We start from the raw sequence: 72089 nt of genomic DNA on the forward strand, positions 1-72089 counted from the left end.
TTCCTGTATTTAGTACTTGGATTTTAACAGTACTGGAAGTAAATGCTTAATAGTAAATACATTTCCCAGGTTTCCATAATTTCAATCAACCAAAAAAACTCTTGAGTTCCTGCAAGCAGAAACAAGGGTTTGTGCAGAGCAAAGTGCACAAATAAACTTTTGCACAGAAAAAGGACTCCCTCAATTGGTTTGGGTTTTTTTAATACTGTATCATCCTGTGGTGGTAAAAGTAATTTTTAGTAACATCCAGTATTCACTGAAAGCTTGATATGCAAATGTGCAGTTTTCTAAACACAAAACTGGAACTGCTCCAGCAGGGCACGGACAGCGGGGCAGGACAGGAGACTAGAAGTCCTCTTCCCCGTCCCCAAAAGCACAATCAGACAGGAAACAGCCATAATTCATCTCTCCATGACCAGAAGGACACAAGGAAGGACAGCTAATGGTGCTGCCTAGCCCCAGAGAGCATGTCCCCACCACCACGGTGTCAACCATAGACCTGCAATGGGTGAAGCACTGCCTACACTTTTTCCAAGGTGCATCAAATCCCAGTGCTCACTGTGATGCCCCCGATTTCCCCAGAGGCATTATGCCTTACAAAGGCAAAATGCCTCCAGGCACTGCCACTCAACCAAGGCACCTCTTCCCCCTTCCCAATGTGGTTCAGACTTTTAGGAGTCATAATTGAGCCCCATGGGCCTGATTCTGAGCTCAGGGAATTTATCAATTTAACTATATGGTTCCTTATTAGCTTGCCTATTACCATAATATCTTTGTGCTCTCTAGCTGGAGCTAAACCAATGGAATATTCTGACATTAATGGAAACGCACTTTGTTTATGCAACACAGATCTGAATCTGGCCCAATATATGGAAAAAAACCCACATGATAAGAATGAATTCTTGTAGTAACTGTCAAAAGACAGATAAGAAACCCTTTGAGTAAATCTGCATTGCATCAGAATACACCATAATATTGCAGATGTTAAGGCAAAACGTAACACCTCCCAGCTCCCTAGGATAGCTGAGGATTTGGCTATGTTACCTTCAGTGATAAGTTGCAGTAGTAGGCACTACTAGTCAGTGTTCACAGGGAGAAGCTGTGAACACCATTTGTTGACTTAGCTTCACACTCCTGTGATCTTTAGCTTGTCACATTTGCATAAATTGAATTCACTGCAGTGGAAAGAGACATTTATGGTCAATTCACTCAGCAGAAATATGCTATCGGCTATCGATGACTCTTGTAACAAGGCCTAAATTTACGAGATCCAGCAATCTACAAATGGGAATTCTGGAGTGTAGATAGGAAAGTTTGTGAGATCAAGAGGTATAGGTGGTTTACACAGAAGAGTTAATGAGCTACAGACATGGAGGTGAGAAACTAGCAGATGGTAAAGAAAATGGGTACCATTATTCCCTAAATCTGGGAATCCCGTAAACCTCTTTATATATTGACCAAATTCATTTCACAATTACAATGACAAAGACAGATATTTCTCAGAGAACTTTTAATGGTCTAATAGGGAAAGTTGCCCGCTGCATCCTAACTGTATTTTTCAAACATTTTAAATCATATTCCCTTTATTTTTAAAGGATATCATACACCTTTAAAACATCCTTTTTTCAAACAGTTATTTAAAAATAACACTTAACATGTATCTGAGCATAAGTACTTCTGCATTTCTTTTTGCATTCAATGACAGAATTCCTTATTGAAGTCAGTTTTAATTTGGTCTTTATACCCCGTTTAAATTCCGCCATTCTCTGTGGATTTTTCTCATACAGTGAAGAAGTAAATCCTAAATTATGTGATACACAAACACTGGCAAGGCCACTAATATAGAGGTTTAGATTCTTGAGTTAACTTTTGATAATTCCCCTTTCATAGACAAATTTTTAAGATTTGTTAGTCTATTAGTTAGTCTGTTAGTTTAAAGATATATTTCATGTCTTCCCAGATTTCCAAAGTCTCTTTCTAAAAAGAAGCATTTCAAGTAATATTAGTACTGAAGTAAAATATAAGTTCTCCATTCTGTCTTGATTGATAACAACAGTATCTCGGTACTCTTATTCCACGGCAAAACCTACAGTGACTTTAGTTTGCCAAATCTTCCCTTAGCATCAATATTGGCAATGGAAAATACCAGCAATCTCTCACAAACCAATGAGACGTTCAAAACAAAAGAAATCTTGCCAATGATGTGACCACTGTAGCAAAACCAATAGTAGATTCCTGATACTGACTTTTGAATTAAGTTTAAAACAACAGAGCAAAGTTGCTTTCAACCCAAAGAGACTGAAATAAACACATTTTGCTTTTCAGAATGCCTGTAAAGGCATGTCATGCATGGAGGCATTCACGCAACATTAAGGTAGGTAAAGGCAAATACTTAAGGCTTTGCCCTGTAGTCTCTTCTCTGACCAAAACCTGTCACACAGTTCTAATGGCAGTTTTGCCCTCATACAGCCTGCAGTATCAGGCCTGTAATTCGGTTTCAATAAAGTCTTCCATTTGCAAAGCCAGAATGAAGCTGGAATGTAGCTCGAGTTTCACATACAAAACTATACAATTTGTGTTAGAATACAGATTTGAGGATCGCTTTTAAAAAATATATTTATATGTAGGGAATTAACAGTGCAATACCAGTTGGCCGTGTGAAAATCTTACCTTGTCTTTCTTCAAAAGTATTTAAAGAAAAGCTCTCCAGTTTTATAGAGAATAAAATAAAAAGGGATAAATATTTCATGATGGGAAGCAGATCCCACAGCATTCCATGCAGATCTCCAAGCAATCTGAAGATTCACAACATGCGTCCATTATGCCACAGTCCATATCACACGGGCAGTTACAGTCATCCCCCACCTCGTCCCCACAGCAACAGCAGCAGGCCTCCGAGGTGCAGATGCCACAGGATGCTTGTCCCAGAACAATGTTACAGAGGGTGAGAAATTCACAGAACAAGCAAGCCAGGATACAGTGAACACAGCAATCTTCATATGCACCAGTTCAGTAGCATGTCATGTATGAACCAACAAAACAAACAAAAACAAAAAAAGGAAAGAAAAAAGGAGAAATCATTAATATGTTATTCTAAATGCAGATATATCGCAATGTCAAATAAGTAGTTGAAAGACAATGATTCAGAACAGACATAATCTAATACCACAAAGAACGTTTCCCATCTTCAAGGTCAATTTTGCAGCCTAACTCGTCTCCAATACAGTACTGGTTTTGGTGCAAGTTTCCTTTCGCCGCTTCACCTCATGCAAATTCCGAGTACTAAACATCTGCTTAGATCCACTCTTCTGTCATTTATTATGTAAAATATCCATATCTATTGTCTTCAGTCGTAACTTCTTCCAGCTGGCCCACAAAGTGATTAAAAAAAAATTTAAAAATCAGCTTATGAAGGAAACTATCTAAAATTATTTCCAGCCTCTCCCAGTGCCTCTTGCCCTTCTGAATCTGTTTTGTTGACTTGCTACTTATGAAGAAAAATAAGGGAGTTACCACAAGATTTTTGCTTTCTTTATAGTTTTATGTACAATTTAAAGCAAGCACATCAGCACATTATATGTATTTCTGTACTTTCAACAGTATATAAAACATTCAGTCAAAACACAGATTTTTCTGTTGCTTTTCTACAGAAATCTCTTGGCAACCCTTTTAATGTACTACTTTAATCTTCAGTGGAGTTCATAACTACACCTGAACATCAACATCCCTCTCTCATAAGTACTACTAAATTACACGAGATAATTGAGGTGGCCCACAAACTGTCTGCAAAAAATAAGGCACCCAAAGAGTAAATATATTTGTGCAACTTCAAGCGATTAATACATCCACGAGACATGACAGGAAAGCACAAAAACTGGAACGAAACATGCACCAGTGAAAAGGAGCGAGGGATATACTCAGTTGTTTTCACTCTCCTCCCATAGTAAGCACATAACATATATAAATTTATACATAGAAACATATTTAATGTGTAAGAGGCAGTGACCAGTCATCCAGAAAGAAAATGAAAACTTAAAAACACAAGAAATATTCAGGATAGGGAATTATCCTTCTTTCCTAGCCTCAGCTTTCACTCTTCTTTTTACTGCTTGCAAGCTTTGAACTCCTTCAGCCACAGACAGTTGAAGATTGGGAAAATGTTCTGGGGCAAATATCCTGCATCACCTCATCCATTCCCTGTCCCTACAGTCTATCACAGGTATCTGCTATGAAAGGCTGGTGGGAAAGACAAGGTACTAAGCTATATGGGCATTTGGTCTCACCACCTACAGACATTCTGTTCTTACAGTTCACAGGCTGAAGACTGCTATCACAGGGGAAAGCTTCCAATTACTTGCAACAGTAATACAGTTACCAGGCCTCCTAAACATAATTATAATGTCAAAAATGATGCAATAACCGTGGCCAGTAACTTGATTGATTCCAAGTACCTCCAACATCACAGAAATTTTGACTGCAAGATAGTGTAGAGATGACTTTACACTAGTGTCCTGGTTTCAGCCAGGATAGAGCTGGTTTTCTTCACAGAAGCTAGCGTGAGGCTATGCTTTGGATTTGCGATGAGAAACTGTTGATAATGTGCTGATGTTTTGAGCTGTTGCTGAGCAGTCAAGGACAGTCCAGCTCCTCGTGCTGGCCTGCAGCGAGCAGGCTGGGGGTGCACGGGGAGCTGGGAGGGGACACGGCCGGGACAGCTGACCCAGACTGGCCAAAGAGATATTCCCTACCATACGACATCATGCCCAGTACATAAACTGGAGTTGCCCGGGGGGCGGAAATGGCTGCTGGGGAATGGGCTATTGATTGTGGGGTGGTGAGCAATTGCTGTATTGGGCATCACTTGTTCTTGTACATTCCTTTGTTGTTTTTATTATTGTTGTTATCATTGTTGTTTCCTTCTCTCTTGCTGTCCTATTAAACTGCGTTTATCTCAACCCATGAGGTTTTTCCCAATTCTCTCCCCCATCCCACTGGGGGAGGGGGAGTGAGCAAGTGGCTGCGTGGTGCTTAGTTGCCGGCTGGGGCTAAACAACGACAACCACGCAAGCAGGAACACCGACAGCGGTGCAGCAAGAGGCGCTCAGACCTGCAAAATCTGTGCCAAGAAGCAAAATAACTACCTGAACTCTTAGCCCACTCTAAACATCACACTGCTGGCGATTGGTTTCTCCTACTTAGTACGCTACTTAGCTTGGGAATACCTGTACTGCAGTGTGGTCACGGTCACAATACACATAATGAACACTTATGACCAATAGAAAAAATGGAAATACCAGGAAAATCAAGAAGGAAAAAAAACCAACCTCAAAACGTCCCTACTACTGTGCAGGAAGCAAATCTGAGAGGACATGACAGGTAAGACTGAGTTGTTTTTAAAGAAAGTTGTTGCTTATATTAAAAGGCTGCTTTCCCCAAAGAAACACTGTCGCTAAATAAATGACCTTCATAGAAAACCCATAAGATATGTGAAATAAAGCTGGGGAGTATCAGTTCACTGAAGAGGACCAAAGCCAGACCGACAGCCATTAATTAGTTGGTTGTCATGGAGATGGTGTTAAATTTTTTCAGATACAATCTCCTTTCAGATTTTCTTTTAATATGAAGTAAAAAGATAAAGAAGCCAAGAGTTCTATCCAAGAAGCCTTCATATTTGAGAAACTGAGGTTTTTACTATTTTGCATCTTTAAAACACAGCTGAAAGAAGCTAATACCAGAACAAATGTTGTTCTACAAAGTTTTTTTTAAACAAAACACCATAATAAAACTTCATGCGTATCAATATTGAAAATAAGATGCTCAAAGAAATCTTGCCTGCTCCATGCAGGGGCATCTAATATTGCAGGGAGAGAACTTAACATTTACATAAATTATAATATGCATATTTATTGATGGACAAGAGACAGAGTTCATAGGTTAGACAGAAAGGGCTGCACTTTCTGGACCCACAAGAGAACTTTTCCCTCCTAATCTAAAAAAGCACTAAATTGGTATTTACAAAGAGAGGCTGCGTTGATTTAAATAAAGGTATTTCAAAGGTAAAAGCTATCAAAACTGGTCCAAGACACCGAAAGACATTTTGACCATTAGTGCTATGATGGAAACTCTGTGGAGGGTCTTTCTTTCCATCTCTTCTTCACTGAAACATTAAAGGGATTTGTTTACCTACTGTTTATTTTTATTTCCTTCTCCCCAGATTGCAAAACTGATTTTCCATTTAGAAAATCTTTATATAACAATTTTAGTTAACCTACACAAACACTTAACATAAAGTAGAGATATCCTTTACTGTTCTCTTCATTCTTGTAATGACTCATTTGTACAATGAACATAAACTTTGATCCACATTTCAAGGACAAACCTGAAATAATAATGCTTTTATATATTCTTCAAGTTATTGACTTTTAATAGCTATCTAACTAGCAATTATTTAGCACATGACAAAACATGCTGTTACATACCCCTGCCTAACTTGCTGAATTCAGAATCATGACTTTAAAGGTCTGTAATACATTCAGATAAAATGAGTGGAAGAGTAATTTCTTCCACGTGTGACTCCTCAGCTTCCTATCTACAGATGTAATTATAAGGAAAAGATGCGGTCGTAGCGGGTTTTTTGTAGTAACAACAAATCTACATGCTACACAAAACTCACATATTCTTCTGTAGTACCCATACTCCTACCACAACCTGTCAGTTCCATAGAAAAAATTATACGGCTAAAACCCACTTCCTTTTGTTGCTGTTGCAGGGTGTCAAGATCAGTGGAATCAAGCCACGAAGAAGATGTTATATAAAACTCACCCCAAAAGACATGACCTCAGGTTTTTCATTACTGTGTTGGAGACCATGAAAATATATTTCACTGCTTGCACAAGGCTCCCTAATAACTCTTTCCTGCTTGGAAGACCAAAGAGACTATTTTACACTACAGATTGTTTTAAATTTCAAAACTATTTTAACATATTAAGAATAAAGACTATACTTAAATTCCACTGTTTGACCTTACCACACCAAAATCCTAATAGTTTTTGCATATGAGTGAGTAGTGGAACACATTAATCCACCTGGAACTAAACTTCATTTATATATTTGGGAAGGATTTGGAAAAAAAGGTAAATTTTATGATCTTAATGCCTGACAACATGTTTTCTGGAAACTTTGATGTATTTTAGTCTTTTCTGATAAAGAAATGATAGAGCAATATTAGTTATGACATTGATTACTGTAAGGAGAGGCTAGCCTAAAATGATCTATTTCTTTACATTCTTTTTTTTTGTTGTTGGAGAATTAAAGGTTTTCTCATTAGATATACTAATGCAATTAAGAATTAGGGGTATGTCTTTACCAGGGACCAAACTCCGTCTGCCTTAATGTTCATGATGCAGCACTCTTGATAAATAGTTAAATCCCAAGTTTCTTGGGATTTAAGTTTTCATTAAACACTTTCACAGAGAAAGAAGAAATTAGTCTGTGTCTCATTACGTAAGCCTGCCATTAATGAAGACGAGCTTTTCCTTCCGAGTTCCACACTACACCACACCAGTCTCAAACTTCCATTGCTTTTCAATTCTTCTGTTACACTTTTCTCTAATTAATGTAGAAATGCTGCACAACAGATCAGCACTACACAAAAGTGAGGACGTGGGGTGTCCAACACTGTACAGAGGTACACACTTTATACAAAAAAAAACCCCAAACAAAACAGTACATCTGCCTTAGTTCCTTTATAAAATGCATTTGATTGCATCAAAACACAGTATCACATTCGTTGACTATGACCCAAGCTCCCAAAAGCTACACTGAATGGCACAAATTACGATAAGCTTAGTCTGTAGGCAATGGTAGTATATTTTATTATATCAACTCACAGTTCGGGAAAAAAGATGAGCTTTCAGACAGAAAAGCTCATCTTCAATTGTCCGTTCATTTTGCCCGGGATGAAAGTTAGACCTGAAGTTGAAAGGGTCATCCCATGCAGCATTTTTAAACACCAATGCAAGTAAAGCTGTCTCCTTAGCCTTTTGGCACATCCCCAAAAGTTACAGACTTGTTAGGGGACTTCATCAAAACTGTTAAACGATGCCAAGGCAAACAGAAACCCGACCAACTCGTCCAAGTTTTTGCTGCTTATATCATACACACACATCCAACTACTTTGTGCTGATTTAACCAAAGACTGTGTACAGTACATGTAACGTCTACTTTAACTGGGTTATAAATGTTACCACAGACAATATCCAGACAAGAAATAGCCTAAAATCCCCTAGAACTGTTTACACACTGTTATTCAAAGCCCAGAGGGCTCTACTCTATATCTTATCCCAGCTGTAACAGCTATGCTCGTTTAAGGAAAAGAAACAATATCAAAAATAAAACACCTTCAATTTCTGTCCATGTCTTTAAACATTTGCACGTGCACACCACTTTTTATTTCTAAGATCTTTGCATACAGATATTACCCTGATATCCCAATTCTTTTTAAGTACCGAAATGCATATTTCTTTTATTTGGACTTCCCTTTTATCACCTCCTCTTCATTTTCATGAAAAGGTGCAGCTCTACTTAAGAAATAAGACTTTTAAGAGACCTATTGACCATCAAAACTGTACACGGGACGCAGAAGTTAAACTGGAAAATGTAGAGAGGAACACAACGCGCAGGCTGATCTGTGCTGCTTTTGTAATGTTTGACGCTGACCTGTCACAAACTGACCCAGTAAGCTTTCATACCAAGCAGTCAGGTCACATACGATAAAAGGTTTTCACGTCTGCAACGGCACGTAAGCTCACTTACAGGATGGTGACCTCGGTCACCTTCTTACTAACTATCTCCACCGAGTTCAGACAACTCAAAACACTCTCCAGGCGCTCCGCTGTCTCACAGCCAGAATCAAACAAGGGCAAAACCGCAATCAAAGTGGCAGCCCCTCAGCGGGGCTTTACTCCGGCCCCCACAGAGCCCTGAACAGAAGGCCCAGCAGGTGTGGCAGGCGTCCCGCCGGCCGGCAGCGCGGAGCCGGCAGCGGCGGGCACGAACACGCGGTGCCGATGGCGGAGACGGCCCACGGCCAGAGCGGCACGGCGAGCGCGGAGAAACCAGCCAGCACAGGTTTCTTAAAGGTGTGCGTTACACAGAGGTGGGCCGTAAACGTACTCGGCAGCGGCACGCGCGCCATCACAGCCCGTTCCGCTGACGTACGGGGTTGGTGTGCAGCCTCCGCCACCCATCCGCTCCCAGAAAACTAACTGCAGCCAGGAAAATGCTCAAGGGAAAATAAGAAATGCAGAAGGAACAAACTGACCTGTCGCATGGAGTATAATTATCCCCAGGTAACAGAGCTACATTTCTTTAGGTAGGGGAAAGTATGGTTACAAATCATAATATATGTGATATTTTAGGATTTTAAAATAGAAAGCAATTGACTCTATTGATCAAGAAAATTAAAATGTTGCCTGAACAGGCAAATTACACTGCAAAACACATGGAAACCTTCATCAAAGCTTATATTCTAAACTCCCGATACAGATACCAACCTCAGGAGTAAAATGATCCAGTTCAAACATACAGATATACTAAGAAATGTGCCAATTTATACTATCTAAGGCTTCCTTAAAGTGTGAAGCTTCCATTACCGTTGCTCATGCCTGCAAATACTGATACTAGTTAGGTGCTAGCTAGACCATAACCTTACAAAATTTATACTCTGGGAAGACCTTTTTTCATTACAGGATCTGTTTTCCACTCACTCCTGTTACACAACATGTACATCACTTCCCAAGACCTCCATGCAAACAAAAATATAAACCATGCTTGAAACACACCACTCTTCAAAATGCCTTAAAAATTACAGGTTTGACTATATGATAATGTTATTTGCCCATTGCCTAATTGACATCGCATTCTGATACAACCTTGTCTATCAAAAAAACCTCTCTTTAGCACATCATGCTCAGACCCAAGTCCAATTTGAATCAATTTCTAAATTATAACAACAGAAATTTTGGCCCAAGTAGAGAGATTTGCAGGATACTAAGTAGCTGCCTAAACGCTACTTAAGGCTATGGCATGGATTTCAGAAGTGTATGCACGTTTTAAAAGAAAAAAAGAAAGAGCGAGACGGTCAGCAGATACCTCTGCAATGTTAGTCTATTCATGGTATAATGCACACTCATACCAAATTAATAATACCAATCCAATGACAGAACAGTATATAAAAGAAAATGTAACACTGCCCTTGTGGCACGCAGGAAGGAAAAAAAAAAATCCTATTCAAACTCGTATGCCCAAAAGGAAAGTAAAGTTTTTAAACTATTTTTCAAACTATTTTTCAGTTTATACAAAGTTATATAAATGACAGTAAGATGCTCCTACTTCAAACAGAGGTATGCTACCCTGCTAAGAGAAATACTCATTATCTTCCACGTTTATGCACCTAGTGGTTCTTAAGACCCTGGCTTAACACAAAGACTATTTGGTGGACTTGCTTTGTCTTCAGTTAAGCCATCAATATCACTTGGGATGCTCTAATAAATTAATGTAGTCGACAGCATGAGTTAAATAGTGCCCACCAACCCCATACTTGGATTCAACATCTAGAACAGATGAAGTTGCATTATACTAAAAGAGAAAAAAGGGGAAAAAAGTCTCATTCAAATATACCCCGAAATGTTCAATTTTAAATGCTAGATTTAAAAAAATCTTGGGCAAGATTGTTCACTAGATGTCTAAGCTCAAGATACACAGTCCAGAAGGTTGAGGAGTGTTGCTTCAGGCCTTGCTCCTGGAAAAGCATGAGTGGTAACTTAAATATGGTGGCAAGCCTACATTGCCTGTCCTTCCCCAGAGCCTCACCTCCATGCTTGCAGGCTTTCTTTGTCTACTTGACTGCTGCATCTGGCCTTAATTGACTTCTTTAAGACCTATCTTGAAAAAAATCCTTGGAAAGAAGATGCCTTCTAGTACCTCTCTGGTTTACAGAGCCTGGGAAAAAATAAAGTGAAGATCTCACCGTACATACAGGAGGCAGGCTCACGATCTGCTCACCATAGTTTAACAAGCTACCATTTCCAGATGAATACAGCACTTGGGTATGCTCTCAGCCTTTTGAATATGTGAAGTACCACCCCAAATGCAAATTATCACAAGTTACTGGAGTTGTGGGAGCTACCCTGACAAATGTAGTAACTTGTGAGGTCACAGCAATTTGACCAGAAGTGAGAGCTCCATTTCAAAACTGAATTAAAACCTGTATTCCCTCTCATTCTAATTAACTTTTTATAAATGATAGCGTTGATTAAAAAAATGCATAGCATCAAGCTTCATAAGGTTTTGCTAGGAAAACTTAGTTTTGTTTTTATAAAATAATTAGTGCCTACTTCATTTTGCTGCTCCCACCCCCTTAATGAAATTCCTTTTCCATCCCTCCCACTGCCCAGTTTCTTCCCTGTCCTCCTCCAACTCTGCATATGTCACTACTTACCCTCCACTACTCTGATACACAGATGTATGTATTCAGTTACTCATTTTTCTTCATTTCCTAACATCTAGATTTACTGTTCAGCTGCCTCACTGCTGTCCTCTTTAGACCTCCTCCTTTCTTAAAGTTGCTTTGGACTGGTATCACTGTCTCCAATCGCTTTTTCAGGTGTTCAGGGTGTTTCTCTGCACTACACATAACAGATGCAAGAGTGTGACAATTCTCTTTGCTAGTGGTCTACCAACCAGAGTTTTGGAAGACTGTGATACCTCTGACATCAATAATTTAAAATATTATTAGAACTTCTTTGAATAAAAAAAAATCTTTTATTCCCAATATGCACTGAAACCTATCCAGTCCCTTTGAAAAATCTTTAGAAGTGAAACAGTGTTTAAAAACTGCTTTTTAAGAGAGATACTCCTCTATTATTTCATAATTCCTTTGGTTTTTTTTAAGCATAAGTTATGGAGCTAAGTAAGATTTCTTCAGGGACAATATGGATTAATAATAGATGCAGAGAAAGAGCAGAGCTGGTAAGTGCACTCACACCCTCCTAAGCCTCACTGGATGTGAAAGTGTTTCTAAACAGCATATTCTGGAATGCTGACATGACTACAGTTGTTTGATATGTAAGAAAAATATTGGGCTGGAGGGTGAACTGGATTTCACATAACGGAAAGAGATAATGGGAACATGGCAAGTATGAAGTTGTGATTTTGGAAAGAAATATCAGAGGATTGAAAGTGCAACAGAAAAATAACAGTTGGTTCTTGAAGATAAATATAAAAATAAACCACAGCAAAGAAGACCAGCCCATGGCACAGTCCAAGAGCAGCTGTTCATGATATTACTACATAGATTCTCTCAGGAGGTTTGATTGAACTAACTGAAGTCAAGGGAAGTCACTCCACTGACATCAGTAGGCTTCATTCAGGCCACTCGTGCAGTCCTTCTGATCCCTCTTCCTTTCATCTAGGCTGAGAATCCTCCCCATTTCACTGAACAGTACCATTTCCCATTTCTCTAAGAACCTGTGCCTGTACCAATGCCCCCCCGCGGCCGATTTTTTTTTAACCAGCCGCATCTATGCCTGCCTCAACCCAATAAAATTTATAGAATCTCTGCACCCTTCTTGTAACGGGCAGGAGCAAAGCCCGTTGAGTATATTAGCGCTAATGGGAAGGCAGTGGATTGAGGAGAGACTCAGGAACTCTGGGACCATTAGAGTAATTGCAAGCAGTGAAAACACGCACACACAGCTAAAACAAAAGGGAAATTATTTACTTTTGCTTATTTAAGCCATGCATAGGGAGTATAAAGCTTTTTCATGCAAATTATTTACAGTCCAAATACAGTACAAGGCACGTTGAAGCACAGGTCCAAATTTTATTACGTAGTGTAATAGCCTCATGGCTAGTCAGAATATCTGCTAACAGAACATTTTCAAAAGCAATTTCTACCCTCATGGAGCCTGCCATTATTGGATTTAAGTATTTACTATGTTTTGAGCTAGTGCTTTAATATTTTTTTCTGGTGTGTATGTGACAATGTTGACAGGAGTTTCTATCAGTTCAGGATACTAACTAGAGAGACTAAAGTATTATCAGACTGTATTGGCCAAATGTTTGAAAGCAAGAAATTTCCCATTGCTTCAATTTCCTTCAATTACTTAATATTTTCCTTTGGGGAAGTAACTTGTGTTTTATCATAATGATTTCTATTTGCTTCTGGAGCATGAGTCATGCTCTTCAATTATTTTCAGTTGATTGTGTAATTAGTAGTGAGAATGGGGCTAGTCTTTACTCAGTTTGGGTTTTTTTAATAACAATTTCTGCTTACCTTCAGGTGAAGTACCTGGCTTTTGAGAAAATGCAGAGCTTATTTTACTCTTCTTGCTGCTGTTGCTGTTGACAGACAAGGTAGACTGAATTTTTCTGTGCATTTTTTCTGAAACAGGCGACGAAAGTTTTCTGTTGTCTGCAGGTGTGTGCTTGACCCCGTTGTGAATTCCACTTCCGTTACTCAGACCCACGTGGCCGTTTTGGATTTTGCCACTTTCTTCCTCACCCCTTTCCAGTGCTGAAGTATTCGGCTGAGGCAAACGTTGAGGTTGTGCTTAAAATGAAAGAAAGAAAGAGTTCATTTAAATTGTAAATAGATAATGGAACACTTTAGGCTAGACTGGGGCGGCAACTTATTGATCAAAGAATAGACTAAAAAGTTAACATTACCCCATCAAAAAAAGAAGCCAAAAAATATCTGTAGATTAAAAATAATTATTATGTATTCAGAAAGAACCGCATGTCTGCATAAGGCCTAGATTCCCCCTTCATCACTGCCCGGAAAGGTTCGCAATGTGAATTAGATGGAAAGAATAAGGTAAGCAATTTGAAGAAGTTAAAAATCAGGAATGGGAGAAAAAGTAGCAAACTGAGATAAACTTGGGTTAAGGGAGCCAAATGAAGAATGGGGGAAATGCAACAGAAGAAGAGAAAAAGGTATGGGAGAGAAGATACAGACTGCAGTAACAGAAGTGAGCTGCAGGTTGGCCAACTTGCCAGTCTTCAGAAAACAACCTGAGTGACAAGGTGGGGTCCCCCTGACAATGAGCCACCACAGACCGGTATATTAGAGAAGAATAGGAGTATCCACGTAACCAGCAACAAGTTTGAGCTTAAATTCATAAATATAGTGGATTGCTGGGAAGAACAAAACCATTCAAACATCGCACTGCAGCAAGCCAGAGTCGCCCCTGCCCATATTCCTCAATTCAGAATCACAATTTTAAAAATGGCTGTAATGGGCCAGTTAGGGCTTTAATGGCAACAAACTGAAACAGTCAAAGGAAAAAAATACAAGGCCTGTCAAGGCAGGAATCTGCACGTAGCCTGGTTAGGACTCCAACATGTTATAAACCCATTCTAATGAGATGGCATGAAACTTGACCGTTCTTTGTTGAGCTACTCTATCATAAAGGAGCATATTTTTAATAACGTGGAAAATACACTGTCTATGGATTTAAAGTCTGTATATAAAGAACAAAAAAGATGCAGGAATTTTTTTAATGTAAAGCTTTGTAATGAAAAAAGTCGTTTCCAATTAAAGATTCTTATTTAGAAAAAAAATGCAAATTTCATTCAAAAACTAATTAAACTATACACATAGTAACACAACAAGATTTCATAATCAAAAAGCAGCAGTCTAATCACCTCTCCTAATCAAAACACTACTGTATCATGCTTGGCCATGAGGATGTTTTCAGATAGTCCAATCTTCAAGTATTTATAAATCTATTGTCAAGGAAAAAGCCCAGATTCTACTGAACACTCAACTGAAGAGAGATTAGACAGCGCCAGCAGGAAAGAAAAACAGTGCTGCAGTTCATTCTCTTTTCAGATGATTCACATCCATTTTCAGATGATTTCACAGTACAGCCTTGTATGTAGATTACACTGTGTCCAAGATAACAACATATATAGCTAGTTATAGTTAGCTTCCTCTAATAGAAATGTTTCCACTGATCACTTCAGGTGACAAAACTTTTGGACAAGTACTACTGGGACACGCAGACCAACATGGTCTCTAAAAAGACTCTCAGTTCTGAATTAGCCTAACAAACCCTCATTATAAAAGACACTGATAACATTCTCAGACTGCTTCCTCCAACTATCATAACACTTGTCCAGATTAAACTTCATATAAATCTTAAATTTTAATTCCTGGTCACGTTCACACGCAAAAAGAGATACTTTTCATAATAGTTTAAATATGAACAAGTTCACTTTTTCTTGCCATTTGATTTTTTTATTCACAGCAACTAAGATTTTAAGATGATACCCTAGCCTACCCACATCTTATCCAGATCAGAGTAACCCTGATTGAACCTACTTTACAAAAGTGATAATTTTGTGTTGCAGGAAAGAAAGGGAGGGCTGGGGGAAACATTTATGCTTTAGTCTCCCCAAAGATGTTGCAGAGCAGACAAAGATCATTCCCTTCCATTACCAGCAGTAACTGATCACAAACCTCCAAGCCAACAGAGCAGGAGCACAACACCATCCGACACCTGAACAACTAACTGTTGCCCAAGAAGTTTTCCATTGGCAATATTGAAATGGCTTCTCCTTTCAATTTTGCGTTAGTGTTCGCAAAACCTATGAACAGAAGCATAAGCAAGGCACTTCCTTCACTCCGGAATTCATTTTGTAGTATATATTCTGTTAAGATTTCCAGACTTTTGTAAAGGCCACAAAACAAATTTTTAGGGAGTTTTCTCCTACCTGAATAGGATGAATCTTTCCACGTATGTGCAAAATTAATTTTGTTAAAAATCAATCGGTATTTCTTCCATTTTAAAAATAGTCAATGTAGACCTAACCACAGTCAAAACCAAAATCTTTGGCAACGTCGGGAATCAAAATTTTACTCTTTAAAATTCAGTGTTCATATGCATAGCTCCCCACAGCTTTATTTTCATTACCCAACTCAAAGGTAAATTGTCCTATTAAGGAACAGTGTTTTTCATGTTCCATGTAATGATGTTTCCTCACACTGTGCTTGGCTATGATTCCCAACTGTGGGATGGTGCAGATGCACCAACAACCTAGAATTACAGGGGAGGGGTTAACCTTCCTCAATAAATAAAAGCAATAGACTGTACTAAAAATTCTCTGTGTCTGGACACGCAAGTTTCTAAAACTGACAGTTATGACCTTTTCCAAGCCAGCTAAATTGGTGGTGGCAGCTTACAATTGTTTGTATATTTTTGGTGCTTTGCTACAATGCAGTAACTTGACAAATTATCCAAAACTCAATCTTCAAAATTAGGTGTGTTTCTGTCAAACTGTAGGTGAATGGGAAGTCTTGGGGAATCTAAACAGTTATACGGTTTTGCTTTTATTATTATTAAGGGTTTGGGGAATTTTTTGGTGTTGTTTTTAAATTTTTTTATTAAATAATCCTGTTCCCAAAGTACTCTTACTTCAGTCTTTTATCATTAACATACAACTTTTTAGCTGACTGGCTTTACAATATTCACGTGATACACAGGTCAAATCAAAATGGAATAAAACCCCAAATGGATTAGTTATCTCAATTTAAATTTATTTTAACTTTATTGATAATTTTGCACTAGGGAGACTTGAATCTTATGGTTAAAACACACTTGAAACCAATTAGGAACCATATAACCGCATTTCTAGCATAAAGAACAAAAGCAATTGACAGTTCCAAGATTAAGCCACAACCACTCTGTTTAAAACAGAAATATTTTTACCTTATTTTTTAAAGGTTGTGTATATCTTAAAAAAAAAAAGGTGTAATATGGGGAACGACACAATGCTTCTTAAAACACAGTGATACCCAGGGACTCTCACTCTCTCTTTAATGATCCACTGCTCTCATTCAGCTGTCTTTCTTTTTTCAAATCTTTACATATGTGACAGCTCTCAAAAGTAGACCATAGACCATCTGGCATTTTCAGAGGTGTAACTTGTGCAAATTCAGCTCTACTGGGAACACAATGCTATCTTCTGCCTGCGTTATAAAAGATACAATAGAATGTAGAACTTATGAGTTGTTTTGAATTATTCATTTTTTGCCTGTATATTCAAGAAATTTTACAAACTCTGCATTTTGTACTACATAATCACATGCGTTAAAGGTACAAAGAAACTTTTTGACACCTCTTTTCTACAGAAAGATGGCATTTTGTTTGATATGTGAACATTCAGTGCCCGTTATATCATTCTAAACAGGCCGTGTGCTGCTACAAAAGATCCCATTTTACACTCTATGTATGAGCAAAAATTTTATTCTCGGTATTCAGTAACTAATGCAATACACATGAAAATTTCGAATATGAGTTGGATGAACATTCAGCATCTTCAAATCAGGATGGCACTGGTCACTTACTATATGTTAAAGATTTAAAAAAAAAATCATTCCTCACACAACATAGAAATACTGTCATTTCAAATAGGTGAATGAATGATAGTTGAATAGCTTCCAATGTCCTAAGAAATACTGTGCTTTTTAAGTTAATATGTTTTTAATCTTTAGCAAAACCAGTAGATTTAAGTCAATATTTTATACAGTGCTAACACTAGTGGATTTTCAATAAGAATGATAAATATTGGATTAATGATTCAATAGACTGAATCTTTTTTGATAGAAAACTAGCAGATAATGTAGCTAGTAATAACTATACATGAATCTGCTGCCTGTGGAAAAGCAATAAAAAGGCAATATATTGCTATAGCATATAATCTATTAGCGTGTTTCACTGCTTCCTTGTCATTGGTTTCCTTGCAAAGTGGGCCTTAATACAATAACTTCTGCTGTTATTTAACTGACTTTATGTAATAATTTAATTGTGAGGCTACTATCTGGTGAATAAATATTCGAGTACTAAGCATTTACTATGGTTTTGATGGTTTTGAAGTAACTATGCGCATTCTCATTCAGACTGTCAAATCCTTCAAATCCTTAGCGCAGTTTAAATGAAGAGGCATGTATATATGCACACTGACAATACATTGTTTACACCTTGCAAAATAACAGCTCTTCTTAGAAGAAAAATCCCAATGCATGCATTTAACAGAAAAATGTATGTCAACAGAAGGAAGCTCTCAGCCAAAAGAGGACAGTCTAAGCTATCATTAGGGATTTTCGACAAAACACAAAAACAAACATACATGGAACATAGACTCCTCGAAGTCAAAGTGAATCAAAAGAAAACATCAGGAGGGAGAGAAAAATTGAGAGAGTTAATTAGTAGCCTAATCACATCAAAAGCAATTCCAAGGCAGCTGATACAGATGCCCGTGGAGTTTGTTAGGCTGGCCAGTGCCACCACTGGAAAAAAACACTTTCCCAGCCTGGGTCATCTGACTGCATACCCAGAGAGGTAAGAACGCTGTTTTTCTTTGCTTATGACACAATAGATTATGACAGCAGATCAGGCCACAGAAGCAATATTTTTGCAGGTGGACTAGGGAGGAACAAAATGCACAACTCCTGGGTGTAAAATAATGTAACCTTTGGTATTTTCAAATATTGAGAAAACATGAAGTATCATTTCATTTGCAAATATCCTCAACAATCCTCCAAACCAGCTGCAACCATAATAAGAGGATGAGCTCTTTTTAGGAAATACAGAGGTCCTGCTTGGGTCCATTAATGTCGAAAGCCAAGATCTACATGCTAATGCGAGCTGAGGAAATTGTTTGATCTCAGCGGTAGCTGCTCCCACAGCCTCTGCAAGGATCACACGGAAGAGACCACATGCAAGGGAGGGTAAGAATCAGGCCTCTGTTTTCCATCAGCGCCTCTTCGTCACACAGACCTAAGCTTGAGGGGAAAAATAAAGCAGATGACAGATAGTCATGGATTGCACAGTAACACCAGGGCTGCCTGGATTCTAGAGTAAAATTAAGGTGATTCCAAATTGCTTCTGGAAAAGACATAAATTCCCGAGATATAACAGGCAACATTTCCAACTGACTAGCAAAAAATCTTACCTTTTCAAATATATTACAAATTGTATGCATTCACACGCTTAATAAGCGTAAAATTTCAGTGAAGCTAGAGGAACTCGAATATCTCAATCTCTCTCCCTCCCCACTTTCTAACTAAAATCCTGACTAGTCTCTACATGGATCTTCCAACTACATCAATAGTTTTCTCTGCCTAGCTATCCAGAATATTAACATTCAGATTACAAGATGTACCTCTGAGTCAACCTGGGAAGTGGCTTTTGTCAGCAATTATTTTTGAATATTTTCTAGGACATAAATAGCATATACTGCAGCTTCCATATCACAGAAGGCATACATTAACTAAATAACAAGGTACCATCAAGGTACACTCTATCTTTTAAAATCAATTTTTTACACTGAATTTTTTATACCATGCTGACTTTACAAGGAAAACAAAGTACCAATGAACAGCATCAACCACCTTTTTAGAATTCCTTCTTGTAAGACATGAGGACATCTTCAAAATGAATACAATATATTATTATGAAACAGGATGTCCTTTGTAATGAAAAATACTGTAGTAAAATTGCTGGTACGAGTTTTACAGGACCCACACTGAGAACACTTTGTTACAATACGTCTGAGAGCACATCCAGGGAACACCAGGTATAACAGAAATGGGGCTGGCAGGGGACAAAGGGAAAAGACATTTTATCCCGTTAGCTCTCAGTCGGGGAAGGGCTGACGAGAACAGCAAATGCATGTGTGCATGTGTGTTTATGGGTTGAGAAGGCGACACAAGTGCACGAGAAGGTGCCAAGGGCACTCTTAAATCTGTGCAAAGACACCTGCAGTGCCTTCCTTTGGAAGCACTGCAGGACCTTCCGCACTGTTTGAAGGGTTGCAGGAATTGTATAAAGATGTCTTTGACATACTCAGAAAGAAGCAGTTACCACAGGGAAGCATGAAAAGGGCCGGTAGCCAGAGGTTTAACAAGTTGATAGCCATTCCCACTGAAAATGCGGAGTGAATTTCTCTATTTACAAATCCTCTTTCCTGATGTCTTTTTGCAAAATGAAGGACTGCCTGCTGATTTTTTTTTAATGATAGCAAGAGCAAGTTTTTAATCATTGCTGAACTGAGTAATCTCTGAACATTTTTAATTACCTTTCTTTTAACAATGTTCTCAAAATCCAAATATCCTTTTGTCTTCTAATTACCATTAGATTATCAGTAAATTCTCCTTTTGTCATACACAAATCTTGCCGTCATTAGCAATGTTTGTTGTGAGACTGCAAACATTGCCATCTATGATAAGCTTTGCAGATGATTTGGAAATTCTTGATAGATCATAATATTGAAATAAAGATGATTCACATAATGCAGTGATTGTTAAGCCACATCTACATAAAGTAGAATATAGTTCTTACTATAGCATACAGGTTTTCACTTCTTGAGAACAAACAGCAGCCGCTTGCCATGAAAAAGCCAAGAAAAGGCCAAACACAAAACAGGACACTATTGGTAACAGGCACCCAGACACCTGGGGAATAAATTTCTGTGTAAAGCTGTTTTCAAATGTGGGAAATTTTACTACAAACTTTCCACTTGCAACACTTATCTATCCATTTTTCCCCTCATACATTCTGCTAGAGGAGTGGAAAAGAATTGCAGTGTATTTGCTCTTACGTTTCATACCATTACAACTACTTACAGCAGTGGTAATAGTTGCACAGGTATATGCAATGGCAATTTAACTCATGGTCACCATTCCAATGTCCCATGGGCATATTTGTGGTGTTTTATGCATTCATTAATTACTACTGAAGCTGAATTTTTTTGTATTTAAGGTGAAATGCCTAGTTATTTTGTCCTATGTTTTCTACATAGGTAACTTATTAAGAGGCATCTTAATCTACTTGATTTTTTTTGTTGTTAAATCATGCTATTTTATGCACACTGGCTTGTAGAAATTGGATTTGACAAGATAATAAACACATTAATAATCAGAGAAATAGGCTTTTTATTAATTTCTAAAGTGCTGAAAGTGGTCTATTTCTCCAACACAAATAATCAGAAATTTAATAAATGTGAAGACAGTCCCCCAAACTATAAAGGATACAAAGGGGTGCAAACCCCGTACAATCCCACCTGAGGAACAGAATGCTTTGCTTCTGGAGCTCTAATTTTAAAAGGAAGGTTAATTAACCACTAGACGCAAAAATGTAATCCAAGCTGTTGGCATGACAATTACAGCAGTTATGCAATTAGTACCTATTACAACATATGGTTATACGACTGCATAAAGACACACTGGTGTCCCATGGAATTTAAGACATTAAGTCAAATATTTGGAACAGTTTTGATGCCACTCAGTATTGTGTTCCTTGTTCCCAAATCAAATAATAAACATCAAAGAGAAGCTACAAACAACAGGATATCGCTTGCTGGGTATTGCCTCATAAGCAGCACAGCAGGATGTACCAGACAGGAGAGATAACCTCAATGTCATTAACAGCGGTAACCTGGGCAAGCGCACAAACAGGTCCTCTTGGCTCCAGCGTCTCCTGCTCCCTTCCTCAAAACCCCAACATCCGCTGACAAACTAGACACCACTTCACTGCAGGAACGAACGTGGGATGGCGAGGCAAACAGCAGTCCTGGCTTCTCAGCCTAGCCCTAGCCACTTGCCTTTGAGTGAGAAAATACTCAAAGGTCGGGTTTATTTTCCACTGGCCATATATACTGCATTTTCAGATGATGAGATTACAGTGTTTTGTTAAACTCATACAAATACACATAAAAACTGGCTGTACCTGATTGTAAAAAGAACATGAAGGCAAATGCTTGGAATGAGCAATTCCCTTAATGTTCACCGCTCCCTTGATTTCTAGTCCTCCACTCACGTAAGTGACCGAATTTCAGAAGACTCCAAAGACTCAAGCGTGAATGTGACCCCCTGCTCTCAGTGCTCTGTCCTTTACAATCTCTATAATTCTAAGTAATACCCAATGCTACCATTAACATAACTCACAAGATGCAGAAATGAAAAACAGGAGTAAAAACAGAACGACAGCAACAAAGAGAGGGTAAAGTAAAAAGGTAGCAGGAAAACACAGAATATCAGTACAAAAATGATAATACATACATTGATAACTGAGTTTCTCGTCCCTTTGCTGCACTTATTTTCTCTCTGCTATTCCTTCTCACAACCTAAAGCTGATGCTAAGTTTGGCATCAGCTGATATCAAGTACAAGAAAACCAAAGGAAGAAAGAGAGAAAGCACAGCTGCAAGGAAAATGCAACAGGAGAAGCCAATGGGTAGTAACCACAAGGAACAGGCTAAAACTTGGGATTTTACATTATTAAAACAATAGTAGGGCAAACACATCAAAAGAAAAAAGAACAGATAGCAACCATCCAGCAGAAGACAGCACTGGAGGGGAAGGAGACAGAAAGGGAAAAAAATACATACTGAGCTGAGCCACTTCAGTCTGTGAGGGCAGAAAAGAGTAGGGAAGAAGAAACAAAAATATTCACAAGTAAAATCCCTCTACGGCTGAACTATTTGCTACAACTTTTACAAGTAAGAAAAGAATTAAATGATAAATCACTGGTTGATAAGCAATGAAATAAAACGAAGATAAACATATCATACTTATACAGTGATCTAGCGCTGAAGCAATAGCTCCCCTATTGCTCGAGGTCAGAGAGGCTCCTGGAGCCCAGGCCAAAAATCCAGCAACAGCAGCATGATGGAAAATGGAAATTCTGTGTCAGAAAGCAGGGCGAGGACTTGAGGTCCACAACAATAACTCTTCACCACCCAGCTTGTCATTACTACAGACTGGATAGTTAATCGAGTGATTGTCAGTAGGAGAAAAAAGGTGTGGAAACGAAGTAGTGCAGCAAGTGTACAACTATTTCTCGATCCTGAAAAAGCGAAGTGTGAGGAGAAAGAGAAGCAACATGTTATCTGCACGGGCAACATTAAACACACTGAGAAGGGTTAGTCTCTGCTACAGATGTCCTTCAGCTATGGGAATTCCCTCATGGCAAGCGGGGTCTAGGAGATGGGCACAGGACCCTCGTCACCAATCCACCTGGCTGCTCTGCCCATGGGCTGGATGAGTGGGGCTTCCCCATCCCAAAGCACTCCAGGGACCCCAGATCACCAAAGGATTTTGAGTCACATGCAGAAAGTCCAGGCAGAGCTACCATAACCAAAGATGGCTCTTGGGCTGCTTTATGCCACTAACACACCAGCTTGGCACCAGGATGAGCCAGAAATGAAAGCTCTTTTCACTTTTTTGAACTGTTTTGGTGTGCCCTGAAGAAATGTGGCACCGTCTCACCCAAAATGTTTCTGGGCAAGATGTACCAATCAGATTCTTGAGAATACACCTTGAGAAGTCCTCTTATCAGAGTCCCTGAAAAACCTAAATCCTCTTTTTTCCTTCCCCAGATTCAAAACTGAAAGCAACCATGGACTGAAGGCTGCATCTCTGCATCAGTGCTCGCTGCCCTTTCCCTTCCCCACCCCACAGGCAGTTTAACTGCATTTTACACTAAAACAGTAGTTTCATATGCTGAAGGGAAAGGCAATGTTGTATTTCGGAATGTAAAAATTTATCAACCAGATTTGTGTGTTCAATTCAAAGCTGAATGTGCTTAACAAGTAATCATTGTCACCAATACTTAGCACAAAGGAAAATGTTTTTAACGTACTTCTTATTTACTGTATTCTAACAAAATTATCTAGGAAGTCCTCTTTCTGACTCAGCTGGACAAACCCACCCATCCTGGCCAAGCTTTCATACATGACCCCCTTACATGAATTCAATATAGTAGGAAAAAGAAAAGCTCAACAACTTTTTGCCTGCTGCTCACACACACATCCTTTCGAGCAGTGCAAAAGTCAGATTGCTGACCGTGGACGGTGAAGACCAAACTTCCTGTAAAAGTGATGCACTTAGTTTCCTGAAAGGAAACACAGCATAAGCTGCTCAAACAATTCACAAGAAAGCTCCAATATCTGAGCCACACAATTACAAATCTGTCCTGCTAGAAAAATACAGTGTCACATTAGTCACCAACAGCTACAAGCATAAAAAATCAGAGAAATAAGCGCATTAACACAAAGGAGAAAGCACCAGATTATCTGAAGGAATAGGTATGTTGTCTTAAAAGGATGAAATTACCTGTAAAACTTTTTTCTTTCATCCCACAACTGAGCTAAAATTCTAATTCTCCACTCTGTTTATGAAAAAAAGATAAAAACCTCTATGAAATTAGATGATTCCAGTATAGTAGCCCAAATCTTTTCAATATAGTAGAGGCCAGTAGCACCAGCAAGTCCTTATACTGCAGAACTGAGTGGATAGCAGCCAAATACTGGTTTTTATCTCTAATGTACTGAATGGGAGTATTCTTATTTCGACATGTTTAAAAGCATGCATCGTTACACATGGAATCATTTTCGTTCTCTATTAAAAATAGAAAAAATATTTCTTTCAACTTATAAAACTGCATAATTTGGTCTACTGGAGTTTATTTCATTCACCTTTTGTTTAAAAATACTTCCAAGTAGCATTTAAATTTGGAAGAGGCCCATGCTTTGAATCAGTGCTTCTTTCAACAAGGATCTTTTTTCTTAAAACCTTTTGTTTTGTCTTACTTAGAAGACATACTTCACTTTATTTGCAGAGAAAAAGAAAATCTTTCTGTACACTAATTGCAATTACTTTTTTCTAGATGAAGTGCAGATATAGCAGTGAAATCTGTGCCATGTCAAGGTTATTCACAACACTGAAAAGTGTCCATTTTTACATTTACAAACATTTTGTTACAAGGTTTTGCAAATCAGAAGGATTTCACAGAAAAGAAACAGCATTTTAAGTGAAAGCATTAGAATTTACATTATTTTTTGCTGTCCGTTTACAATTCAAGAGCTTTAAAAACACACAGCTGAGGCAGCAACCTCCTCCTTCCCGAAAAGACGGCAAGTACAGCAGCAACGCTTGTCTCATAGCAAAGACAGCAACGACATCATGTGCAAACAACCCTCCTTCGCTGCTTACGTAAGCCTTCAACCCCACAAAAGCCTTCACGACATCAGCAGCAGCAGCAGCTCGGCCAGGCTGCTGCCTCCATCGCCCCGCGCGGTGCAGCCGTTCCGCGCTTGGGAAACCTCTCAGCCGCGCTTCTTGCGTTTCTTGGCCCCACACAAAAAAGCTCTTCGGAAACCATTCAAACAACTGCCAGCAGGCCAGAACTGCGCTGGGTTTGATACATCCTTATCCACTCCACTAAAGATTCATGCCATCTGCCATTTTATTTGCCCATAGCCCTGCCACTTGAAGTTAATTCCAGCACCCTTTTCCTGACTGCTCCTTCAGCACAACTCGCTCCATTTTATTGTGCCATATCATTTTCTCAGGCTGCTGGAACTAACTCATAATGAGAACATCTCCCTACCACCTTGTATTTAATTAGTATTATGATAATTTAGACAAAACTCCTTGTTTCTGTACAGTGCGGTACTGCCAAGCCAAGCTACTCAAAAATCATCAGTATTTTATTTTAAAATACATTCTTTTTATTGGCATTCACAATTTTGAGTCTTGTAACTTTCAGCTTTTGTCAGTAGCTACAGACTAAGACCAGGTTAAACTTTTGTTTATTTTATTAAAGTTTAAATCTCACATAATGACATGACTCCAGAAGCTAAGATTTTCATAGTGCGTTGTAATATTTAACAGTTGTTTTGGTTTCTTCCTGAATGCACGGTATCTTTTCATAATGTTTAATTTACTGTTAATTCTCCAACAGTCAAAATACTCATTCCAATAAGAAGGTTCGTTGCTACTTACAAAATAGCTTAAATGTTGATGTTAACACAGAGAAGCTGAAGTGAACAGGCCTTTATACTGAAGCACTTTAAAAACATTTCCAGGCAGCCTCTAAGCACAACCTTCCTTTCATTGCTTACAGATACGTAACTGAAATAGAGAAACAAGTGGGGAAACAGGAAAAAGGACTGTTCAAACAAAGAACAAAAAGAGGGAAAGGGGGACTAGAGAAAATTTTGCAAAGAGAAAAATGGCTTAGAGACAGTAACTGTAATAGAGATGGGTCAGTCTTTCTCTTTTTACTTCATAAACTAAGTATGGGAAAAAGAACGCAGAATAATTTATTAAGAATGGGAACAAACCTTCAGCACTCTTCCAACTTTGACTCCACCATGATAGCCACCACTTCTCTTTCTACCATATTGCCAATCCATATCCTTTACCAATATTACCATAATTTCTAAAGGCTTTTTTTTTAATTATCAAAACTTTGAAGTGCCATTCCATTATAGTAACTTGTGAAATGGATTTCTAACTCTGAGTTTAAGTTTTCAGAGCCAAGTGGATTATTCTACAGGAACCTTCCCTGTCCTACCAAACGAGTCTTCTCTCCTTCTCCGTAAGGACCTGTTCCACAAATACCCAACAAAATATGGATAATAGGACCTAAACTTCTTGCCCTACTCCAGTTATCCCAGCAGGATCCCTGGTGTGGATGCAGACATTATAACAAAAGAAAGCTTTTGCCATGTTATTTTCTGCTGTTCAAGGAGGAAGCATAGCACAGCAAGTGAGGTCTCTCCGTTGGGCTGTTCTTCTCGCAGAGCTAGAGTAGCGGATGCTCTGTAATACACCAACAGTCAAAACCAGATGGTGATTTATTTAAAATTATGATTGAGTTTATCAATGAAATTGTAGGGAAAATATTCCTGAAGTAACACTCAAAGGAAAGGAACAAGAAGAGGAAGGGAGGAAAAAAGTTAACTTTTATTAGAATTCCTCCTTTAAAATGGGGTTGTGTGTTGGGTTTTTTCCCCTCCATATCCTTCTACAGTTAAACACTGTCTTATTTGCTGTAAATATAAAACTCACACTAGTTTCAAGTTTCCAAGTCTTGATCCAGCACAAAACAGTTTACAGAATGGCTGTGATGAAGACTGTTACAAAACAGGTAGGAGATCTTTATAACTACTTCAGATGTATGAATGTACACTGCTAGATACTTCACAGAGTAATAAGTGTGTAGTCCCACTGAAAGATCTATTCCCATGTAAAAATATTTCTCAGTCATGAATTCACACTATAAATACAATAGTAACTATTATCACTAAAAAGTCAGCGCACAGTAAAAAGAATATATATTGAGGTAGGGAAATACTTTATAAAGTCATAGTTACCAAGTGTGCTAGGAAATACTAAATTGTTAAATGAGCTGGTCTAATTTGATAAAATTACATATATGAAAACTACATGTGCGTTACCCGAAAGTTGCTCCATATCCTGCCTCACCATCCAAATTTTTTTTACATATCACCTCTGTGAGAAACTGTTTGATTACTCAGACAAACCTTTCCAGGCAGACTGATACCAAATGTTCTCACCAAAACCTAATGTTTCCTTCATCTTGAAAGTCAAGCAAAAAGAGTATTGTTCACTAATCTCCTGTATTTCTGAACTGTAAAGACCTAAAAGATGTTCAGTCTTGTTTGACACTGCTCTTATGGCCAATTTTGGTCAGCGTAATAATCTTTCATTCCTTTTCTGTTAAAATGTGAATTTTATTTCAACTTTCAACTTACAGAATGCAGTTAAAATATGCATCTGTCCTCATAAAAAAAAGGAGATGGGAAAAGGTACATGCTCTCTAACTGGCTAAGATGTTTTATTTTTGAAAAAGATCTATTTCAAAGCTACCCATACCCTACTTGAAGGCAGCCTTGCTCCTGCTCCACCGAGGAATGGGCAAACGGCTTACGCTGTCTCTCAGGGGCAAAAACTTGCCCTGAAGGTCAAATCTGACTCATAGGCCACATATTTTATAGGCTTGCCTAACAGTTTGCTCTACTTGACTTGTCTCAAAAGCAAACTTCCTAACATTTTATGCAAACATTATACAACCTTAAGTCTGAGCTGTAAATCAATAAAACTCACTTAAGCTTGAGGAACCTCTGCAACAGGAAATACTCCCTTAGCTGAAATTCTGCTGTAATTAACATTAGCATTGCTAAATCTTACAATTTTCTCTAAACAAGTGTCATAGTATCTATAGCTTCATATTAAAGTAAAAACATGATGATCAAGATACTGCACAGAATTTGAGGGATGCAGGTTTAAAAGTAAAATTTAAGCCTCTAATTTTCATGGGTCCAGACATAAAACTCAGAATTTGAAAGCTCTTGTGTTAGAATGCCATGGGTTTGCATTTCATGATCACAAATTTTAAGAGCCATCTCCGTACAAAAACATGTTTCTCACATGCCAGAACGCTACAGTTCATTCAAAAATAGTTAAGGCTCAGGTGGCAAATAATTCATCATTCTCTTATATCAAGCCTCAATATTTCTGGAGGCCTATCTCATCAGTATAAGGAGTTAACAAAATTGGTATTAGAAATAGCCTGAGTGACCACAGCTGTTTGACATTTGAATGTTTTTCAAAGGGATCCTTTGGATCATGAAGAATTTTTTCTTTTTGCAAAAGGAAAAAAACCCACCACCACCACCACCACAACATGCAAATAGGTCATAAGCTCCTGTTTTTCCTTGTCCTTTACAAAAATATCTTCAGGGAAAGGTATTTGTGGGTACTTTTGCACTGCAGATATCACCAGAATGCAGAACAAGTAAGTAGTATTCAGATCTTTTTTCCTCTGGATAGCCAATCAAAGAAGAAAAATGTTTAACCATAATTACTTAGCTAAGTCGTCTGCTGTGACCATGAGCCCCTCTTCATCTTTCATTAAATATACAAAATTCAGAAGATTAAAAACTATTTTGGCTCTCTAAATTTTGAAGAATTAATTCAATTCTTTTGATGTACACACAATATACAGTACCTCTTTTCAGCTGTATAAACTTACTTGAAGTGCTCCACACACATGACAGCAAATATAAAATAAGATTTAAAAAGAGAAAAACTAAGGGAATTTTTGCCATGGCTTAAGTTCAAGACGTTTTTGCCAGAAAACAGGTTCCTAAAAGCACAACGTGCATGACGATACTTTCACGCACTTTGTAATTTGGTGTTTTCTTTGCTAAAAATGGCTAACTGAATACTGCTAGTCCTGAAAATAGTGGACTGAAACCACACTGACTCATTGGTTTTGTAGTATAACATTTCACATAGAACGCAGTCAGAGTTTTATTACTTTTCCTCTTTAAGGAACCACTACAAATATATTGCACTTTTCCCTCTATATGAGGAACTAATCAGGGAAAGAATATAAATACTCTTTCCCATCTGGGCATAACAGCACATTAATTCTGAGACAGTACCGACACAACAAAGGAAAATATTCTGAAATTAAGATACAATTTACTTCAGGCTCAAACACAGCAAGCACAGTAATCTTCATGTTACTCGAAGAATTTCACCTTTGTCTGGTACTGATGATTACCGCCATCCAAACTTCCCCAGCCTCAGACCATAAATTCAGATGATGTTCTGAGAGTCAGAAGTAAGGTAAAACAGAAAATTAAAGGCTCCAGGTAATTCTGGTTAGTAGTGATATGCAGAATACATGCGTCTATCTTATGGTCATCTGGTGCAGTTTAAAGTGCTCACCGAAGTTTGACTCCTGTTCCGTAAATGGATCAACAACAGCAAGAAGTTTATTTCTCCACATGGAGCCACCGCCGCATATCCAAACCCCTCCCCTACTGCAGTCCACCATTAACTGCATTGCTTCAAAACGTTCAACCTAGAGTCAAAGGGAAGAGGCTGCATGGAAACCACCTGCATCCCACAGCAGCTCTGTCTACAAGTAAGGGACTGCTAACTGCAGCGACACTCAGGTCGTTCCACAGGCAACTCCTGGGAACAGCCAAGACCCAGAATTAAACTCAGAAGACTGTAACGGGAAGGATACAGCTACTTGTGAAAATGCCGCTCTGCCCAGGAGAGGGTGAAATGATAATTAAGTGAAAATGCTACGGCTGTGCAACAATGAGGTGTGAAATTCCCTGGATGTAAAACTGTCTCAGCTGAGAGGTTTGATACCAGAAATTCCTAGGGGAAATCAAAATGGTGAGAAGTTGGATACACTTTTAGCAAGAAGAGGCGCAACTTTCTGCAGAAGTCTTCTAGGTAGAGACTGGAAAGAGTGCATCGTCTTTATCCATGAAAAAAGCGAGGAGGGAAATCTAAACAACCCCGGCTGAATCATCAAGACTCAGGTGAACAGCAGCGATCACGAGCTCCAGTTGCGTACGCATGCACCAGCCGCAAACTCCCACTAGTTTATCTGGAATACTGAAAATGCATGGTCCCTTGGTATCCCGACAGCACTGGCTTCCGATTTCTCATCTGTGCTCCTCATACTGCAAGAGCACTATTATTCATTCTTCTCCTCAGCTTCAACGGGTGCATCATCACTAGGAGTAAATCCATGGGTCCTTCACAGGCCCTAGTACTTCCGACTCACAACACACTGGAATGTCTTCAAGCCAACTCAAATACAAAATTTTGTTCAACAGCATAATTTCCGATCCCACCTTCACGAGGTGCTTCATCTTGACTGGCATGAATACTGCGAATATGCTGTACAACATTCTTAGTTTGCTTCCTTCCAGTTTATATAATCGAAGCCCTGTTTCACTATTCAGTGGCTGAAAACTTGCCACAGTGTAACCCTGGGAGGCAGCTATGAAGGAAATTAGCTCTTTCCCAGCCAAAACCAGTACAACAGTATTTATAATAAAGCACATTTTACCTCGTGTGTTCTGCTAAGGGAACTAGCTGATGCACAGTATTTTTGAAGAATGTTTTTGACAATGCAGGTGTTGTCAGCCATCTTACAGCTGGTTGGGAAGAAGTTAAAAACCCATCAGGCTCCTCAGTAGGCATGAGAGGAGTTTTTTGAGGACTTTTGGAACAGAAGCAGTAAGAGAACTGCCAGGTTGGGGAGGGGGAGAAACAGAAGTTAACACAGGCTAGTTCTCTGCTGGGGAGGGGATTAGAAAATCTCTCTGGGAGAGGAGTTCTCAGGGAGGACCTTCACACCTCCATTACCTCTACTGGTCAGATTCCTCAAAGATTTATTTTCTTTAGAGGAGGATCTAAATATCAAATCCTGCATGCCTGTTTTTAAGTATTGAAAAGGTTAAAGTTTTGTTCATTCATAGGCTCACACTTTTTTACACCTGGATATATCTGGAACATTGTACATAAATTACTTCTTTAACTAAAGAATACACATTTCAGACTCAGCAATATATTTTTAATAATTTCCATTAATCTATTCTGCACAATTTCTGTACTCACACATTCAGCTATGCTGCAAGAAGGCTGTATCTGTCATACTTTCTAGCTTTGAAGAGAACCATTTGTTATCTCAAGCACTTTGCACTATTTTTTAGACAGAATAAACACTCATCTGAAATCACAATAATTGTAAAACAACTGTGCACCATAAATTAGACAAGAAAAGATACTTGGATTAATATCAAGCAAAAAGAACAGTTCTAACAGCAGATTATCTTCTTGTTGGGGAAAAAAGTCCCAAACCCAAACTGCATAATTTAAACTACAGAAATCACTCACTCTCTTAGCCAGAAGGGAATCTCCAGACATTAAAATTAAATAAATAGTCACGTAAAGTAAAAATGTCAACATAAAAATATAGAAAACAAAAAGATAAAAATATCTAGGTTTATATTTCAATAAAACAAAAAGCAATACAGAAGAATGTAGTAAATAAAATAGTGGGTACAGGAACATGTAAAATTGTCTAATCCCCACAGAGCTGAATGAAGCATCCCTTTCTCTGAAGAACACTCTTATCAGGAGGGTGTTTGACGGAGAAGGAAGAGGCAATTGAAGCTAGGAAATGATGGATAGCAATGACCTTTCTATCTGTAAAACATGGGCATATTTTAGGTATTTAATCTTGAGAATTTGATTATTATTAATCAATTATTCATGACAATTTGAATCTATGGTAGATGTTTTTTGTTTTCTTAAATATCACATAGCTAAGGTCCTGCTTGAGAACTGGAAAGGAGATTAAATCCTCACAAGCAAATAGTGTTCAAGACTGGCATTTTCTTCCCTCCTAAACATTCCTTCCCCTGCATAACAGCATACATTGATGATAACCTAGTACCCTCTGTAAAAATTCTGCCTAAATATTCTGAAATCCACCCTTATAGCCTTTTTTTAGGAGGAAAAAAAAAGCCCCAACCTTTCCTAAAGAACAAAGCGGGGCATTGTGGTAACGTGGAGCAGCGAAGACTCCTGTGGCTTCACTCCTATAGCCACAGGTTACCCTGCTGCATGTTTTAATATCCACTCTTCCTCACTTGACAAAGGTGAGTGATAACAGAAGCAGAACATCGCCATTCACAGGCCACCAGATCGTACAATGAAAATAAAGCAGAAAGTGTTTGCAGATATTTAAAATGCACTGCTGAAGAAGAAGGAAAAGCAGATGGAGCTACTCTAAGGCTAAGCCATTTTCAAAAGCAGAACCTCTACAGCCTGAAATGAAATACAAACTATGTGTGTGTCTGTGAAGGGAAAGGAATAGGTCTCATTGCCTTGAAGAATACCTGAGCTGAAAAATATACAGGTCATCCCAATTTGGGGGAACCACTATGGAAAAGAGACTCTCCCTTACTCAGGTTCTAAAATTGAAGGCTATAGATAGCAATGGCCATCTTGTGAAGAATAAAGCCAGTTTAACACACTTAAAATCACCAAATATTTGGCAGTTCTTTCTGTTCTCAAATACTCTGTTAAAAATATACACCTTATTTCTAGTCTAACTGAACTTCCACACTTCCATCTAGTTCTCCCTTTGTCTGATACAGTTGAAGAACTGTCTTACCAAATTTCTGTTCGTTGTGGTATCGTGCTTCTTGGGAACCAGGCAAGCCCCTCTCTATGCCCCCTTGTTAACACTAACCAGACTGAATTCCAGTTTTTCCACAATAAGGCATGTTTTCAACTACTCCAGTCATTCCTGAGATACTTGTGGTTCTCCCCTGACCCTTCTCCAACTGAACACACTGTTCCAGTAACAAGTTATGCAAGTGCATTAAGAATTAATGTACCACAGAAAGGTAATATAACCATTTTCTTCTTATTTAGCTCTTCTCTGTTTAGATGTCAGTATACAGTAACCTTTTGACTCTCAATCTCTCTTCAGAAACGATTAATTCCTTGGTTGAAGCTTCCCATTTACTCAGGTTATTATGAACATTTTCATTCAGGGGGAGAAGGGATGCTCCAAAAGAGGTGTGGAAAGGGCTAATCTGGGGGAAATCTCAACACCTAGAGATTAAAAAAAGGGGGCTGGAGAAAAGGGCTGCAAAGGCAGGGCAAGGTGAACTGAAAATGTTTTACTGTGGAAAATGGGGCAGCATTTTAGTTTATTGATATTGCCTGGTAAACTGAGTTCACAAGTGCAAATGAGAAATCATACACAATGAAGTCATTACAGACTCTCTAACACTGGACTTTGTTGTTGCTGTGCCAATAAAACTGACTGATTAATCTACTTCCATATAACAGCAGAATAAAACAGCTGTAAACAAGGAAAACCTTGGAAATTAAACATTGGAAACATTTATAAAGTGAAAACTAAGGCTAACACAAATGGAGTATGTATCAGCTGTGGGGGTGGAAAACAATCTGTATGGGAAAAAAAGAAACTGAATCATTAGGAGAGTGGTGAAGCATTGTTAATACCTGAGAAAATGGAAGTATGCCCTGTTTAAAACAATTTAATGAAAGAGTTTTAAAATAGACCGTAATGATCAAAACATTGTTTATTTCTAACCTCAAGCTTCTTTCAATATGCAATATTCTGCAAACTTTAGCCTACTGGGGTAATAGATCTGGTTGAATCACAGCCATTCTCAGCTACGATACTTGTTATTTAACATGAAATACCTAAGGAATGTTTGTGAGAAACAAGCCTCTCTTTGCTCTATTTGTTCTACTTCTCAAACTTTAGTTACTAGGTAGATCAAGTTGTAAAACTTCTGCAAACTACAAGACTTACCAGTAACTGAGACAATTTTTCTTCAATTTTTTTAAGCAGAACAGGCTTCCCTACTCATAGCCACAGCCCAAAAAAAAAGAAGAAAAAGAAGTTGCTTTCATTTCATCATTTTTGTTTCTTCCATCTAGAAGACTTTAATATTAAATGTTAAAAAAAACCATGAATTTGAAACAAAGAGAGGGTTGCATCACAGCAGCTACTCAAATGTCTCATAATAAAGCCACTACAACACAAAACTCAATTATTAAGACTTGGAGTTTTAGAAACTTCCAACTTTCACCTAAACTTGATTTTCACCAAGTCAAAGGTAAAACTACTAGTGACTCCAGGAGGAGCACAGTTATGCACAGTGGAGCACTACATTATACCTTTGAATTTTATCCTATCTTTGCCCTTTTCCCTGTTACTTTTTTTAATTCATCAGCAGATAGATAACCCTCCCGTCACAGAGACATATAACTTTCAAGTCACTTTACCAGGGACTTGCACAATCTGCTGCAATTTCTACTATACCTTGAAAAAAATTGTCTTTTCTTCTCCTACTTCCAGTGCAGCCACTACAGCATGTCCTTGCAGCAGACAGATTAGAGGAAGCACAACACCACCCTACTGTCCTTGGTCCTTTCCTCCAAAGTTCAGGCATGCGGGTAACTGCTATGAAATAAATACGCTTTCCCACAGGTCTGGGAATAAGGAAGCCTCCAGGAAGAGGGGATGAGAAGGAAGCCACTCCAAAAGCAACAGATACCGTACACACTTTCCTACGTCCTCAACACAAGCACAAACCAATTGCTTGTCTGGGGACTTTTAGGTCTAAAATAATAATCGTTTGGGATTAAGTAAACTCTCAAGCTGTGCAGGACAATTCTCCTTCCTTACAGCCCTTTAAGAATTATTTTTAAATTGTCAGATAAATATCTGACATGCTAAATTCAAGTTTCCTGTAAAGGATCTAGATAACTATTCAACACATTAAGGGTATAAGTGTTTACTGCGATTCATTATGTAGAAAAAAGGATTACCGAAGATTTGAAAATAACATCAAAGGCTAACACGAAGTTCAGGAGAAGTTGATTGCATAGCTAAGATTTAAAAAAAAACACCACCCAACAAAGCAAAAACCCATTAAAAAGAAACAAAATAACTCCAGAGAAAATCAACAGCAGGTTCAGAAATATTAATTTACCCCCCTGTGTATTATGTAGTATAGTATATGTGCAGTGTAAAGACAGACTGACCCTGAAATGTGCGGTCAGACAAAGATCTCAGAGAGCTGGAGCACCACTCAGCATTCAGACCATTTGCTTTTTGAATACACCCTATAATTAGAGAACAGTTTCTCATGCTGCCCCTCCCTTCAGCAGCTAACATTCGAGTATTCACAGAATTTTGAAGTAGTATTAGCTCTGGCAGTTGACAGAAATATTTTCACCTCAGGAGGGTGCAATTGTAGACGATCTTTTGGACAGCATATGGTCTTCAGTTCAAGACAGGAAAACGCACACCTTTTTATGTTTTAAAGCATCCAAGACATACACTAGGAATGTGGACTTGTAAAAACCAATTAAAAAACCCCCCAGTTCCACAGCATAGGTCTAAAACCTTGTCCCTTGTCTTACAGCACTCTTCTAGTTTTGAAAAGAATAATTACTTCAGGATTCAAAACTCTTTATAAACTTACACCTGATCAGTACTCAATGCATCTGGAAGCAACTGCTCTTAGCATAGTTTACTCTGCCACTTCAATGGACAGAGAAATCAAGGGCGATGACACAGTTGCATACCAGCACAGTTGCATACTGCAGCTCATGTGCCTACTAAATATACAGACCCCACTATGAATGATACGAGAAGAATATAACATTACGGCTTTAAAACGTAGATGCTACAGAGGTCTCTATTACACTGCACCGCTCAAATCGCACCTCCCTTGGAACTCGTCGCTTACGCATGCTGACAGGAGTCACTCTGGGAAATAAATTTGGTAGAGAAGCATGATAGTTGCAACACAATTGCATCTGACACACATTTAACTGAGTCAACAGGCAGTATCCCGTTACAGTGCGAGAGCAAGCCTAAATGGCAGCGATTTGTTCTGGAAATACTTACTTCTGATGAGGTCACCATCAGCGCGATTTCCCCAGACGGACTGGTCTTGTATCTCTGGTTGTATACTTTGGTTACTGGAAGGCTGTTTTACGTCTTTATCTCCTGACGCAGTATTCTCTTGGTCAGTTTTTTCTAAGTAAAAAGAAATATTAAGATATTAGTTTCTGTGATATTTTTCCTCTATGTGAACAAAGCTCGTCTTTGAAAACTAAAACCAAGAGGGCATAAAATATAACTTGTCTTAGCATCTCGTGTAGTTTCCTTAGAAATAATTCCTAATAAAGTTGATTTTCAATTTGTTTTCTTGTCCAGATCAAAATAATTCCCCTTTAAAAAAGTCTTTTATTCATATTGTGTTTAATCATGTAAAATAATACTCAGTAGTTGTAACACGTTATAGTTGAGTTTTTATATATTTAAGTTACCTTCCACAAAATTTTTGGATAAAAATTTGAATCACTTTGTCACACACAAAAAACATTATTTTTTGCCCACATACATGCATCTCTGGCATATAAAAGCCACAAAAATTCCACAGAAATCTGTTCTCTATTATTTAGAATTCAACATATAATTAAAGACAAATATTGTTGAAACTTCAAAACTGATTAGTACAGAAATGCAGAAAATTTCTTGTAATACAATTACCTATTTTTCATTTTAAAAATAGCCTTTAAAAGCCATTCCTGAATAAAAGTCAACGTTTAGCCTATGATGAAAGGAAAAATTATTTCTTCTCTCCCAGTATATACAAGATGCAGGGAAATTTCCATGGTAAGGTTATTTCATGGATTCTTAAGCTTATTTCACAAGATAGCAGATCTTGTTTTGATGATTTTGCCAGTTAACACATGCAGACCTGCATTTTCTCAAACCAAGGTGACAGCTTTCATTTTCACTGTCATTAATGTTTTTAATAGACAAATTCATACACAGAAATCTTTCTGTTCTTGATTGCTACAGGTTTTTCCTACTGGCATTCAAGGAAACATTTCCAAATCTGGAATTACTTTGTTCATTATTCGCAGTGACAGATTATCAGTTTATATCACTTACTCAAGGAATCTGTAAAACACTAAATATTTTCAGGCTCAAGTATTTTTTGAGTACACATACAACATTTAATATTTACAGTAAATCTAAATGAGCAACTGGTTGAAAACTATTTATTTATTTCAAACAAGAATGTGTTTATAAACCACTTATCACAATGTAATGATACCATATCCTCTAGTAAAGCAATGATTCCAGCCCCGAGACACAGAAAAATCACTTATTGCTACCGTGACATATTAAAGGTTAGTTTCTTTATGTAACCAACAGCAGTTTGATTTTAAATCCTAACTTTCTGACTTTGTTATCCACCCTATTAAACTGAGGCATTGAACATCACTCAAAATAATATATGCCGTATTGTATGCATAGTAGCATGTGCCTTCAAGCACTGCTGCTCCCCTTCTATTAATTTCCACCTCTGAAATGTCTGAGCCAGCTACCTCCGTGGTACTTCTCTCTCGGTCCTCTCTCTCATCACCATTTCTTCAACAACTTGTCAATATTTCCTCAAGCCCATCCTGAGATGAACTGTTTCGCTGGGATTGGCATAAAATTAGTGGAGTGATTGGGAAGATATCTGTTGACTTCAATGAGTTTTGCGTCTTGCCCTGATGACTTAACCTCACCTAGATACTCGTTTTTGTTTCAGATTTTTTCAATCCCGCTGACAGACATTAGATACAAATTATTTCTATTTGGTTATCTATCAGATACAAATCCAACTGCATTGAAGTATGATGACTTTGCCTGTGCAGTTAGATATTAGGTGCAAATCTGTTTCAAAAATATTTGAAAAATGTCCTGAAGTAGGCTGAATGAAAGTAGTGTCCTGGAGAGAACTAGTGTAAAAGAAATGCAAGCACTGTACGCTCTGCTTTCCACAGAAGGTAAGCATAAATGAGCTATTTTAAGAGATTTTGCTCTTAAAATTACTTTACTGCAGTAACACCACCAAGATTACAACAATATCTACCTGGCAGTGGTAGTACAAAACTGCAGAGTTATTGTACACAATTTTCTTGTATAGGATACAACTTTGCAGAACCTATTTAATGTAGTAAAAATGTATATTAACATTAATGTTTCCTCAGAGCCCTCTGTTCTAGATTATGTTTTTATCTAAGAAATATGAAGGAATGCAGAATACAATGTCATCATTATTCACAGGGATTTAGTTTTCATTCCTCTGCTTGTTTTCAGTTCAGTATCTTTGTCTCTCTTTTTCTTAAACTATGTAGGTGCATTTTTCATGTTTACTTTTATTATTATAGCTGGATATAGTAATCAGGCAGTCAAAACCATGTAAATTATATCAACAGTTAACAAGAAAGAAGTAAGAGGCACTATTAAACAGTAAAAAACCCCCACAATGTTCCAATTTAACACCAAACAATTTTGATAAGAAGTTTACAACAATTAACATTAATTGAGTATCTGTTCTTTGATCTATTGAATTCACATGAAGACTTTCCCATGAATGTGTGTAACAGAAACCTACACCATCGAACACGTATTTGGTATCTTACTTCACACTCCCGAATTTCCCACGGGAGCATGCTGCTCTGCGGGTGTGCCGGGTTGACCCCCGGCTGCAGCCAAGGACCACATGGCCGCTCCTTCCCTCCCCAGCGGGACAAAGGGAGCGAACAGAGAGAGCACAAGTGAGGAAACTTGTGGGTCGAGATATAGTTTAATAAGTGAAGGAACGAGGAAGAAAAAATAAAACAAGAGATGCAAAGGCACTCAATCACTCGCCACCTCCCACAAGCAGACCAATGTCCAGCTAGTCTCCAGGCAATGGATATCTCCCCCAAAACCTCCTCCCCTCAATTTTTATTGCTCAGTGTGATGTTATATGGTATGGAATATCCCTCTGGTCAGTCTGGGCCAGCTGTCCAGCTTGTGTCCCCTCCCAAACCCTTGCCCACCCCCAGCCCGCTTGCTGGGTGCAGCGGGCAGAGTGGGAAAAGAGAAGACCTTGACACTGTGCAAGTGCTGCCCAGCAACAGCCAAACCACTGGTGTGCTGTCAACCTTGTTTTAGTCACAAATCCCAAACACAGCACCACAGGGGCTGCCATGAAGAAAATTAACTCCATCCCAGCCAGACTTAGGACAATGGGGCTTTAGAAAAAGTAGACCTTAAGTAATGTTTAAGATTTTTTCATACATTCCTTCTGATGTATCAGAACACTGAAAATGGACAAACACTGCTGTCATGATTAATTTGTTTTTTCTTGAAAGTGCACCAGGTCTCAGTGTTAGTACAAAGGAATTTCTTGATTATTGCCTTATAATAAACAGCTGATGATGGGATCATAACTTTTTTTTTAAATTCTAGATGTGCAACTACAACATACCAACTACAACCAATCACACATGAAAATAGCCTCAAGAACACTCCTGAGTCTGTGGTTTGTTGATGCCATTATTTTTGTGTTACATGCGTAAGAAGAGTGATGAGTAGTTTATGACACATAATACATTTAGAAGCCCAGTAAGGACCCACACAAAGACCTTAATCTTTCCTGATGTGCCATGCTTGTGGCAGAGCAGTTTTAATAAAGCTTACAGCTGGCACAAATACTAATGGCCTTTTTCTACTGCATCTCTGAATAAATTTATAACAGTTCTCTGTTTTAACCAAGCTTAATCTTAAGAATTGTTATGTAATACTTCCTCAGTGTTATAGCTTCTGCTTCCTCTAGTACACCCTTCCACTCTCATGTGACTAACCTCCAAAACTGGCAGCCAAGAAGAAAAAGAGATGCTCTTCCTAACAGTTCAAATAATGGAAAGAAAAGACTCATTGTGTTCCGAGTCTGGCAGTGTTGAGGTAAAAATCCAATCTGTCTTTAAAACCATGGTAAGTTACTCTAGGTCATGTCACAAAAGCAAGATAGTCTTCTTTACCTACCACCGTTCATCCCCCGGACCAGCAAGCTGTGTGGCTATGTACCTCTCCTAAATGAATCCTGGGCTGAAAGAGCTTCTAGCCAAAAGCCCCGCGGGAGTGACACCCACACAGAGCACCCTGTGATTTATCCTGAAGGTAGGCATGGGCATAGACGCTACTTGTGTAGAGATTAGTGCAAGTTTAAGGTTTAAATAAGGAAGAGACACAACATGCTGGCAAAGTATAGAACTGAGATGGTTAACAGCCCCAGTCATATCTGTACTAAGACAACTGGTAAGCTGCTAACTGAAAAAATTTGAAATTTTAATCACACCTCAAAATTACTGTTTCATGAAATAAGTAAACAAAGTGAACTCCTATTTTTTTGTTATTTGGACTTATTAAACTATATATAGATCACTTTTTTGTGATACATTCATTTTACCATCATCTTGTTATATTTATTTTTAAAATTACACAACAATATATGTATTTCATGAATGAAAACTTGTTTTCACCATTGAGACTATTGTACCATTGATTGTTAACACCTGTTTTAGTTCAGAGCATGTGCCTCTGATTACATATATTCCTTTGCACCATGACAAATATATTTTACAATACTCCACCAACAGAATAGTGTCAGCAGTCTGGGTCAGCAACAAGGCTACTATTACAATAGCCCTATCAAAAAGAAAATTTGACAAATAGTCAGAATTGTCAAAAAAGACATGTATAGATAGGTAAGAAGGATATACAAGGCAATTTCTCCAGATCCCTTCCAATCTTGTCTTCTATGCTTTTATAAAGTTCCTGGGATATAGGTCAAGCTAATTCCTGAAAACTTCTTAGAACTTCCAGTGAAGTATCCTTCTTTTCAGAGCTCTATTTATTCTGTCTTTCCCTATGATAACGTAGAGCATACTGAGTGGACATCTCACTAATATGTAAAACTGATAGAAAACACACAAGTAAGATAGGCAATGGATGTACATTTGTGGAACACATCTCAAAGAGCTCTAGTCTTTGACAAATAACCACCTGTTCTTCTCCAGGTGCTTGTCCATTTGTACATTCACACTCTAGCTGCCCCACCATGTCTCCTGAATTTACACAGGAATGGGTCTCGCAGTCCTCCAACATGGCATCACACCTCAATGCATCAGTAACTACGTAATATTCAAACCCTGAACACACCAGAAAAATGGAAACAAGTGCCCACATGAAGTGGGTTGCACATCCTCAGACTGTGATGGACAGCTGATTTCTATTCATATGATGACACATAAGCCTATATACTGACTCAGCCATCTCCTCCATTCACGTGAACTGTAAGAGTGCTTGACTAGCAACATGACAAACTGGACTTGAGAAACAGGTTTAGAGTTTGTCTATTGACATGGGGATGCTGTGGATGTAAAATGAGTTTAAAATCTCATTGCTGCAACAACAGAAGGCTCTGTTGCTATGACACATTCATTTTCTAGTCACCAACAATGTGGTGGACTGCACCAAATAACAAGTGAAGCAAAAGCAAGGGCTGGGAAAGGCTTCTGGAAACCTGAGTGCATCATTCTCAAAGAGAGAGAGACAAAAACAGGCTGGCACAGTGAAGTCATTGTGACCTCCAAAAATGCAGAGATGGGAGCAGTCCAACAGTTTTACTGTTTAAGGGCAGAGGAATAATGGAAGTTAAGGGCAAAGCTTCTTAGGCACTTAAATTTGACCCAGCTGCTGGGATGTAAACATGGATCCGCCAACGGCCTGAGTTATTCCTGAACAAGCAGACACAGATTTAAACATACACGTGCAAAGCTCAAACCATCCCAGATGGAATTTTGTCCTTCAAAGCAAAGAGAGAAATTAGAACAGTTGGGGGGGGGGGGGGGAAACGCAAACCCTAAAACACAAAAGTTGAAGAATGTTTCCAAAAAGAAAGGTAACAAAATGGTTCTCTGTCTCAAGCGTACAGCGGTTGGGAGGGACTGAAAAGCATGTGGCAAACACTGCACTTCTAACACTTCCTTTGTTCACTAATATCCTCGCTGGCAAGGAACCACTGAGGATGCTATTTCCTACCGAAAATTCCACTGTTCCCAACAATAACACAATGGAACCGCGATAATACCAGGTTTCACAATGCAACCATTAACAGTAACACCCACCAGCTACTTCATGAAATGCCTAAAAGTTTTAGGCATTGCACATAACAAGCATGGTCAACTGTGTTATTCGTGTAACAGAATGCCTATTCCAGTTCATGATTTGCCTGAAATGATCTTATTTCATAAATGACTGGTTGTACAATCTAATTAATATTGATAATCCACAAATTATGGAGTTGGAAGCCTCCATTTAGATGTTCGATTGTTTTAAAACTAAAATAACTACTTTGGTTTTATTTCATTTCAGTGGCTTTCACTTAAATGTCTCATTGCAACTTTCAATGGCCTCAAAAATACCACTGAAAAAATCAGTCTCTCAAAATTAGAGCAATTCAACTGAACTTCTTGGAAAGCTCTTACACAGAATTTTCCAGGTGCAAGCTATGGAACAACTATGGATGTACTCAAGTTTGACAGACCTGGACAAATTTCAGTCCTGATAAATTAAAAATTAGTATCAACATGCAAGTAGGCATTCTGCACTATTAAAAGCATTTAAAAGTTCAAATACATAAGTGAAAACTTCTTTTCACAAATAATCATACTAATTGTCATATGGTCAGTTATAAATTTATGTCATTCATCCAACAATGTTTCACATGTGTACAAAACATAAGCTTCACAGAAGTGCTCAGCAATACTCAGTGGCTATGTCTGTACTAGCAATAGCACGGGCCAATAGAAGTGCGCCTGTAAAGTGGAAGAGTTGATTTTAAGGACAGATTCCTTATTCTACGTGTTCCAGGGGCTTTCTGCTTTGGACTAGCTCTCAGATTGAATCTCAAAGACTGAAGGCTCATTAGTGGCTGGAGTGCATTAGGCACATTCCTGCAGTGCATCTTCCAGACTATTTTGTCCAAAAGGAATCCAGTCCAGGTCACTCCCCAGGATCACTCCACAGTGCAAACCAAAGCGGGGGCGAACAGGAGATTCACTTCAAAATTGCATTGCTGATGCAAATGAAATCACTTGCTAACACACTCATTGCTGGATGCTACTTATTAGGGGGAAAAAAAAAAAGTCTTTAAAACACAGAGAAGTCTAACTTCTGAAGGCCTGGCATGGAATTTGAGAAGAATGATTTTGATATAAAATTAGCCTATGAGATGGAACAAAAGTATTTCAAGTTTGATGCAAGACTTCACAGTCAAGTCTATGAAATACAAGCTGATCACACCCATGTGGACATGAATCACTTTACTGGAACGGCATGCACGTGAAACTGAAAGCAGAAATACATTTTTATGACAAACTAGAGTTAGACACTTATGAAAGTTTTAGGTATTTTAGTCAGTAACGTTCAATAAATGCTTCAGTACTGTCAGACAGCAATGAAACACATTAACACAGATTCACTCAACTCTTGATTGCAAGCGTGAACACAAATATAGAGGAAGTATTTAGTAAGTTTGAGCAATCTGAGTGCACTGGTTAACCGTTAAAATAAAAATCCATTACTCCTAACACTGAGGAACTGCTGGTAAAGTGCAACAATTATGGTGATAGCAATCGTTGTTGCCTCAAGAATGTCTAGACATTCCCTGCAGTGAGTCTTCTGTCACACCATCTCGTCTAGCCAGGATGTTCCTTTGGTGCTCCTTGTCATGAAAACAGTTAAGCACAGAAAATGTGAAGGGGTTTAAATCACATTCTTGAAGAGGACCATGTGCTTTTAGTACTTTTCTGAATGCAAGTATTAATTGCTGAATATGATTTCTGCAGACACCAGATCAGAACTGCATTCTCCATCCAGCAACAGTGACATGATTTGCACCAGGGAGAATGGTCACTTATAAAATTTGAGCCTTGACATTTTTACTAGACTTCTCCACTCTCCTCCCCCACCCCATTAAAAAAACAAAAATTCTAGTGAATTTCCTTCCCTCATCTAAAGAGATACTAGAAAGTTTTTAGAGTTGAAATGCAATTATCAATCTCAATTCATAACAGCAGGTTTTTATTTTATTTATTTTCTTCTTAGATTAAGAAAGCTAAATATTATTCACTTGTTATTCTAAGTTACATTTAGTTACTAACAGGCAAAGGTGAAAGCATTACAAATACTTGACAGATTACAGTCCTACATTTTCTAAAATGTGGCTCAGTTCTCTAAATATAGTTCCATGTTTGTTGAATTTCTCTCTTGTATTCTCTGTTTTATTCAAATGCAGAGGATTTAATGGAAAAAGTCCAAGTAATAATCATGACATGACCTCTAACATATTAAACATTTTCCTTAAAGTGGAGAGGCAGAGGGTCACAAAATGTCACATTCCTTGTTTAGGGACATTATTTTGGTACCCGCCAGTGTAAAAAATACTTGATCACAGCCAAACTGAAGTGGTCTGAGCAGACATGACACTATTTACTCTGACTACCTTACACAGAACACAGGTAGAAGTAGTCATAATTTGATTCCAAGGCTTGTGGAGCTACAGGAGAAGAGAGACAGCATGGCCAGGATCTTGAATAAGAGTGCATGAGCAGAGCTACGCTTTTGGAAGGATGTGGCAAAAACTAGCTAGACCTTTGTAGAAATTAGGTTAAACCTTTCATCCTGCAGTCTGTACCTTAGAGCAGCAGGGTCTGCTGGCACAGCTAATGGTCTAAGGACTGAAACTGAGTACTGACATTGCCACAAAAGAAGACGCTATGATTTCATTTGCTCTCTCTCATAGCACACAAGTTGTGGAGGGCAAAGTACAATAATCTCGCAAATATTTATTCATTAATTCAAAAATGAACTACCAAGGCAGAACAGTGATGGGGGAGATGCTGAGAGAGCATGTTGGTTAAAGTAACCTACAAAAATTCTTTTAAGTTGCAAAAGCCAGAGTATGCCACATGTGTAGGCCAAACTGTCTCAACCCACAGTTTTCACCATCTCCACAACTGATGTATATCCCTGCAGTCTGCCTAAGCTTTATTACTTTTGTCTGTTTTTTTCTTAGGTTGTGGGATATTTGCTGAATATTTAATATTCAATTGAAGTTTCTTTTCCTTTCATGGGAAAATAAAATTAGGCTTCAGCATCTAAATACATAAGATAGCAAGCAAAAGGAGCACTTTGAATATAAGGATTTTTTGATGTTATCTCATGGAACTACAGAAGAGAAGAACACAAGTTTGTTTTCAGGATGTAAGGCATCTATACCAGTTAAACAATTATAGAAAGCATATTAAAGTACACTGTTACCAACCAAAAATTCTTTCTCACTAGAATTCACTTAATCCTTTATTATGCATACAACATAAGCCATTTTTTTCTGATTAAGGAATCTTTACTCCTAGATGGACAAGTATCTCACTGTAAACATATGGAGTCATCACACAAATATATTGAGGTGATTCTAAGTAAAGTACTAATTATTTCAAATTTTCAAATACCAGAAAGAATATTAATTTCAACCACAGCTTTTTAAATTATCACCGAGTTCTAAGAGAAATCGATGTACTTTTGGGTGTCCCGGGGGGTAGTACAGAAAGAGTAGGGGGTATTGAAAGTCCCAGATACATTATCTTAGATCTTCAGTCCTGGAATATCTGGACTACCTTACCCTGTAACCACACACTGCAAAGCTGACAACAGAAATGCTGGAATATAGACTGGAAATGTTATGAACTCACCTCTTCCTCTTTCCACCCCCATTTCCCCAACAGACTTAGGCTAGAAAAAAGCAACAAATATCCACAGTTATCCTCAAATCTAGGTTCACTAGAATAAAAATTATGTATTTGAATGCTGAATTCTGTAAAAAAATCAGCTTTCTCTTTCTGTGAACTACACATACGCTTTGAAACTGAGCGTGTACCTTGAAAGGTGTGGCCAGTGAGCAAACCTGAATCAATATATTACACTTGTTTGTACTTTACTGATCCCTAAGAAAGTAATTTTACAGTCCTCCACCTCAACAGCTGTGAGCTGTCATTCAGATTTTCTGCACAGAACTTGTCCATGGACAAGTTTCCCTACTTTTCATAAAAAGAAGAGCATGCATTGAAAATCTTACAAAATGGAACCACGTTAAGACTTTATTTCATAGTGAAAACTCAATTTAAAATGGCACCGTAAGAATGAGACTACTTTCCAGGCTAGTCAGTTCACTGACTTACAGCTTCAGTACCTTTGATGTATGGCCTGCATGCAGAGTTTAACCAGCGTGGCCACTTGATCACATGACAGATAAAAACAACACATTGAAAATAAACATGTATCACAGATACTGAAGTTTCTGGCAAAACATGATTCTAACAGCTCAGTTCTGCACACTTGATCTTCTGTATCTAATCTTTTTTTATTATTATTTTTTACTGTTTAGAAGTTATGAGTCATTCTCTAGGATAAAAAAACCCAAAACAATAAGATAAGTATAAGCCAATTTAATATGTCTCCCTGCCAGAAGACTTTTACTTAGCTACAGACACTTTCTTGTTTCTCAAATGAGTCTTCAACTTTGATTTCACATAGCTATCGATTTCCCAAGTTACAAAACCAAGACTGCATCTTTAATCCACAGTTGCACAACTGTGTTACCACACTCTGCTCCAGTTAACCAGTTATGAATAAAGTTACAGTTTTTGAACAAGCTTAGTTGTCTGTTCTTCAGAGACTTTTTAAACTACTGTCAGAATTCTGGAAAACAAAGCTGTAGCTGTAAATGAAAAAAAATATTAAGTCTCACCTCCACAGACCAGGACTCAGTAGGCAAACACACTTCCCTATTTTGAGGATAAACTTGCAAAATACCTTGTCTAACTTCCCTACATGAAGGTGATCAGAATATCAACATATTTGTGCCAATGCAAGTAAGATATACCTTAAAGAATTTTTCTTTAAGATGAATGCACTTTTAAACAACCTTTTGAACAGCTGATAGAAAACAAGTTCATACTCTTAGAAACTAGTTTTAGCTGCAGCATCACAGAGTAACCTAAGAAAAAAACCGCAGTGACCTCCAACCTGAAAAAAGCTCCAGCTCCTGCATCAACCTTTCTCAATTTACTGCAAGACCTGGGAGGAGAGCTTTACAGGAAAGGGCTTCTAAACACAAATCTGAGAAACAAGAAACGATTTTTAAGGAACAGCATCTGCCTCTTGAATGACTGCAGTTTTTCAAGTACTGAAAACCGATGCTGACAGCAGTGCACCTTTTTTTTTGTCGGGGTTTTTTTTGCGTTTTTCTACATAGGAATTTCTGGTTAAAACAATAAAGAGGTGGAAGTGAAAGTGTTACAGACTTACACCAAGGAGGGGAGGTCGGGGGGTGGGGAGGAGAAAGAGAAGAGGGGTTAAAACCCACAAAACAAATCAGTAAATGTATCATTCAAATAAAAGGCGCAACAATTACAGAGAAACTTTAAAGCAACTTACCTCGAGGGAGAGAGATCAAAGACCTGTTTTCAGTCGGAGCTTGCTCTGGCCCTTCAGGCCCCGGAGGAAGAGGTTCTCTCACTTGGGACATCTGCCAGCCCTCTCACCGAGTAATAAGGCGCCTGCACCCCCCTCCAACAAAACTAACACGCGACTCTGCAGGAAGAAGCAAATGAAAGGGCTCGTTAATGTATTTTATGCAGAAAACTCACGGCTCGGGGGCGAGGGATTGAGGAGGGACAGCGACGAAGCGGCGGCAACTTTGCGGCGCGGTGACGGGCGCGCCGCCCGCCACCCGCGGCGAGCACCCGCGGGGCCGGGGGGTGGCGGCCGCGGGGCGGGGGCGGCCGCGGGCCGCGAGCCGGGCGGCCGCGGGGGGCGCCCGGGGTGGGGGCGCGCCTCGGGGGGAGCCGAGGGGCCCCGTCCGCCGCGGCGGGGCCGGCCGGCAGCGCGGCGCGCCCACCTCCGCATTTCCTCCCGCTCCGCCGCGGCGCCCGGCCCTCCTCCGCGCCCCCGCCGCGGGAGCCGCTCCCCGCGCCGCCGCCGCTCCCTCTCCCCCGGCGGCCACGGCCGCCGCCTCTCCCGCCGCGCCGCCCGCCCCGCGCCCGCGGGCCTTCCCCCCGGGGCAGAGGCACGCAGACACGGGCACTCACTCCCGCTGTCCCCCCCGCCGCCACAGTCACTCCTTCTCCATCATTTCCGGACAATGAAACATCCCGCTCCGGCTGGCGGCGGCCGCGGCTCGGGGCGGCGGTTGTGCAGGTCCTGCCGCCCGCCAGCGACGGGCCCGCGGGCTGGGCTGGGCCGGGCTGGGCCGGGCCGCGCTGGGGCTGGGGCCGGGCCGCGCCGCGCTGGGCTGGGGCTGGGGCCGGGGGGGCGCCTCGCTGCCTCCCGCCCCCAGCCGGGCCTCCAGCCACGGAAATTCCCCCAGGAGGCCGAAACCCGTCAAGCAGAAATAGGGAAGAAGGCGGGGGGGGGGGTGTGGAATCTGAAAGAGAGGCGTTCATGCCTGGACAGAGTTCGCAGCTGTGGCGCTTGGCAGCGGTGCGGGGGCACTTTTAATGGTGCAGCCGCTGGCTCAGCAGCTGTCCGCGGCGGTTATGGGTTGCCTTCGAGCCAGCTGCGCCTCGGAAGCCGGGCGGGCAGGCACGTGGGACGCGGCAGGCCTCCACGCCTGTCCTCCCGGCCCTTCCACCCCTCTCAAAGACCAGTTCCAACCCATCCTAACCCTGAACTGGTAACCTGCGGATACGTCTGTAAGAAGGACTTTAAAGCGGGCATACAAAAATATCCAGAGGAACAGGAAGGATGGAACAAGCATTTTTCACAAGTAAAAGCCCAGAGAGCAAACTGCTTCCTCCGCTGCCGAGTGGTGCTACCTGTGCTTTATCCGTATGGGAAATACACTTCTTTCCCATGGCACAGATTGATTTGATCATCAGCCTCGTGCTCCACTCTCGCCCACACCGTGGAGTACTGCAGTTATTGCTCATGTGCGTGCTGGTGCCCATAAGCTACATGCTTTACCTTGCTTATGCTATCACAGTATGTCATCTTTCTCTAACGAAGTCTGTTCATCTTTAAACTGTAATTTCCTTAAAAGTTACAAGCCCATTAGTTTATTATGGTTTAGTAAATATCCTTTACCAGCATGTCTCATTATAGTGTACAGCCAGGTATTTTGGGAGAAAGAAAAGTAGGAAGACAAAATAGCCAAGTTACAAACTGTCTACATCCTAACGTAAGAGAGTACAACTGATGGATATTTATTTCAATATCGTAAGTGCTAAAGAATATGCTCAGGTATTAAAAGTTCACTTCTTAAAGCTTAGCATTTCCCTGCAATGCTTGCAAAGCAACCAGAACAGAGTGTAAGTACCTGAGCAGGAGCCAGTGCCATGCGAGACTCCACGCATTTCTGGGCCTCCTCTCATTTCAGAAGTCATCAATAATTTTGCACCACTGTATAGCTTTATATGGTCATTACTGGCGCAGAAGAGAACAGTGTGATGAAACTTGCATGTATTTTCCTCTGAGAAATACAATTATTTTTAAGTATTTCAGTAACCTAAGGTGTTCTTTGGTACAACATATTCTTTCTTTAAACTTTTTAATGACAAAATGAAAAAAAATGTTTTATGTGCTGAAGAAACTATGTAAAAAACCCATTTTGGGCAGACAAAACTATTATCATACTGCATAATAATAATAATGGTCTCAATATCTATACTTTTCATCTACGAAAACACTGCATAACTTTCCATAGCTCCTTCTCTCCTTGCTGTCCTGGGGGCAGAGCGATTGAGACATAAGGTAGAATGACTTACCTCAAACTCCCAAGTGAGTCAGTAGCAGAAGAGAGGTTATGACTCATACTCAACGTACAAGCTTGTGTTTTTCCCTCTGAAGCTGGAAACATAGCAGAGAGCAGTGGGAGGAGCAATAATTTAGCCAACCTCACCCTGCCTTCAAAATATGTCATTGGATAATAAATGCCTATGAAGAGCAGATACCATCCAGGGTTGGTGTTTGGGTTTGGGTTTTTTTTTAAACTTATCTATGAAACACACATGGTAAACTTCATGGAGTTCAGTTTATCTTCTTAAAAACGATGATGGGATGAGCTCACCCTGCCAAGGGTCAACTGTGTAGCAGCCTACATAGAGTTTAAAGTAAGTAAATGAGTGGAAGAGTATCTCCAGCTGATATTCCCGTATTGCAACCGATGCAGGAAATAGCACTTTAAAAATATTGTGCAACACATAATACATTACATAACAAAGACTGTGATGACTGTAAAAAGATGAGTCCAGATGTGGTCACTGTTATTGAGATACCACAGATAGGCAAAGTTCATTGGCATAAGCCAACCATCCAGCACTTCCTGAGTGTACAATATAGTTCTAACAAATACACAGCTGATCTAAAATAATTGTTTTATTACTTTCCTTTAAAATATGTATAATTCTAAAATGTTATTGAAAATTCTCAAGAAGTGTGCAGTTCAGACATTAACATTAGTAGCCTTTCAAGTAGGCTACAAATAAGGGATATGTTGTATCTTACTACAGCAACCAAGTTACAGGCTGTTGCACGTATGTATCCCAACATACTCTTCCATTGCTAGATCGTAAAATCCAGGTATGGTCTTCTAGGCCATTCATGGCAGATTCTGGGGTGGAAGTGAAGAGAAGCTCAAAACACTTGTAAATAGGCAATAAGCTTAGTTTGTAGACAGAAAAATTTCCTGAAAGAAAAAAAAAATACAAAAAACCAACCAAACAAAAACAAATCCCCAAAACAAAACTCCAAACTTTTTTCCCTATTAAAAATTTCTGTAAAACAGATTCCTATTAAAAGTGCACAAACTGCAGAATATAATCATACGTCTTCAGGACAAAACTGGCCATCACCATTTTCTAGTCTGAGGTCCTACACAAGCCATACAATAGATACTACCTCCAGCCAAAATAGACTTCTCACTGAATGAAAGGAAGTGTTTTAGAAAGACACAAGTTGATTATTTAAAGTAAACCCACAATACTGCAAAACTAACTGCTGCAAGGGTTATTTTACTTACAGTATTAAAAACTTGAGCTATTTTTCTAGCTTAATTTTTCCAAGGCAAACTTTCAGTCTTTGAGGTTTTTTGTTTATCAAATAGTTCCTTGTGGAGGAAGTTTTGGATAGCAGAGTTGATCATCTCAACAATGCTGTAGAGAATTTGTGCATAACTCTTCAAATAAAAAGTATTTTATTAAAAATATTACTGCTTACACAATGAAGTGATCAATAACTATTACTTATAGATCAATACAGGTGTAGGTTCTGAAATTTTCTCCCCATCCTAACACTTACCTTTCCCTTGTCAAGGCTACTTTTTAACTGATGCTGACTTCCTTCTGGCAGCAGGAACAGAGGAAACTGGAAATATTTTACATCCTTCTTAACACCCTGGATCACTTAAATGTTTCTGAAAGATGGACAATAGTATTTAGTAAATCTTTTAGTGATTGACTGCTTGTACCTTAGTACCTGTGAGTTCAATTTATCCTTCTGCTGTGTCTAAGAACATGATTTTCAGGTTTGCAATATGCATTTTTAACACATGTATTACTCTCAACTTCGTAGCTCATAGTATTAGAGTCATGGCAGGATCTCTATCGTAAATATTATATAGTACGGCAATACTGAAATGGGAAGACCATTATACTTAAAAGGACTAAAGAAAAGACTCGGAGTTAAAGCTAAATTATATTATAAAACAGGATTACAAGTGAAGCTTACTTCTTTAATTTTTTTTTTTTTTATTTAGATCCAAAGCAGAAATACATGCAGTATATGCATAAAAGCACAGTAAAAGGGAATTTGAAGGTCACTACCACACCTGGTTTGGAGTACTTTTGGTGCCTGGTGTTCATGGCCTAGTTTGTATATCACCCATCTCCAAAACATCCTGTTTAAAGCCATGTAAATTGTCAGGTGCCAGAACAGAGCTGGATGCAGCTGTGCTGTAGATGAGGATTTGTGCTCTATAAAACACGACCACTGAAGGGCTGTGGGATTGACGGTGCCTTAGACACCAGCTGGTCCTAACAGGGCAACCAACTCCTTCTAGTCCAAGGAAAGCCACCTCCGTAGAGCGCAAACGTAGGAACAAATAAACAGCGGGATGCCTGAAATGAAATTAGAAACATGCAGATTTAACTCCTTCCATAATCAGAAACAGAATAAAGAAATGCATTCTCTTTTAGAGAAGCAATTGATTCCAGTAATGCTGTACTTCTTCCTGGGAGGAAGAAGAAGTCTTTCTAGCATAAATGATTCTTGTCCAGGTTTGTGGTTTTTCTGCCACAGGATGGACTCCACAATGAGGAGAAAGGGAAGATGAGGCTTAATGACTGCTTTGCGCTGGCTTGAGCTGGCAACTGAGAATTAAACTCAGTGTAAACACAAATTTAAAATATGAAAAGGTATTTTTCTCCATTTTATTTGTCTGCTTATAGTAAGTATAATAGTACAAGAAACATTTTGTTTCTGTAAAATATTTTCTAACACAGATGGCAAAGATTTCATTAAAATTGAAAGATTATGAAGTAAAACAAAATAAAATATTCTGAGATTAATTATTTCTGATGTAACTCCAATGAAGTCCAAGGAGTTGCATGAAGATGAATTCAGCTCAACAATTTATGCTACTTAGGGTGAAACACATCACATGGCATGGTTTATGGTAGCTTCAGCTATTCCTTAGCAAGCTGAAGCAAGTAGCTCACTCAAGCAGGTAATACATCTCACATGATAAAGTAACAGATCATATACTGAGGCATGCAAAATGACGTTTCATCACAACAAAATGTCAACTAGTAATTCGTTACATTCCTACAAATAAGTCAAGAAGAAATATTTAGTATTCAATTACAACTAAGTGTGCTGGATTGCAACAGTTAATTTATTTGCATATATTCCCTGCAGTTCTTCAGCTTTTCACCTTGCAGTTAATATTGCACCTTAATAAAAGAAACTTATTTAGGGCTTCAGAAGAAATTCAGCAAAAGTGAATGTTTCAAACTCTGTACTGATTTTTTAATGCACTCAAGTTTATTTGGAACTTGTCTTGACATTAAAGATCATCGCAGGAAAGACAAACGGTGGACAACAACATCTTTTGAGTTAACGGGACAGGAAGTTTAAGGGAATATTGATTAAAAAGTGTGGCTAATTGAACACAGAATGTTGTAACATGTACTATATAGAGACTTAGGAAATTTAGAATAACGCAGTGAATTTACCTTGACCACTTAGACATGATAATCCTAGAGACTGTATTTATAGCAAGCAAAAAAAAAAAAAAACCACAAAACCTAGGCCAAATATTTCTACTGCTTTTCAGGTTAACAAGGCTCCTTTTGCTTCTGCAACCTGAGCAATATCTGGATCTGGCATTTTTCTACATTAGTATTTTATGCACATTTTTTACAGTTGTGAGTATTCATGAAATTTACATTACCTTTTCCCAGCAATATCAAACTAATTGCCAATATTAAATGATGTTTGCAAAAATATCATATCTAGAATGCCACAAAAATAAAAATATTACCATATTGACTAGAATACCTAGTCAATCCTTCCTAAAAATATTAAAATGAAAAATACCAAAAGAAGCATATTTTACAAATAGAATAAATAATGCACTAGAACATAAGACTGTATGTTATATTGCTGTATGAGATCATGGAATCATATCCAGAGATTTATAAAAATTTGCTTAATTTTGTGCATCTTCAGTATAAGTTCATAATACACCGTACAGTTGCTCCTTTTGAGCTGCTGGAGAGTACACTGTGAGTGAGTATTAAAAATATTGTGTATTCTGTGTTGTATTTTCATAATCTAGAATGCTCTTACTTACATATTGTGTATTATTCCTAATACATATTCAGAGTATATATTGTAACAGCTCCTTTGGAACCACTAACATGTATGCTCTGAATGTATATTAACAGCAGAATGCATTTGCATATTAGGAGTCCATAATACTGAATGCACAATCAAATCTTTGGTAAAAAGTCATTGCTATATATACAAGCAGAAGTTACTTTCTCATGCTTCTCACTCACAACTGTGCCATCTTGCACAGTCATTTCTCACCCAAATCATTACAACTCACAAAGAAAAAAAATCCAGTACTGCAACAATTCTATGAATTATACTTTTCTTGAAGTAAAATATTTCATGAGGTCTTTTTTTCCTCTCTTTTTTCTATCTGATAATTATAATCAATATTTTCTTTAATTGCCTTAATATATCTTCCTGATTTTTCATTTTGGCATCCATATTAATGACTGGACTAAGGTCTTAGCATGAAATGCTCATGTGGATATTACATGTAAAATGCAGGTCACAGGAAAAAACAAACATAAAAATAAACCTCTGTCAGCTCTACTAGTATTTTTAACTGTCATGATTTTGTTTGTTTGTATATTTGCCTAAAATAACAGGGGTTTTTTGCCAGCCAGGAACATACAATTCTATAGATTGGACAGAACTAAAATTACATTACAAAATAACATGAATACAGAACTTGATTTGGATCAAAAAGTGCTCATCGACAGATGAGCATCCTGGCAACCCATGTGAGTACATATGGAAAAAGACACCTTGTCTAAAACAGAGAATTAAAGAAAAATAGCCTTCTGCCTCAGTTTCTTGCCTAGCTAAATGAAAGTAATGCAAAGCTTGGGTCCAGGCCTGATATAATTCTGTGTCTATGCTCATGGGATGGGGATTTTCCCCAGGAAGCAAAAGAAAAGCAAAGGATAACTCGGCTTTTGCCCAGTTGCCTTCCTCATCCTTTAGACTTACTGGAATAGCTAGAAGGACACAAGAGGAAATTATCTATAGCATTTCAAGGATTGCATCATGATCATACTGATTATTAGTTTTGAAATACTCTCAGTTGTATTATTTTAATAAGTCGTATTGAAAGGTATTTTGTAGTTCTGATATCACCACAGAGACATTAACCCTAACACATATTCGGATAAGCATTGTGGCAGTTAATGGCAAGTATAAACTGCGAACCATACAAGAAGCAAATATTTATGCATGCCTATAATAATACCGCAGCTAAAATATTAATAAAATCAGAAAAGACAAATCAGATTCAAAGGCTCCCCTATACTGCTGGTACTTTTGCATCGAATATATGGGGATGCAGTCCTGCCCGCTAATGATGGACACAATTATATTCTCCATTAATATGTGCGATATCTGCCACATATCAGAGAGACTGTGTGTCTGTGTACGTTGACATAAAATCACTGGAATTTTAGTGTTTTCCCTTTAAAAGAAATGGTTACACTTTAATTTAGTGAGGAAGCCTAGCACAGATTCCTTTATTTCTCTTTTCCTTTTCCTGTGGTTTGTTTCAAACATTTTAACGAATTAATGAAAATGCTATAAAAGGTGTAATGTTAAAGTATAATTTTATTTAACATTGTTTTACATTATAAGAGCTATAAGCAGGTTCCTGTAAACTTATACAAGCAGTTATTTTGAGGTCTGCGTTGTTTTTTTTCTTTTACAATTGTAAGTAAAAGTAAGATAATTTGTACTCAATTATTTTCTAATTCTAACATACTAGCTGCTCTCTCTCAGAGATTGTTTCAAGGTATAAACGCCAGCAGTCTTTTGTAGGACTCCAGTAAATTGCCTTGATCATCAATGGTGAACAAAACCAAGTAAAATACTTTCCTGTGTTTTCCAAAGTGAGCTTTACATCTTCTCAAAAAATTACTTGGATTTTCAATTTAATATGCTTTATTATAACAAAAGTAATGTTCCAATAACCATGATCTACAACCAAATGAAATTTAAGCAATTGTGGCAGGTGAGCTTTCACTATAGAATCTCTGGGTTTACAGTCCTGGATCTCTGACCAGTTCCCTGATATTTGCCTGATTTCGTGATGTTAGTAAATTAAAAAAAAAAAAGTCAGGTTTTTTTAATGTAACAGTGGTAAGCCAATCCTGAGCTTGATCCAGTACTCTTCAGGTTCTAGTTAAAATTTCAAGCACAATTCTATTGTGGGCTTGAAGATTTGACACCTATTTTTTATGATAAAAGGTATACTTTCAATTAGTTTACACCATAAATGCAGTTAAGGAGTAAATCAAGGGAATAGCACAAAGGCTACTGCCATTTTTTTCTCATGTGTTTGTCACTTGCAGCGGGGACATGAGATGTTCCAGCCTGCTCCATTTTTCCCCACCTTAGCATCAGTCTGTTCTGAGGCTGGGAATGAGAGCGCTCCTCATATGGTCACCCCACACTCTCAGTCCAAAACAACAAATACTTCTCACTAGAAATGTATCTTGCCTCTTCATATTACCACTTGTGGGTAATTCTGAAAAAGAATCTTACAAAATTTAGAAAAGTGTTATTGAAATACTCTCTCAAAACACCATAATATCACCAAGGTGTTATTTTCTTGAGGAAAAAAGTACAATTTACATCTAGAAATTTAAGTGGAGGAGCACTCAAGCATTCAGTAAGTATCTCCTGCCTGCCATTGGGTCAAATATGCTAAGAATTAAAAAAAATAAAAACCTTAAATAATTTGTGAGAACATGAAAATTAGCAAGGTCAAGAAACCCTAAATATTCAGGAACATCTAAGATATCAGCCATTGAATTTTCTTTTTATAAAACTGTATCTGGAAAAGCCAAAACATGAGGGTAAGCAGAAACGCAAAGTTGCGCTATTTTTTCTTTTATAATACTGAAAAAGAACTCTCTCTTATGACATCCACAGCTTCTAATATCTTGTCACACTTTAAATTCTTCTTTATGAGTTTTGTTTTGGAATGAGAAGTGGTGAATAGCACCAACAAGCTCCTGTGACAAAGGAGACAGTATAATACTTTTTAAAGTAAAGCAGAAGATATTTGTTCTCATTTTCTCAATGTAAATGAGTGAACTTGGGAACAATGGGGTGACTTTGGCCTCACATTGATGCAAACAAAACCAGAATATTGAGCAATGGATACAGTAATCTGTAAAATATTTCATTAATTTGCTCTACAGTTTGTGGGGAAATACACAATTTGTGAATTTGGTAAAAGAAAGTTAAGGTTTTAGAAATACACAACAGATTTCTGTAGATATACATTAATGTTTGTCTAAGTATCTGTCTAGACACCCATAGTTAACTACACTCACAATGTGCATGCGTAAAGGATATGCAACAGTAGACCATGAGATTATACATTTATCCTCATTTGTGAAGGTGGATGGCTAGAACTCATGAATGGAAAAAGATATATTATAAAGTATTTAATCCTAATCAATATTTATTAAAGGAGACAAAGTAACAGTATGGCAAACCTACAGTACTTTCGAAAAAAAGCAGCAAGTTGGATTTCTTATCTTGCGATAGTTAATGAAGTTCTGTGATTTATTTTAACCCTGAGGAGGGTTTTAAAAAACCATAATTATATTAATGTACTAAAAGAAATACAATTGTCACTTAGTTTCATTAAGTATGACAGGTGACAGTTACAAAGATAAATGCTGAAACTTGTGAAAATTGCAAGTTCAGGTTGAAGTGACAATAATATGGTAGCAATGGAATGGAATTGTGCTGCTCACTGCATTAATCAATACTACAATTTATTTTTTAATGTATGAAGAATATTTAATTTCGTTAATTTATGACTAGGTTCTTTCTACTTAAGTCTTCCTTTCAGTCTTTGGATTTTGGTTTCATTTTAAAACATTCTGGCTATTTATAAATCCACAGGCAATCTCATAAAATATCACTGTTGGGAAAGAATCCGTTTTCTGCATGCCATATACAATTTGGGAGATTGAGGATATAACTAAATCAATTAAAGGGGACATGGCTTTATTAAGACTGGAAAAGTTGTACTACTGTACCTGTGCTATACTCTGTGCAAAATCAGACTTAAATTTGTTCTGTTTATGATATCTCATTTACCTTTGCAAATCACAGGCTACTCCTGCAAACCCCCAGCAAAATCTATTTTTTTTATTTCCAGTTGTGAACGCATACACTACTGTACCAAGTCAGTGTTATATTTCAATTAGGACAGCCTGTATCATAGTGTCACAGATCTGAAGCTCTTGAACTGGGACTGAGAAGATCCTACCATAAAATATTTTCATTAAAACTTTACGATTCAAAACACAAACACACACACACACACGCTCCTTGCTGCCACGCACAGACGGGGTTTGCTTGTGTTGTACTTTGTGATTGCCCACATCATAGTTGAGTTTTAGTACTTTGGGATAAGCAAGCAGTTAAAGACTTTAATTTCTAATACGATTAATGAGAAGTGGTAAGGTGTGTGTACAGTAGATGTTAATGGACAGCTATCGGCAAGAATGCTTACAACACCTAGAATAAGCACGTATTCGGGCTATTTTCTTTAAGTATCATTAAATAACATCTATGCAGTAATTGATATGTAAATTTAAACTTCAGAAATGGCAATAATGAAAGCATTTAAGCAATCTCCTTCACGGTACTATAAAATCAATACATGAAGGGTTTCTGGAGCAAACCATTAGCTCTGGTTCGGGACACAAAACCCTTTCCAAGTAAAAATACACACAGTACTGAGTATCAGACAGTACTTGAAAACTACCCCTATCAACAGGTCTAAGCGTGTCTTTGACCCCATTAGGGATGAAAATTCATGTAAACATTTTCATGTTGAATGTAAATAAATATATTATGTCAAGTGTAAATGACCATGAACCTGTTGGTAGCTTTCTCTGCTAATATATTTCTGGTCTCTGCATGTTGTAGAAGCTTTAAGTTATGGACTTGCAACTTATATTGCTCTTTACATCTCCTTGTACATTTGGCTTATTATTCTCATGACCTACCAAAATTCACATATAAATGGGTAATGTCTCTTAAACTTATTAATACAGTTTGATTAAGAGACAATGTTCATAGTGGAGGAGTATATGAGGCAATTTATGGCTTTTGAGGGTGATTAAACGCTGAAGTGGAGCCAAGGCATTTGATAATCACAAGAGCTATTTATTGCTGGAATATTCCAGCCACATGAATGTTTTTCCCATCAGCCAGTAAGAGAAGCACATTTAAAAACAAACGTTAAGAAGGCAAATTTTTCTAGGTAAATGATGATTTGAAATCCTATAATGTAACTTCAGTGGAGAACCCCCACTCATGTCCCATGAAGGGCAGGTATAGATAAAGTATATATAGAATTTAGAAGGAATATGTTCCTCTCCCTAAGAGCAGGACTAAGGACAAATAATTGCATGAGGGAGTTACCTGTGTAGAAACTGAGGGTTGAGACTGAAGTGTGAACATATGTGATTTGACTTAGGATTTATGACTCATTTTCATATTGCTACTGTAAATGAGTAACAATTATCATCTGCCAAACTGGCCTGTTAGCACATGTTGGAAACAAGTCCAAAGCGGCTGCAATTCTCTGGTCTCATGGGAACAGGCCCGTTTCGTTTATACCTCCAAAAATATAAATGAAGTAAGGAGTGATGCCTTAGGAAGAGGCCACTGCGGAATTAGGAGAAGGGAGGTTCTGGTGGAAAACCCTCATAAGACCTTGGAGAGGAAGTTGGAGTTGAGGGTTTGGGGGATTTTTTTTTAGTTTTGTTTTTAGTTAATGCCGTGAGTCACAAGTAAAAGTCCAATACAGGGATACTGCTCTGTATTTATTTAGACAGTGAATACCAAGAGACTCAAGTCATTCCCAGATCCCATACAGTAATCTGCTATACACAAAATAGCAAAGTTTGGTTTTTTGTTTGCTTTTTACAAAGAAGGAGTCACTGGTTCTCGTGTAAAAATGAGGTAACGTCTTCTGCGGCTGAACTGCTAAACCCAAGAATGTTGAGCTGTAATCTGGCGACTTCCAGAACTGGGGCAACCAATCTGTACGTGCCCGGTGACATTTCTGACCATCATTCTTCTTCATCCTATTCCTCTGAACTCATATGCGGCAGTCTAAAGCTGTATAAAATGCAGCCCTCTTCATTTGGTGGAAATGAAGAAGCAAGGTGGAAAGAAGATGCTGGAGAGTTGGGCAGGCAGGTTTGGAGAGTCTGTCCAAGTAGACAACACAGAAAGCAGATAACACTGCTCACAGTGGCAAGTTGGCAGTTCATTAACTGTTAGTCAGAAAAGAAATATAACACGTTTTTCCTTCTCACTGACTGTTATGGAGAAAAAGGAAAGACAGACTCATTTGCCCCAACAATTTTCTGTCTTCAGTTTTCTGACTTTCTCAGTTCATATCCACTAGGAAAAATTCAGAGATAAAAGGGAGGAAATACGAATTTCTGAACATACCTAATAGTCTTTTTTAACAGCATCATAGCAAGGACTGGACTATTACTGCATAGTTGTCTTGGTTTAGCCTCAGCCAGCAACTAAGCACCACGCAGCCACTCACTCACTCCCCCACGGTGGGATGGGGGAGAGAATCAGAAGAGTAAAAGTGAGGAAACCCATGGTCTGAGATAAAGACAGTTTAATGGGTAAAGCAAAAACCGCGCACGCAAGCAAAGAAAGACAAAGAATTCATTCACTATTCCCCATGGGCAGGCAGGTGTTCAGCCCTCTCCAGGGAAGCAGGGCTCCATCACGTGTAATGGTTTCTTGGGAAGACAGACGCTATCACTCCGAATGTCCCTCCACCCCTTCCTTCTTCTTCGTCCCAGCTTTATATACTGAGCATGACGTTATATGGTATGGAATATCTCTTTGGCCAGCCTGGGTCAGCTGTCCCGGCTGTGTCCCCTCCCAGCTCCCCGTGCACCCCCAGCCTGCTCGCTGGCAGGCCAGCACGAGAAGCTGGACTGTCCTTGAGTACTTAGCAACAACTCAAAACATCAGCACCTTATCAACATTTTCTCATCCCAAATCCAAAACATAGCCTCACACTAGCTTCTATGAAGAAAATTAACTCTACCCTGGCTGAAACCAGGACAATAGTAAAATACATGAGTACTTTTATTTATGGTTGCTAGATGTCTAATTTCAATGTCTAGTTTCTTCTCCCTGGGTAATTTCAGAAGGGAGAGAGGAGGGAGGTAGGAAGACAGAGGAACACAGTGCAGGGGGGCACTGATTTTCACTCCCCTTTGCTCACAGATGCTCCATGACTCCATTTACACACATGGTCTCATGTGGTGAGAGAGCAGAACCGAGGAACTGCCCTGTTGAGTCCCTCCAGAGACTATCCCAGAGCAGTCTGTCTCAGAGAGCAGACAGCACCAGGTATTTCAGGGAAAAGTGCAAGAAGTCAGTAATAAAAGAGTGGAATAATTCCTACACATCTACACACAATGAGATCTTATACTAATTTGCAAAGAGCTGCTTTTTCTTTACCTCAGACATCAGGCTTTGTCCATACAAGAGACTGTCCCTATGCATAAATGGTTTATACAGTTCAATCATTACATTCTGTTCTGTACAAAGAAATGTATAAAATCTCACTCTAATGTGGTGAGGGATTCCATTTTTTTCTCTAAAAATCGCTCAAGCCTCAAACTGAATATGGTCTCAGTACATCTAAATTCTGAGTCCCAGAATTTCTTTAAACACATGGTTTCTTCTGCATCTACCATTGCCTTTTTTTTTTTTCCATGCAGGAAACCTCAACTCTCTTCTAAAATCTACCACAAACTTTCACTGTATCTACAAGCAAAACACTTAGTCTTTGCATGCTTTCTTTTTATTATCTGTGCAATAAGGATGGCAGTATTTTCTTCCCAGGAAAGTTATATTCACCTGAGATCCTGGGACGGCAGGTACCAATGAAATCCAAGCAGTAATTATTTGTTAAAAATCTCGGGACAAGAATTTGGGAAACCAGCAAATACTCCTGTCAATCATCTTCCACAGGACCGTGTCAGGAGGCTCTATTAGGAGGAACCATGACCAGATTTTCAGTCTTGCCCAACTGTCAGCATTAAGTTTGGTCTATCTCACCTGTGGTTTTATTGACAGAGATACCTTTACCCACTTGTACTTTCCTCAGGCAGTCAGAAAGGATGTGATGACAAACTAAGAGCTACCACCAAGACAGCAGAGTAGTTATCTCCGGAAGCATAGTGGGCCACAGTTTCAGAACAATCCCACAACGCTATTTAGAAGTTGACTGGCTTCTGGTTGTAAGGACATAATAAATCAGTTTGTTCATTTTGGGGATGATAATGCCGTTTCACTGAAGTACAGCTGAGTTCCTTCTGCGTTTTCTGTGTGCAGCAAACAACCCGTAACAATACTGTTGAGCCTCCTGAAATGAATACCTCTTGAAGCAATAAATCTCTTAAAGGAAAAAATGGTTTCTGAGCACCAGGGCTATATGTTTAAGGATTTGAACTTTCTTAATGCCTAAAACCTGGAAAAAAAGTCCAGAAAGGACACCCAATTAGAAAGATCTTGACTCATCCTGACAAAGAAGCGGGGGAGGGAGAAAGGGAGGAAGGAGGGAAGAGATCAAGGCTCACAACAAAAGACCTATTCATTTGTAACAGCTTGGCTGTGGAACCGTTCCAGCATGCTTAAAAATACTTTATCCATTAGTTGGGAACTATTTTCTAAACGACAACTTTCTGCCCACATCTGCCCACAACCAGCTCCCTTTTCTCACTGAATGTAGTGAGGTTCATGTCAAAAGAAGCTTGTCACCTCTTCTGGACGTTGGAGGGGGGCGAGGCAGGTAAAGCAGAGGTGCCCTCCGCGAAACAAAAATCCCTGACCTCCAGCACATAGAGAGGGGAAGCACAATGCTGTTCAGTTCCTCCCAAGCTATTTTAAGAAAAGAGGACAACCGAATACAACATTTAACTGGAGTTCTCACATGAAAAACAGGAAGAGCATTTTACATTAATCAAGTTATTAAAAATAAGATCATTTAATGCCTCACTGTATGAGCTCAACAATGGTCCTTTGCCATTTTATATGAGGCTGCTTTGTGTTTAGCTCTGATCACACACCTGAATAAAATCATCAAACATATACCACCAATGTTCTTATGTATTAGCCAACAGATAAACTTTTTCAACTACAAGTACTATATAATTGTTGAACAGCAGGATTTTTTTAATCAGATGATTCTCTCCTAGGAACACTTCCTCTTCAGTTATAAAGTGGTATAGCTGGAACTATTAATATTTTATGCTAGAGACTGTCAATACAACTTTATATAAAAGCTTTTCTTTATCTGAAATGTGACTGTTGCTGTAAAGTTGGCATTTCTACCTTTTCCCAGTATTTTGTTGCATATGCTTTCAGAGCTTAGTTTGAGGAAAATGAATGTCTGGTTTAATGTGTGTTTATTTCTCTTGACACATACGTTGCATCCTTATGTTAGTTTTCATTGAGACTCTGGAGGAGATTCTGGGAGAATATTGTGTAGTTGATCTTCTCATCAAAGTATCAGCTTTTCTAAACGTGTCAGTCAGCTACAGCAAAAAGTACTCTATATTACACTATATGCTATCTGATTCTCCTTCTTACGGGATCATCTTTGCAACCTTTTCTCATGTGGATATTCTTAATAACACCAGCCCTATGTAAATGCAAAAAAACTACATCTGTATCTACAGCATCTGTTTAATGCAAAAATGCAGTGAACAAATGGTTTAGTTCTTCAAACAGAGTATTCAATAATTTATATATGGGGTTTAGATTTGAGATATAGAGCAACAAGGTTTGTAAGAATTCGATGTTTTCTTTTCTTAGTTTAGTTGATTACTTTCAAACTACGATGGGGAAGCAATGATGAAAGTTGCCATTGTAAATAAATATTCAATATGTGTCCAGTTGCTCATGAACATGGTTGTATTGTACAGAACTCGATAACTGCCTTTTTAGCTTCCTGAGACACGATAGCTCTTAACCTAGGTTTGCAGGTACCTTGAATTATTTATGAATAATACAATACAGATTCTAAAATATAATCTCCTTTTATGAATACTGACCCATTAGAGCCCAGCTCTGCAGAAGGCCTAAGAAAAATGGCAAGGCAAGATCAAACATTTGTTTACATCTCACCTCCAACAAAATATAATTTTACTTCGGCTGACCTTTAAGTAGATGTAACAATTACATAATGAAGTAAGCCACAAGCCAAATAGAGAATGAGAGACCACAGGTCACACAGTCCAAAATGTAAGAGAAACAAAATCTGGTCATGGTTTTATCACAAGAAATGCTATCTATGTTTTATGTGCAATGCTGGACTTGTAAATGTTTCTAATTTAATGGGGAAATGTATCCAGATTTTAATAGCTCATTTCATCTTCTAGGCTACATCAAAGAGCGAGATGACCTCAACGCAATACTAGGAATGAAAAGAATTCTTGAATTCTGAGCCCAGCCGCAGGGTAATTTCAGAAGCCTTCCTGTCACTGCCTGGCTCCTGTCTTCTGACAAGTTGGGTGGTTGGGGTTTTTTATTTAAAAGCAACATTCACCTACTGCGTAGGAACACTCTGAACATTAATTTCATGTGAAATATGAAATGTGCTGGGAAACAGATCTCAGTTGTGGAAGTGCAACAGGCAGATTCGGTGCTGCTAGCACGCGGTCCAGGAGAAAGGGACTGGTGGTCTCTTGACTTTAAGCTTCCTGCTCTGTCACTCCTCAGAGAACACATCAGGGCAGAAAGGAAGGGATCTCAGGGACCGGCTCCTCTTTCCCGCCCCCAGTGGAAAACGCTCTGTGGCCCTCAGCCGAAGCAGATTCAGACTGCTTCCATGTCCTTACAGCAGGTCAGGTGTAGAGCCTTGCATAAACTCTGTCGTTCACGCCTGGGCTTCTCTGCCAAAAGTGCTTTTAGCTGGGGTTGGAGCTTAGTATATATGCAGAGTTGCTACTCAGACAAATTTGACCTTCAAGCAAAACAGAAGATGATCAGCTTGGCTACATATGTGTAGCCCATATATCATGTTCCACTTGATTATTGAATTCTATTTTGTGGGGCTAGTGGACTCCTTAAAACAAAGAAAGGCTTAGAAATCCCTACCTTCTCAAGTGAGCAGTCTTAAGCAAGACCTTATCACAACAAAAGCTAGTTAATAATAGCAATATAATATTTTTACAGTTAACACCTCAAAACCAAATTGTCACTATCTTCATGTCTACAGTAGCAATGTCCTGTGCTCCATCCATAGCATGAAAACTGAGGTGCATTAGCATATCTTAATAGCTTATATAAACTTGTCTACAAAGAAAGCCATACCAAATGAAGCAGAATGAAGCACTTGTTAATTCTGTTTATAGGGATACGTAAGAAAAGGAATATTTGTTTAATAAAATACAAAAAATAAGTAGAGAACATAATAGACCACTCATCTCTGTGCCAGGTAAGACCAAGTTCAAAGTAGCTCATTGTCTTGTCTCTGACATTAGCCAGCAGCAGATGCCTAAGCAAGAACAATTATATTTCCTGAGTCTGCTCTTCCAGGCCACACATATTTGCAGTTCAGAACTAGCTTAACTGGATAATTCTTCTTATTCAATAGCTTTTTTGAGTAGTTCATGGATTTTTCTTCCAATTCTTTTTCAAGCCTCTATCAACTTTTAACACCACAAATGTCCTGTAGTAACTTAAGTACATGAAGAGGGTTTTTGTTGTCGTTTTGAACTTACCATATTCTAATTTCATCTGATAGCTACTTTTTCACTCTAGAAGAGACAGTGCACAATCATTCCCTGTTTAACTCCTGCATAACTTTGATGATTCTATAAACTGCTGTTACATCCCTCACTTGTCTGTATTTTTCTAGCCTGAAGAGTCTTAAGATGTTTAATTAAAAATCATATTGAAACTGTTTCATACCTTGTTGCCTTCTCTATATCTTTCTGACTTGGGGAGGGAAGGGAGAAAAGTGAACCAGAAGTATATACAGTGTTCAAGATGAGGGTACACTGTGGAGTTACAGAGAAGCATAATGATATTTTCTATTTGGAGCTTTTTCCTCTATTTATAACTTGAAGATCTCATTCCTGAGTGACAGGTTGTGTATGTTAAGTTAGGATTTATATATAATTAAAGCTGAGGTTATTTTTCCCTGTGGACATCACTTAACATTTATTTGTATGTCATTTCACTTGCTTTTTTATTACTAAGTATTGTGTTCTACAACTCTCCTCAGTTGGTCCTCATCTTTTTTGTCCTGAATAACTTCGTAATATCAGCAAACTTTCTCATCTTACTTTTCACCCACCTTTCCACCTCATTTTCTACTATGTTGAAGAGTACAGGTCTAGCACATGCTTTTGTAGGTCTTTGTTAGTACCCTCCCTCAACTGAGAAATTTTACTATATAAACTTATTTTGTCTCTACATTTTGAGCAATTATTCATCCATTCAAAGACCTTCCCTCTTACTCAACAGCAGCATAGTCTGTTTTACAGGAACATTGTAAAAAGGACAAGGAACATTTCAAACAGCCTTTTGAAATTGCCAGACAAGTTTGGCAGCTGGATTACTCTTGTCTGTGTGATTAATGAGTCCTCCAGTGACCTGTACTCAAGATTTTAGATGTGACTTTGCTTTACAAAAGCTACACTGTTTCCCCGCACACAATATATCATATTTATTTACATGTCTGCTAATTCTGTTCTTCTATTCTGTTCATATTTGCCCAGTTCAACAGAGAACAAGTAGTTTTCTTGATCTTCCTTGGAAATTTTTTTTTAAATCAGCATTGCAGATGCACCTTCCATTCCTTAGGTATCAAAGCAGTTTAAAGCAACAGGCTACACGCTGTAGTAAATAATCTGGAATACTCATATCTAAATTACTCTGAAGTTCTTGATTTCATACACACTAAGTTATCTTTTAATTTTGTAACTTCTTTCTATGAATTGTCTTGTTGAAACGGGTGTTTTGATGGCAGAACCTGTTTTTCAAGGGCTTATGATGGGGGATTCAAGTTTCTCCACAGTTAACACAGATACAGAAAAAATGCCTGTAGTTTCAGCTTTATCTTCTCTAAATCTTTTTTGCATATCTTGATTATTTAATGTCTGGACAAACTCTTGGTTGCTTCTTGTAAGCATCTTGTTATTCATGTGTGTGAAAGAAAATCAAATTCTCTCTGTATATCTTTTGCAAGTCTTTCCGTAATTCATATTTTCCCCTTTTGCCTGTCCTCTCCAGTTTCTTCTTTACGAAGTTTCTTCATTCTGATGTAGTTCTCTTTTTCAAAATTAATGAGATTTTTCACTTTGTTTTTCTGGCAATGATCTTGAAATAAAGTACATTATGGCCACTCTGTTATTCTAAGCTTCCTGTGTTGATTGTAAACAAAGCTTAAAAAATTAAAACCTGCTATAGCTCTGCTTGCAATAACATTTACATTAACACCTTTTATTTTAATGTAGGGGAAATGAAATGAACTCTTGATGTACCTAGAAAAGGGCATGCTCATAGTAAAGAAACTGTGGTAGACTGTCATACAAGGCTATTAGGATAACATCCAGGATTTTAAAATTGTTTGTGATCATCCCAAAGCTAGGGAATGTCAGTAGCCAAAACCAGCATGACCCAGTGCAACTGATCTTCATATCAGCTCCAGCCAGTGGCAGCTGGATGATGTCCCATGCGTATTGCTGAGTTGAGGACCATTGTCAGCACCAGTTCGCATTTGTCAGCCCAGACAGAAGAGATGATTGCTCCCACAGCAAGCACTGGGATATTGCCTCACATGACAACACATTCACCTCTTTCCCAGAGCTTCACTTCTTTTGACACCATTCTGATTTGTATTGTCTTGCCACTCTGTGCTCAGGTCATTGTGGTGGTGAAGAGCAGTGACAGGCAGAGCCCCTGTATAGACCTGCTTGCTGAGGTGATGGGTCATACGTGGTGCAGACAAGATGGGTATTAAAAAGAAATAAAGGGCAGCATGTTAGGGACACAACCATCACACTGGGCCTTCGTGAGCACCTGATGGCAGCCAACCTGTAGTCCAAATGTCAAGATGATCCTCCAACCTAGAACAGACCCTAAATGTCCTCTAAACCCACAGACGGGACTACGACTGACCCCCACAGAACAGACTGTGGAAAATATTAAACTGAATACAATAGGCAACACTAAACAGTAAGAGAAAATTTGGATGACACTGGCAAAATGACGTTAAATGGGACAAAGATGGTGACTGATTTTTATACAGAATGGTTAAAGAAAAGTAAGGGATGCTACAGTGTGGTCAGTACCTGACAGGGTGGTAAATTTTATTCACCTCATAGGCAAGACAAAATTTCAACACAGAAGTTTGGATAATGTGATAGCTTTCAATTCTCACGGTGACAGAGTAATTCTGTATCTAGGAGAACTGCCAAAGAGCAGTTCAGGATTTAGTCAGTCGTGGAGCATGTTTAACATTTGGCTTACAGTTTGAAGGATGGCAGCCAGACCTGCGACAGTAGGCTCTCCGTGACTTATCCTTGTGGCTGTTACCTGCAGCATTTGTAGTCTCAATCAGCTGTTAATGCTTCTCTTGTAAGATCATGAAATAATTGCAGATAGCTCAGATTAGGAGGTGTGAATGTCACTTAAAGATCATTTCTGTTTCATATGCTATCCAGCATTCTCTGTAGGCAGCAGATGAGGGTCTACAGAAAAACGGGAGCCTAGAAACAAACAATAATAACAAGCACTAATCAGACTGTAATAATCTTTTGAGTTGCACTTATGTTAAAAGGTAATCACTGATATTCACACGGCATTGAATAAGTAGCATTTCATATGGACTTCATAGTTACAGAACGAAAATAAAGAATTCGATTTCCTAAAGGGCATCAGCAACAAATCATGAAGAAAAGTTTTATCACTGGCTTTCAGGAGAGCTGCATTTTCGCAGTTACGGCATAAGATCCTGTGCAAGCTTAAGCAAATTTTGCATCAGTTCTACATTAACACTGTGCTTGAACACATCTTTTCAGTTGCAATATTGCAGCCCATGGGTGTCCACAAGGTCAGCGGTATTGAGACAAACGTGTCTGGATGTACTTGAAAATGGGTGCTTAGGTAACTTAGCTGGTGGAAATTTCTATTAATAAGAGTATAAGCACCATCCTGATTAGGTGGCAGATGAGGGTATGGTTTCATGACAAAGGGTCTCAAGAGACACCACCAATGGAAGGAGTTACCATCCCTATGTCCCCTGTTCCAGTGGCAGCTGGGACAAGCAGGGTTTGCCACACATAGGAGAGCTGCTGCTATTGCCACAGCGTCCATACGTGAGCATGTGAGCTGAGAGGGCTTTCAACATAGACATGCAGTTAGACACCTAGATCTGTGGATCTAACCATATAGTCCTCCCATGTCTCACCTTTCATGTTTTCAAAATACAGTAATAATACCTACTTCAGCAGTGTGTGCAAACGTTCATTTCCAGCGTATGTGAGCTACTTTGAGAACCTTGAAGGAAGGGCATTGTTGAACAAGAATTACTTTTTTATTTTTGTATCAAATGCAAGAAAGATGATCTTTTTCTAAGCACTATTAAGATTTCCTCACAAAATCGATACGCCTGAGCAAAACAAGCAATCAACAGCAAGAAACTCAACACTAATTCCCAATGTAGATGGACAGTATTTTTCACAACGTAACTAATAAGATAGCAAATACGATTTCAAACCTCTGCTTTATTTTATGCCTTTTTAATTGCATATACACTAAAACAATATATGTACATTATACACATGCATAGGCATAATGCAGGTGTCCTCGCCACTTGAAAGCTTTTTATCTGATTGAGAAACAAAGTGTATCTGCAATATGATGCTGAATGCACACATTTCTTACAGGTTTATTTCTTCATTTGATTAAGATAAAAAAACATGCTTTGGGGTATAAAATATAATAATTATGAATATCTGAAAGGAAAAAAATAGCCAATAAATTGTTTACATATTTATCATATCCCATCACATAATCTTTGCATTCATAAATATGGTAATCAAGAACTGCGGACTTTAAAATCAACAATATAGTAGCATGTGAAAAGTAGGACAGTAGTTTTTCATAATAACCTTAGTGATATGAGATTCTTTATATACACAAATATGATCTTTAAAATGGCCTCTATCAGCTTTAAAAATGGACAATATCATGAAACTTGTTAAAGCCAAGGTGAACTATGGCACCATATCCAAATGCAGAAAAAGACAATCACATTTTTCGACATTTCTACAGCTGATGGCATTGAAATGTCAGCAAAGCTCAAAGCAAAAGTACACAATAAATTTGATATTACACCACATGTTTGATTAAGCCCAAGGGTGAAATTGTAACCTGCAATTTTATTCTGAGTCAGTACATTTCTGACACATTTTGATTTTTAACAAAGGGAAACTCAGTCTTAGGGCTTCACAGGCTTCAGCAGGACTGTCATGGTTTTATTCAGACTCTCCTAGAAATTGGTCTTTACAAGCCCAGTGGACACAAATACGTTAATAAATTTTATTATTGTAAAAACTGTTCCCAAGGAATTGTTTCAAATAGCAAGGCTGTGACTGTACTCAGAACACAGACTATTAATTAATGGCAAGTGTGTAGTGAAACAGCAACGGTATTTTCTGCTGAAAATTATACTGTTTTCTAGTTCAGATTTTTAATATGTTAAAAGTCGTTCTATATGTGTACCTCAAGTTGTTCATGTTTTAAGTGCAAGAGTGTTTTCTATGAAAACCTCAAGGAATTTCTGACCATACTTTATTATTTTTAAAAATCCATTTATACTCATTATAAAGTATAGGATAATTCCAATAATAGTTAAAAAACCCAACTCTGCCTCACAATGAAGACACAGGGAGACTGTATCAGTTATTGTGACAGGTCTCGGAGAAGAAACGCTTGACTACAGATGAAAGAAATACAAATGGTGAAATCCGCTCTGGTTTATGACCACAGAGCATGGTAATTAACTGACACATATTCAAACACTTTTTAAGAAATAGCCTATTCAGAAGCTGCGCGTCATTTTGGTTGTTTTCTAATTTTTATCACACTGCTGGATGGCTCAGAAGTGATGCTGTCAAAGCGGCAGTCAAAGACCGAAGTAATTGGAACTGCTGGGTGAAAAAGACAAGCTCCATACAGGAATTTCCTGCCACTCTGGTGGCTGTGACAGAAAAGCTCTGAAAATGCCGGTAGAGATTTAGAATGATGAATAGCTGCTACGGTTAGTGAGAAGTCTTGGAAGTTGAGTTTTGTTTTATTTGCTGAAATATTACCAAAGCAGGCTTGAAGCTTGTGACTCGTAAAATGTGACTGCAGAATGACCTCTGACGGTTGGGGTTGCTGTGGATGTTGTGCTTCTATTTATCTGTGAGTATTGTCAGGTCCTTTGTCTCATTTCTCAAAATAAAAGCGCAACCTCAGTCCCACTGTTTGTCATTATTTATACACTACAAGGTCAATTCCTTTATCCCGAGACCTCCTAATTTTCCTAACATTATTTGTTGGGGCTGTCTTTTCTACCATTCTTGATAATTATCCCTGTATTCCATTCTCCAGTCTTCAGAGATAAACTAACAAGGCTATGTCCATGTAACGGACTTCAAAGTAAATTGTTGCAACGTTGAACCTAATTGCCCTGCTGCTTGGTGGAATCTGTAACCCCGCGACAGGCACATGGGCTCGCGCTGCCTTGAAGCTCCCGAGGCTTGTGAGAGTCACCTCCACCGACGGCAGGGAAATGACACAAGGTAGGAAATGCCAATAAGGATATCTGTCCGTACTCCCAGGCAGGGAGCCACCCATCTCCTGGCTGGGCACTGATCGACTCTTTCCCCTGCTGAGGTTCTCAGATGTCAACTCTCTTCCGATTTCAGGCACTTAACACAGGTTAATTCCCACGACCACAGCATAGAGCCAGGAGTAATAA

At 38.5% G+C, this 72089-nt stretch overlaps 1 protein-coding gene across 1 annotated transcript; it reads right to left on the reverse strand.

Annotated features, from left to right (window-relative positions):
- Window positions 1-2500: 2500 nt before the first annotated feature.
- MDFIC (MyoD family inhibitor domain containing) lies at window positions 2501-47935 on the reverse strand. Its single transcript, XM_082003738.1, has 4 exons — window positions 47648-47935; window positions 36161-36292; window positions 13337-13612; window positions 2501-2993 (listed from the first exon to the last, which is right to left on the reverse strand). Exons 1-4 carry the CDS (start codon window positions 47736-47738, stop codon window positions 2746-2748), a joined length of 747 nt encoding a protein of 248 aa, XP_081859864.1. The 5' UTR covers window positions 47739-47935; the 3' UTR covers window positions 2501-2745.
- Between the last annotated feature and the right edge of the window lie 24154 nt (window positions 47936-72089).

The sequence above is a fragment of the Phaethon aethereus genome (genome assembly GCF_964289735.1).
Source record: "Phaethon aethereus genome assembly, chromosome: 1".
NCBI lineage: Eukaryota > Metazoa > Chordata > Aves > Phaethontiformes > Phaethontidae > Phaethon > Phaethon aethereus.

Excerpts from the sequence above, each read along its gene's own strand:
- MDFIC (XM_082003738.1), bottom strand. The coding sequence starts at position 47,738 with ATGTCCCAAGTGAGAGAACCTCTTCCTCCGGGGCCTGAAGGGCCAGAG. Across the intron at positions 36,293-47,647 it reads TTTGATCTCTCTCCCTCGAG|AAAAAACTGACCAAGAGAAT; the intron begins GTAAGTTGCTTT and ends CTTTTTACTTAG. Across the intron at positions 2,994-13,336 it reads GCCAGGTACTTCACCTGAAG|ATTGCTGTGTTCACTGTATC; the intron begins GTAAGCAGAAAT and ends GTGCATATGAAG.